This window comes from Zea mays, chromosome 7 (assembly GCF_902167145.1).
Source record: "Zea mays cultivar B73 chromosome 7, Zm-B73-REFERENCE-NAM-5.0, whole genome shotgun sequence".
Classification (NCBI taxonomy): Eukaryota; Viridiplantae; Streptophyta; class Magnoliopsida; order Poales; family Poaceae; genus Zea; species Zea mays.
Window position 1 is genome coordinate 86,432,287 of NC_050102.1, and position 72,089 is coordinate 86,504,375.

Below are 72,089 nucleotides of genomic sequence, written 5' to 3' on the forward strand. Positions count from 1 at the left end.
TGCTCATCTTCCGTGAATTCCGGACCTCGTCCTTCAGTAATCAGATCCTTAATCTCTTGTATTTTGGCATCACCAATTTGTCCTTTGTGGATTTCTTGTTCCAAGGTAGATTCCACATCAATAGTAATTCCTTAATAAGCTCCAACCAATGGCGTTGCCTAAGGTTGAGATTCTTCTGAGTGAGTTTATACTTCAAACTCTTATGATCCGTATATACGTGGCACTTAGTTCCCATAATGTAGTGTCTCCAAATCTTAAGTGCATGCACAACTGCTGCCAATTCCAAGTCATGAGTGGGGTAGTTCAGTTCATGCTTCCGCAACTGACGAGATGCATAGGCAATCACATGACCTTCTTGCATAAGCACACATCCAAGTCCTTGGCCACATGCATCACAGTAAATGTCAAATCCCTTCTGCAGATCTGGCATAATCAATACTGGAGGTGACATCAATCTCTCCTTTAGTTGATCAAAACTCTCTTGGCATTTCTCATCCCACTTGAATTCTTTCCCTTTCTCCAAAAGCGAGGTCATAGGCTTGGCAATCTTAGAGAATCCTTCAATAAATCTCCGATAATATCCTGCGAGTCCCAAGAAACTCCGAATCTCAGTAACTGTATTGGGCACTCTCCACTCCATTATCTCCTTAACCTTAGCAGGATCCACTGATATTCCTCCATTAGAATTGATATGTCCAAGGAATGACATCTCGTCAATCCAAAACTCGCACTTACTGAACTTAGCATAGAGTTGGTTATCTTGTAGCTTCTGCAGCACCAATATCAGATGTTTCTCATGATCACTATCACCCTTGGAATAGATAAGGATATCGTCGATGAATACTACAACGAATCTGTCCAAATACTCCATGAACACCTTATTCTTCAGATCCATAAAATAAGCTAGTGCATTTAGTTAATCCAAACGACATAATAGTGAACTCATATAATCCATATCGGGTTGAGAAAGTTGTCTTAAGAATATCCGATGGCCTAATCTTCATTTGGTGATAACCTGATCGGAGATCAATCTTCGAGAATACCCTGGCACCTCTCCTATGATCAAATAAATCCTCAACGAGGTGCAACGGATACTTTTTCTTTATAGTGACACCATTAAGGGACCTTTAATCCACGCACATCCCTTGCAATTGATCATTCTTCTGGACAAACAAAACCGGTGCTCTCCAAGGTGAAGACTCGGACGAATGTACCCAGCCTCTTGTAACTCCGTTAAGTGCTTCTTGAGTTCTTTTAACTCTTCTTCAGACATCATGTATGGCCGTTTGAAAGTAGGGGCAGTCCTAGATAAGGGATTAATGACCAACTCAACTTCCATATCTGGTGGCATCCCTAACAACTCCTCTAGAAAGACATCCGAAAAATCCCTAACTGCACGGATGTTGTCACCCACCAACTTCTCATCTACTAAGAATGTCGCTAGTCTGATGGTGGTAGTTACTGCAATTTCAACTTCAAAGTTTTCTCCTTTAGAACTGGTGAGTTCTACGGTTCCCTTAGCACAGTGTATAAACTGTCTTTGCCTTTCTTAACCATGACATACCAAGGATCACGTCTATAGTGCTCTCTTCTAACACTATAGGGATAGTCCATCTGGGTTAGAAACACAGGGTAAGAAAGGAAGAATTGTAGACAAGGCGAGTAGTTACGAGGAATGTTACTACGGGGGATTTGTTAGCTAAGTAGATTAGTGTGTTATCCACTAAAGCTAATACATTACCTTATGGTGGTACATGTTAAGATGCCCAACTATAATGTTTCAATCAATCAAAGAAGCGAATCAGACATTTATCATCAGAACAATCAACCAACATTTTTAATAGAGAAAATAGTTTTAATTTTGTCTTAGGCTTCCTATCTCTTAAAAATGTCATAGGGGTAGGGATTCCAAGGTGTGAAATCCATCTTGACTAAGAGTAGAAAAGGTAAGAATGATCAGAGTATGACAGCAAAAGATGAGACAGGATCAAGATAAGTATAGAGAGAATCAGAGTAAGGTAAGTAGGAAAGGGTCTGTCCATTTCTATCTAGGTTTCGTCCTACAGTCAACATTTCCTCTGATACCACTTCTGTCACACCCGGTTTTAAAGGACAAAGCCGGGTGCATCTCATACATGCGCCAAGAAGACAACATATATAATAACAGAGTGTATAGAGATAAATGTCATAAAACATCAGAGTATTTATTACATAGCGGAAGACTTATTACAAAAGAAAACAATAAGTATAAAATGAACTAAGGATCGTTGGCGCCAATGTCGACTGAGAAACGCCACCTAGATCAGATCATACTCCTCGCCTTGTGGCTCCTCCTGAACCACCTGTTCTTCTCCTGTGGGGGGGTGTGAGACAGCAAGAGTGAGCTCACATACGTTCATAGCTCAACAAGTCGTGGGGAATAATGTGGCATGAACTCACCAAAGGTGGGAGTTCATGTAGTGTAAGGCTAATCAATGGAATAAAGGCTGAGGCTGAGCATTGCTTTTATAAGTTGGTCAAAATTTTATTAGCAATTACTAAGTGTAAGTAAATACCAAACCTTAATAATAATAAAGAATAGTAATAGTAAAATAATCCCAAATGCGATGCAAATGTCAAATTGAATTTAAGTTCCATAATTAATCATGTGAGGGTCCGAGCCGCTCATGACCGTGAGCACGGCTAGTATACTAGTTTTACACTCTGCAGAGGTTGCGCATCTTTACCCACAAGTCGTGTATCCCATGTCGCCTGGGTTTGCAAGGCCCTTAGACACTACCGAGGTGAATGGCTAGGGATCCACTACGAGGCCTTTACAAAGTTCCACTAGCTTCCGAAAACCCGCTACAGTTTATAGGAAGATCCAGTACAGGGTTCCTGGCTGACAGCCATCGCAGCAAAATCAACCAGGGACCTCCCCGCACTGACCTCTCCCCTACTGCCCTTGCCCCTTTCAGGTAAGGTAGTCTTCCACTAGCTTTCCTAATTAGTCAGCCAAGGGCGTCCCATTAAACCCTTGTGGTAGCACTGTTTTCCCGGGTGGTCGCTCCATGTTCCCATTAATTTAATGATCTTAACATGAACAATAATAATAACAAGTTAATAACAGAATAGTCATGAATAGTGCATCTCCATACCCAATCCACATAAAGCAATAGCAAGTACTACCCAAAAATATTTCAGGGGTGAACAAGGTATAGAGGTAATCAAAACTGGGGTAACATAAAGGCTCCCATCAAAATTATCCTATGCAGATCATTAAAATTAATAAGAACATGGCTGGGAAAGTAAGTGATCAAGGGCACAACTTGCCTTCACTGAGCTCCTGCTCAGCTACCTCTACTTGTTGAACCTCAGTTTCCACAGTGGCTTGCTCGTCTATTCGCATCAACACAATACATACATAGTATAGCCAAAATCAACATCACACCAAACATGTAAATAAAATATACAGTAAAAATCTACACATTAAAATGAGATCATAGGAACTGGAATCACTGAATTTGGAGTTATAGAATTCAAGTTATGAATTTCTAAGATTTAATGTGATTAAAATAGGATTAAATGATAAATAAATTTTCTAACAGAGTTCATGTTAAAACAGTGATACTAAATGATAGAGAATAATATTACAAAATTTTAGGAATTGGAATGGTTCAATTTGGAGCTAAAATGAATTTTCTATGAATTAACTAAGTTCTAGGAATTATTTTTGTATTAAAAATACATTTACTAATTCATTTATACATTTTAAACGTGCTCTGAACTGGGCGTCAATTAGCAGAAAGATCAGGGTTCTTGTCGCAAGATTCCTAAGACACAGAGCATAGTGCAATTGGACGGCGGGTTCAATTATTAACAACTACAGGGGCTCTTTAGCAAATCTAGCGGCCGAAGAGGTATCTTCGGTTCCTAGCCGTCCGATCAAAGATGGACGCGCCAGATTAGATCTAGGTTTAACTAACTCCGCGCGCGCTCGCGGATCGCTGGATTCAGATCCGAGGGCCATCGCGCGACTACGCAACCACCCCATGCCAGCCATAGGATCAGATCGAACGGACGAAAACTCGCCGAGAGGCGCGGGTATGCTATGGTCAAACCCAAGCCATAGATTGACAGATGGACGATCCTGATCCATCCTAGCGAATTGGTACGCCCAAAACTAATCCTAGCCGTGTGTTCCCTGATCAACGGTCAGGGCGCTTCTCCCCAATTCTCTAACGCGGAGCACGGCGACGCTTGGAACCGCACCAGCAGCGGCAGTCGGACCCCCGCGACGCCATTGCCGGCGACCGCAAACTCTGTGAACCACGCGCCAAGTTCTAATTCGAAGAGTGCTACATGATCCGGGGCCACAAGTGAACAAGATGTAGGGTTTACTTACCGAAGAGGGGAGCACAATGAAGTTGCCCGCGGCGCACGGCGGATTGCCAACTCCGGCGACGAATTCCGGTGACCCAGGCGCTAAATCACTTCGCCTGAGTGGTGGCACGGCTCCCCAGCGACTCTACCAAGCTCCCAGACCCGCCGTTGGATCCCCGAGCGGCGGTACGGCTTACTGCAGCGAGTGCGGCCTTCCGCATTATCTCCCTCTGCGATGGTGGCGATTTGGTCACGGGCTCGCGCAAGGAGGATGGTTGAGGGAAGGAGAAGGAACGGGGCACGAGCTTTATGCGCCGAGAGGCGCGAGGAATTCGGGAAGGGAGCAACGACCCGGGCTCGTGCGCGCGTTCATCGCGGTGTTCCGTTGAGGGAGAAGCTGACACCGACGACCCCACCCGGCAGCGGCACATGCGGCGCATGAGGTGAGAAGGACTGGGTCACGCGCGGATCTGAGAAAAGGGGCTGGAAAGTGGGGCCCAGGCGCCATTGACTGAACGCGCGCGCAGCGCGGAAAGAAGGCGGGTGTACGTGAGCGATTGAGCGGCTGACAGTGGGGGCACCCTGTCGGTCGTCCAGGGGTGAAGGCGCGCGCATACGTGTGACTTCCAGGTGGGCCCGCATGGTCGGTGAGCGTCCAGCGCGCGCGCGAGAGGGCTTGTGCAGTGGGCCGCGCGGGTGTGTTGGGCCAGAAATGAAGCAGTCGTCCCAGTTTAGCTTTTATTCTTTTTCTTTTTATTTTTCTTTCTATTTTCTTCATTTCCAAGGTTTTTTTTAGTTTGAATTCAAATTTAGTTTCAAACCTTGTACAAATTTGTTATCAAATCATATTATGAAATGAAAAGTACAAATTCTAGAAATATATTTATATTATTTTTTTATTTTCATATCATTTCTCTTCTTTCTCTTAAACCCTAGTTTTCAATGTAGGGCTTAATCCAATTTCTAGTCATTTTTATATTGTTATTATTTTTATTTAATGCACAAACATAAAAACTCCAACAAATGCACTTTCTTTTATTTTAGAATCATTATTTTATTTAGTCACTCTCAATTACATAGGTGCTCTTTTTATGATGCAAATAAGGCACACAAAAGGTGGAAATCCACCATATTCCTTTGTATACAAATTTGAGTATTACATTCACTGATCACAAGAGTCTAAAGTACATCTTCATGCAACCGGACCTCAACCTCCGTCAAAGAAGATGGCTTGAATTGATCAAGGATTATGACCTCGAAATCCACTACCACCCCGGGAAGGCCAACGTGGTAGCAGACGCCCTCAGCCGAAAACCTTTCGGGATTAAAGGGACCAACTTTTTAGAAGATTGGAAGAAAGAATCAGCTCAGCTAAATGCATGTCTCGGAGACAACGGTAGCCTGGAAGTCAAGCCCAATCTATAAGATCTCATATGCAAGGCTCAACGCCTGGACGCAGAGACAGCCAGACTTATGGAAAGAGCTCGCAAGGAGCAACTTCCGGACCTTAGGACAGATGAGCAAGGAGTCCTCTGGTTCAAGAACCGCCTGTGTATACCAATGGGAGAGGCACGGGAAGCCCTGCTCAATGAAGCCCACAACTCAGCTTACTCCATCCACCCAGGAACCACCAAGATGTACCTGGACCTCAAAGCCAGATACTGGTGGAAAGGGATGAAGAAGAAAATAGCACAGTATGTGGCCCGGTGTGACACCTGTCAGCGAACAAAGGCCGAACATCAGAAGCCTGCAGGCCTACTTCAACCCCTCCTAGTACCCGAATGGAAGTGGGAACAAATAGGCATGGATTTCGTGACCGGACTGCCCCGAACACAGAAAGGAAATGATTCCATATGGGTAATAATCGATCGTCTCACCAAGGTGGCCCACTTCGTTCCAGTAAAGACCACTTTTGGAGGAGCCGCCCTTGCCTGAATATACCTTAAAGAGATAGTCAGGCTCCATGGCATTCCGCGGAAGATAGTATCAGATAGAGGAACGCAGTTCACTTCAAAATTTTGGAAGGGCCTCCAGCAAGCAATGGGCACCAAGCTAGATTTCAGCACCGCTTACCACCCCCAGTCAGATGGTCAAACAGAAAGAGTCAACAAGATCCTCGAAGATTTGCTAAGAGCCTGTGTGCTAACATTCGACAGGGATTGGGAGTCCAGTTTGCCGTACGCCGAATTCTCGTACAACAACAGCCATCAGGCCAGCATCAAAATGTCACCATTCGAAGCACTGTACGGAAGAAAATGCCAAACTCCCCTAATGTGGTCCAATGTAGGGGAAAGGACACTAGAAGGACCCGACTTTGTTAAAGAAGCCGAAGAGAAAGTCGCTTTGATCCGCAGGAGGTTACTTGAAGCTCAGAGTCGACAGAAGAGTTACACAGACAATAGACGAAGGGAACTCAGATTTGAGGAAGGAGATTTCGTTTATCTCAAGGTCTCCCCGATGCGTGGTGTCAAAAGGTTCCAAATGAAAGGAAAGCTAGCACCACGTTTCGTCGGTCCCTACCCCGTCATTGCCCGAATAGGACCCGCAGCATACCGTCTTGAGCTACCAGAACCCATGTCAGATATTCACAATGTGTTCCATGTGTCTCAACTCCGCAAATGCCTAAAGGTACCAGAAAACCACATCGAGGCAGATGCAATTCAGATTCAAAAGGATCTCCAGTACCGGGAAAAGCCAGTGAAGATTCTCGACTCAGCAGTCAGAAGGACCCGCAACTCAGAAGTGAAACTCTATAAGGTTCAGTGGAGCAGAGATGGAGAAGAGGAAGCCACCTGGGAAAGTGAGGACTCTCTGAGGAAGGAATACCCTTACCTTTTCTCGAGCCCCGTCTGAATCTCAAGGGCGAGATTCCTTTATGTGGGGTAGGTTTGTAACATCCCAAAATTCTAACCTAGGTTTGAAACCCTAAACTACCCCTCTCCCCTTTTTCATCCTCTAATTCCAAGAACCCCCTTAGATTTTCTTTTCATCATATGCATACACTTTGTTTGATCACAAGCACCTCACTTAGATTTTATTTTTCAGCACCTAAGATTATCTATTAAAATTAATTGTTCAAAAGAAAAAGATATAAAAATGGACAAAGGAATTAGAAAATAAAAATAAAAAAAGAAACCCTCTCCCCTAGCTGGGCTGAATCCAGCCCATGCCGCGGCCGCTCCCCCCCCCCCTCGCGCCCGCGACTCCCTTCCCTCGGCCCATTTCCGGCCTGCTCCCGCGCGCGCGCCAGCCCGCCCTACGCTCTCTCTCTCTCTCTCTCTCTCTGACGAACCGACCCCACCCGTCAGCCTCGCCCTCGCTCGCGATCACTCCCACTGGCAGTGTGGCCCCACCTGTCAACCACGTCGTCGTCCTTATTCCCCCTCCCCGCGTACGGCCCATCATGGTCACCTCCGGCCATCACCTCCGTCCCCTCCTCCGTCTTCTCGCCGCACAGGGAAGTTGGGCACCTCCCCGTCCTCGCCGCAGCGGCCGCGTCCTTGCACAGCACCGCCACCGTGCGGTCTCGTCATCGCCGCTGTGCGGCATTAACTCCGGTACGGTGCGCCTCACCGGCGCCGCGGAGCTCCGCCGCTCCCCTTCCCTCGGGCGCCTATAAAAGGCCCGCCCCGAGCTCCTCCTTCCCCGCATCGGCCTCAGCCACCCCTCTCCTCCCTCGTCCGAGCTCAATTCGTGGAAGAATCGCCGTCGTCTTCCTCCCCGGTGAGCTCTTCCCTCTCTTCTCCCTGCCCCTCTGTTGGTCCATCAAGCGATTGCTTAAGCCTCCTAGCTTCGCCACGACGCCACGAACGCAGTACACCACTTCCCCACCCCGATTCCTCGCCCAAAGCTCACCGACGGCAATCCCGCCGCGGAGCTCCGCCACCTCCCCGCGGACAACCCCCCTCCCTGTCCTCTCTAGCCAAATTGAGCCCGCCCCTAGGTTCGCCAGCTCCTCCCCGTGCTAAGGCACCTACCCGCTGCCGAGCCCACTGGCGGCCGGGTTCTCCCCCGCGGACGGCCGGTTCACCCCGCCGTCGACCGTAGCGCCGTTTCTCCCCCTTCCGCTTTCGCTGGCATGTGGGTCCCACGGCGACGACGTCATCCCCGCGCGCCCGCGCCGTCTCCCGCCTTGGGCCGCAACTGGGCCGGCGCCCTTGCGCCCGCGCGCGCGCTGCGCCTGGCCAGGCCAGATTTCTCCTCCCCGACCCACCAGCGCCTAAATCCCTTCTCTTTTTCCTTTTTTCAGCCCTTTTTCCTCTAATTAGTTTTTCTCAATATTTTATGTACCAAAAATCATCAAAACACTTTCTAGAGTCACATGTAATAATAATGACACACTATGATGGTGAAACCACTGATTGATGTATTTTTTTATTGACTGTTTTCACTAGAAGAAGCGGGGACCGAGGGCCCGGAACCCATAGCCCCGAAAGAAGGGCCGGAGCTCGATCACCCGGAGGTAGATCTTTTGTGCCAGGAAAGCTTCGACGAAGGCAAGTCCATCCTTCCCTTGATGCATAAATTTCCTATTCTCTCTACCACTGCCTAGGCCGGGAATTCAGGGGGAATATTGCATTGTGAGTGAAAGATGGCCCGCATTAACATATACAATCGGGATACAAAATATGGGTTGGGAAGAAGGGCAAGGTGTTTCTTGAAATAAAATCTCTTCCCGAAAAGTTATGCGATGAAGGGTACTCACCCTCATCACCTTGGGAGTGGGATGATCAGGGACTCCCTGGTTTAGGGGAGGGCCTAAGGTGTTGGCTCAGCTGGTTTAGGCGTGAGCAGAAGGATTGTCCCCTCATATAAGGACCGGCTTGTCATTTTCACTACCTGTACTCCTTTATCGTACAACCACTTGAGACTGTGTGGGCAGTCACTCAATCCGAACTCGTGCGGTCCAACCCCAGGGTTAAGAAGGCTGGGGAGCACCGGGAGGATAAGGAGGGGGAAAGTTTTGTCCGGTTTGGACATGGTGGTGGCCTGATTCCTTCCGGATAACCGTTAAGGTTAGGACATACGAGAAAGGAAAGAGATCCGGCATTCAGGTCTCGCGACGGTGAGATCGCAGAAACCGGGCTAGTGGGTAAAGTGTACCCCTCTGCGTAGAGTCAAAAACCTATTCGAATAGTCCGTGTCCACTGGTATGGACGGGTCTGGTATGGCATGGCAATTAGAGATTTTTCTATAAGTTCCATGAAAAGGGAAATGTGTGATTAAATGGGTGTTGAGAAAGAAACTAAGGCCACGGGAGCAGGAAGCTCAGTGGCGGTTGAGTTTTTGGTCACTTTTAAGACTATGGGAGAAACCTTACAGCAATTGTCCTTCTCTAAGAAAATGATGAGTGACTTCAACTCCACCAAATAAAGCATGTATATTATAGGTCTCTTTCTCTCTACGGAAGCGGGGTGGGCTTGCGGAATACCTAGTGTATTCACCCAGATTTATTTATGTTTTTCAGCAGTTGAAGACTTATTTTCTGCTATGCTTGATTGAGAGGGATGTGTCTGCACCCAGTTCTGCCTGTGGCTTGGGCTAGTATTTCTTTTCCTACTGCGCTTCCTATTTTGGCTCTCTCGAGCTTGTACCCCGGTATTGTAATAATAATTATCTAAACTATGTACTATTTGAAGTAAGGAATGTGTTTACTAGCCTCTTGGGACTAGTAATTGTGTCACATTTGAGTCCCAAAGGATCGGGATGCTTCATTCACCCTCGATATGTTCGAAGGCCCATGGCAGATCTTCAATCGAAGGACTAAATTTTTAATAGCCGGCTCCAACCGAATTGAAAATCTGCTTTAGCCGTTGCACACATCGGCTACTGAACTCCAGACATTTGTTTTGAAGCTCTGTCAATGATTTTTGCAAATTTGAACTTTTTTCGACCTCAGCCTCAAATTTTGCATCAAACTTCTGCTTTTCCTATTCGAAGCTTTCTCAGTTTGAGAGAAGCTCCATATTCAACTTTGCAATTTTAGCTTCAGCTTCTGCCAATAAACCCTCTGTTGTCTAAAGCTCGAAATCCTTCTTTTCAAGAGCAGCTGCTTGATCTTTTATTTTGCTTTCTAAACCCTCAATTATAACTTCATGTTTTTTATCTTCAAGATCTTGTTGCATTCTCAAAGCTTTACTCAATAGCATACTTTGTGCAGAAGCAACCTTCATTAGAAAACACCTTCGTTGTTAAAAACAATAAAAAGTTGAAGAAAAGTTTTTACCTTGAAATTAGAATAGAATAAACTACCGACGATATGTTGTCGTCGGTAGCGGCTAATGTCTGTCTCAAGCTTTGGAAAACCAATTCTCTTTGATAGAGTACCGATAACCTTCGCTACGGTTTGATCTCGGAGACAGCCTAACCTTTCATCGTCAACACCGCCGAAGAGTAGTGCCCCTGGTTGATACCCGCAGGATATGGCGTATTCTCTCAACTCTCTCAGCCTTCGTCAATTCTTGCCCAATTAAGTTTTGAAAGTTAAAATTTTCTTCTTCTAAAGCAGCTTCAGCTATTTCCTTCTCCTTCTCAGGCACTGTAGCTGTGGTTTCTTCGGCGGCTGCAGCAGCTTCTTCTGTGGCCATGTCCAGAAGTATCTTATCAATATTAGAAAGTGTGCTTTCCAGATTTGCATCTTCGGTCGGTTCAGCTTCGGCAGTTGCAGCTCCAGTGGGTGCAACTTCGGTAGCTATACTGCTCTCAACAATTGGTGCCTTTGAAGCCGAAGCTGGTCGTGGTGTCTCTTCAATAGCTTCTGTCACAGTAATAATTCTTCGTTTTTTCGGCCCAACTGCCTTCTTCACTATCAAAGGCTCCTTCTTCTTCTGAAAAAGCTTCGTCAGATTTGGCCCCAGTGGACTTAGCTTGATAGGCAAGGATTCAGTCATTACCTTTAAAATTTCTTCTATGTCGGTAGCAGAAGGTGTTGCAGGAGTTTCTTCTTCTATATCAGTCGCCTTTTGCTTTGGAGCCGCAGCTTTTCTCTTCTTCGAAGCAACTGCCTTCGGCTCAGGGCTCAACTTTTTCTTCTTTAGGTTTTCTTCATCTTCTTTTATCATTCTAGCAGCCTGCCTGCCCACAACACTGACAACTCTTTTTCTTTTCTGCCTTTCGGCGCCCTTGCTCAATCACTCATAATCAGGATACTCAAAATGTAGAGCATCCATTACCCGATTCAATCTTCGCTTTGGTCGGGAGCCAAAGGCTGCAGACATCAACTGATCTTCTTTTTTTGTATAGTTCCCTAAAATCTCATTACACATAACTTCGATCGTGTCCAACCATTCTTGGCAGGGTTCCTTGAAGTGTTTTTTGAATTTAAAGTGATAAGGCAGTCGAACGAGTTCACCCTCTTTCTTCTCTTCTTCAAGCTTCAGCATACCCCACTTCCTCAGTGTTGGGAATACTCTGTTGGTTAAGTATTCCTGGACTAGATCCCTAGTTCCAATATGTTCAGACACAATTCTAAACTCATACACAACATCTTGGCATGGATCCCCTAGAGTCATGTGGCACTGGGGCCTAGTCAGCCCAAAGATTAGCTTCAGCGGACTCTGAACTAGATTCTCCTTTTCCTCATCAATTTTAACATAAAACCATTCAGATTTCCAACCGGTCGGCCATTTAGTACGATAACTGACCACCGGTGTCTTCATATCCTTCCGATAAGCAAAATTGTAGCAACCGAAGTTCTCATGCAATCTGTCTTCTCTAGCCTTCGTTTGATAATGAAGTTCATGTACTCGGTAGAATGCTTCAGCAAGCGGCTCTACCCCCTGACTTCGAAGAGCCCAGATGTACACGCTGAGCCTAACAATGGTGTTAGGGGTCAGCTGATGAAGGTAAATCCCAAATTTTTCCAAGACCTCTGCAATCATTCCGTGCAGAGGAAATCTCAACCCTGCTTTGAAGAAGCTCTTAAAAACTACAACTTCATCATTCTCTGGTTTCAGGATAGTATCTTCCCCGCCAAAGCGAACCAACCCCTTCTCGGCTTCTCTGAAATAGCCCAGCTTCGTCATCATAGTCATATCAGCTTCAGACACAGTCGATTTCCCAAAATCCAGATGGCTAGGCTTCGATGGCATAATGATGTCATAATCAATCTCTCCTTCTCTAGCATCACCCTCTTCAATATCTGTCTGCTCGGCTTCAGCAGTGGGTGCTTCTTCGTCAGAAGCGCCTTCAGTCACAACCAATCCCGACTGCCTCATAACTTCGGAGGTGGCGCAGTTTCAGCAGCTTCGGCTTCCTCTCCGTCGCGAGTAACCCTAGCTGTTGAGCGTACCCTGGCCATTTGATGTTGAATTTCTTGCGTTTTGACGAAGTTGAAAATTTTTTATCTTTTGCTGAAGCTCCTTCTTGTCACGAAGCTAGAGCAAGATGATCCTTCGGTTCAGAATGCAGTGAGCAAGCTTCCGTTATGGTCAAATTTTTTGGCAGCACAACGATGCAATAGCAGTAAATGTTGTGGTAACTTCACACCTACCCGTTTGTTTATATAGTGTTGCAGGTGGGAAGGTGAATCGTCAAGCCGTTCGCACCCATTGAACAGTTACCCGCACCCGCTGAACGGTGGACCACTTGGTGCTTGGAAGGTGAATCGCCAGATCGCTCGTATACACTGAATGGTGGACCACCCGACGCTGGGAGTATTTTAATTGTTTCTCGGCAACGAGCTCAGGGAAGGTGTTTTTCGGACCTTCGACATTCGGAAGCCTGGGAGAGTTTTTCACGAATCGAGCTCGTCACGAAAAACGATCTAGTACCGTGAAGGGGCTACTGTTGTGGGTCTGCTTCGTCGCCGAAGGTCCCATGAGATAAAACACCTTCGGAAGATTAACACAAAGCCGAAGCTACCAATCAGAAGGCTTCGGAGTACATTTCCAAAGGCACCGACTTAAAGATGAAATGACCAATCGACCCATGATAATTTGTATTATGATTGTAGACCTTTGTAAAGGGCATGAATGTAATTCCCCACAGGCTGCGTCCTGTGCCTATAAATAGATGAACAGTACCCCTGTACTGTTCAAGCTATTCTGTAATCGCTCGCGCACAACACTTGGATTTTTGCCTTCTGTCAAGCCAAAGGTACAAATATGATTAAATATCGTGTAAGTTTGTATAATGAAACATATGAATAATATAATGTGTTTGTTCGTGCTATCTTTCATGTTTCATATGTTTCATCTTTCATTATCTTATAACCGTGATCATGAAGGTACGTCCTTCATGACCTTCATCCGAAGATCGTTATATCCTAAGGGAAATAATGCTTCAAAGGACGAAGGACTTTAACATTTAATACTTTGTGTTGCCTTGTTCTTGATTCATAGTATTTGAGAACGAGTCCCCAACACTATCCTTAAGTGGGATGTCAAGGTATTCTGTTTTCCTCCCACGGCGCATCTCTAGACTCGCACCGCCCACGAGCTAGTGCTGCCCCCCAGCCATCACAGGACGACAGTGATACAAATACTTCCACAAACCGAAGTGAGGAAGAATTCCAAGGTAGGCCTCGCACAGATGAACAAAGACAGAAATTTGCAGAATAGAGTTGGGATTCAAATGAGCCAGATTCAAATTGTAAAAGTCAAGGAGACCTCGAAAGAAGGGAGAAATGGGAAGAGCAAGGCCGTGGATAAGAAAAGGGATGTAAACAATGGACTCGTAGTATCCTCTGTCGGGACAGTAACCCCACGACAAATCCACCAAGAGCAAAGCTCCTTTGGAGGAAGAACTCCGACATTGACAAGGTGGAGAAGATCCGACTCAGAGACAACAGACATATGATTACCTGTGAAAGGCAACTGGCTGTTGAAATCGATAGGAGGAATGACCGCAGCAGCAGAATTCTGGTTCTTTCGCTTGGGTGCCATCGCAATCTCGTCAGTGGACTGAGCGGAACCGAAATCAAAGGGAAACAGATGATGTTCGGAGGCAAAAAAGCGAGGCTAGGGCTCAGAACGCAGAGGCGTGCGACGATGTGATATAAATGGGGTTTTCCTGGGTCAGACACCGTTTCTAAAAAGCGCTATGTCACCACTCGGCCGTTATTTCTAAAACGCCGACGTGGCTCAACATGACTCGGCTGTTACCTCTAAAAAACGTTGACAACGCCAAGCACCACTCGGTTGTTATTTCTAAAACACCGATGTGGCTCAGCATGACTCGGTTGTTACCTCTAAAACGCCGGCGTCGCCAAGCACCACTCGGCTGCTATTTCTAAAACGCCAACGTGGCCCAGCATGACTCGGCTGTTACCTCTAAAACACCAACGTTTCCAAGCATAGCTCGGTTGTTGCCTCCAAAACACCGACGCAGTCTAGCATAATTCGGTTGTTACATTTGAGGACACCAGTAGTAACTTAGTCGTTTTTTCTCAACGTAAATGCAGGCAGAATTAAAAACGATAGATCAATTACAAGTCGTTACTCGAGCGTTATCTCTGAGAACAACGACTGCATTGGGCACAAATACAAGTTGTCGATCGACTATAAAGGAACGATGGAAAGGCAAAAGATATGCACAGAACAAGCCGAAGTTTTCTTCATTATATAAAAGGGGAAGTCCTTCCACAAACTTAAAAGACCGACCCATTATGAGCCGGTCTTCTCCCCATTTTTCGATACATTACATTAGTACATTACATTACTACCTACACTACGCTATACTACTAACTACTACTACATTATTCCACTAATACTACTTCTACTACTATTTATCTATACTAATATCTAAGCCAGTGGCGCTTTGCTACTGGCCTTGCTGCTGCCGCTGCCGCTCTTGCCGCTGCCGCTCTTGTCGTCGCCCTTGCCGTCGTCGCCGTCACCATCACCGTCGCCTCCGTCGTCGCTGTCGCCCTCATCGTTGCTATCACCGCCGCTCTCCTCCTCGGACGAGTCAGAGGAGTTCTCCTCGCCCGAGGAGACCTCTGACTCATCCGAGCCCTCGAGCCCAGAGCGCTCGACGGCCCGGATGTATGTCCACACCTAGGCGGCAATCCCCTGGGAATCGTCCGAGTCATCAGACGATGCCGGGGGAGAGGTGTAGACTGGCGACCCCTCGGACTCGGAGGAAAACTCCTCCTTCAAGTACTCGGAATCGCCGAAGTCCTCCGAGGGAGGGGTCGGCTCGTGCTTCCACTTATCGCCAGAATGGTGCGATGAACTCCCGCCTTTCTTGCTCTTGCCCATGGTGGAGTAGAAGAGAAGAGAAAAGAGGAGAATAAGCAACAAACGACAGAGAAATGTGTGAAGACGCCAGTGAAGCAAGCGCTCTATTTATAGAGGAAGAAGGCAACCGCTCATCTCCTACCACGGTCACTGAACAGTCGCAAATATTCAATAAGCAATTCAAATCATCTGGAAACAAGTCAGGCGGCTGACGCCGTTTCACGTAACACGACACCCATTGGGACTCAAGTCAACTGCTTGGACGATATGATTACTGAGAGCACCTAGAGGGGGGGTGAATAGGTGATCCTGTGAAAACTTAAACTTATAGCCACAAAAACTTGTTAAGGGTTAGCACAATAATTGCCAAGTGGCTAAAGAGGAGATCTTGCACAATATGACAATCACAGAGAGGACACAGTGATTTATCCCGTGGTTCGGCCAAGTACAAAACTTGCCTACTCCACGTTGTGGCGTCCCAACGGACGAGGGTTGCAATCAACCCCTCTCAAGCGGTCCAAAGACCCACTTGAATACCACGGTGTTTTGCCTTGCTTATCTTTATCCCACTCGCGAGGAATCTCCACAAATTGGAGTCTCTCGCCCTTACACTTAAGATTCACAAAGAAGCACGGAGTAAGGGAGGGAAGCAACACACACAAATCCACAGCGAAATGCGCACACACACGGCCAAGAATCGAGCTCAAAGACTATCTCAAAGTTCTCACAAGAACGGAGCTCGAATCACTTAGAATAACAAACGGATGCGCAAAGACTGAGTGTGGATGATCAAGAATGCTCAAGAGTTGCTTGGTGTTCTCCTCCATGCGCCTAGGGGTCCCTTTTATAGCCCCAAGGCAGCTAGGAGCCGTTGAGAACAAATCTGGAAGGCCATCCTTGCCTTCTGTCATCGGGCGCACCGGACAGTCCGATGCACACCGGACACTGTCCGGTGCCCGATTTATTTCCTTAAACAGCGCAGCCGACCGTTGCCGACCGTTGCAGATCTGGCGCACCGGACAGTCCGGTGCACACCGGACAGTCCGGTGCCTCCTTCTGACCGTTGGCCAGACCACGTGTCGCGCGCAGATTCCGCGGCCGACCGTTGGCTCGGCCGACCGTTGGCTCACCGGACAGTCCGGTGCACACCGGACAGTCCGGTGAATTTTAGCCGTACGCCGTCGGCAAATTCCCGAGAGCGGCGTCTTCAGGTCGAGGCAGCCTGGCGCACCGGACACTGTCCGGTGCACCACCGGACAGTCCGGTGCCCCAGACCGAAACAGCCTGTTGGCTGTACACAACCAACAATCTCCTTTTCTTCTTCTCTCTGTTTCTAACACTTAGATAAATATATTAGTACACAAAACCAATGTACTAAGGCTTAGAAACATACCTTTACTTGTGATTTGCACTTTGTTCATCCATGGGCATAGATTCACATTTAAGCACTTGTGTTGACACTCAATCACCAAAATACTTAGAAATGGCCCAAAGGCACATTTCCCTTTCAATCTCCCCCTTTTTGGTGATTTATGCCAACACAACATAAAGCAACTAGAACAAGTGCAAAATCACTTGAAATAGAACTCAAATCTATTTTGATTCATTTTTGGCATATATGGATCATCCTTTGCCACCACTTGGTTTGTTTTTGCAAATCAAACTCAAATCTCTATCTCTAAGTCAAACACACATGTTGAAGCATAGGGAGAGTCATTCCAAAAGAGATTGATCAAAGATTTCAAAAACTCCCCCTATTTCCCATAATCACCACTTCTCCCCACAAGAAACCAACTTTTGACAAGAGACACAATGAAAGAGTTTTGACAAAACAAAAAGCTCTATTCTTCTATTTTCAAAATCTCTCAAGTGGTAGCTGATCCATTTATTGCTTTGACCTTTATTTTCTCCCCCTTTGGCATTAAGCACCAAAACGGGATCAATCTTGGCCCTTTAACCCCATTGCCTCACCAAAATCTTCAATAAGAATACAAAGGCAATAAGAGTCTAAAGATGAACTTGGAATAAGTTACCCTCTCATCGGAGTGCAGTGGAAGTCTTTCATGGTCCAAGTCCACCTTTTCCCTTTCAATCCTCCTTCGAGACTAAATCATCAACTCAAACATATGGTTAGTCTCAAAGGGTCAAGTTGTAACACATCTCCCCCTAAACATGTGCATCACTTTGCAACGGACTTGTGAGGTCCAGGGAGTGTTTGTACAACTTGAGCACCATAATAAGCAACAAAATGCAAAAAGGAACATGATCAAAAGCATAACTACATGTATGCTACAATTCAATCCAGGTTCCGCGAATCTAAGACATTTAGCTCACTACGCAACCTGCAAAAGGTCTTTTCATCTAGAGGCTTAGTGAAGATATCGGCTAGCTGGTTCTCGGTGCTAACATGAAACACTTCGATATCTCCCTTTTGCTGGTGGTCTCTCAGAAAGTGATGTCGGATGTCTATGTGCTTTGTGCGGCTGTGCTCAACAGGATTCTCCGCCATTCGGATAGCACTCTCATTGTCACATAGGAGTGGGACTTTGCTCAGATTGTAGCCAAAGTCCCGGAGGGTTTGCCTCATCCAAAGTAGTTGCGCGCAACACTGACCTGCGGCAACGTACTCGGCCTCAGTGGTGGATAGGGCAACGGAGGTTTGTTTCTTAGAGTTCCATGACACCAGGGACCTTCCTAAGAATTGGCACGTCCCCGATGTGCTCTTCCTATCGACCTTACATCCAGCATAGTCGGAGTCTGAGTATCCAACCAAGTCAAAGGTAGACCCCTTTGGATACCAGAGCCCGAAGCAAGGCGTAGCAACTAAATATCTAAGAATTCGCTTCACCGCCACTAAGTGACATTCCTTAGGATCGGATTGAAATCTAGCACACATGCATACGCTAAGCATAATATCCGGTCTACTAGCACATAAATAAAGTAAAGACCCTATCATTGACCGGTATGCTTTTTGATCAACGGACTTACCTCCTTTGTTGAGGTCTGTGTGTCCGTCGGTTCCCATCGGCGTCTTTGCGGGCTTGGCGTCCTTCATCCCTAACCTCTTTAGCAAGTCTTGCGTGTACTTCGTTTGGGAGATGAAAGTACCGTCCTTGAGTTGCTTCACTTGGAACCCAAGGAAGTAGTTCAACTCGCCCATCATCGACATCTCGAATTTCTGCGTCATCACCCTGCTAAACTCTTCACAAGACTTTTGGTTAGTAGAACCAAATATTATGTCATCGACATAAATTTGGCACACAAACAAATCACCTTCACATGTCTTTGTAAAAAGAGTTGGATCGGCTTTCCCAACCTTGAAAGCATTAGCAATTAAAAAATCTCTAAGGCATTCATACCATGCTCTTGGGGCTTGCTTAAGTCCATAGAGCGCCTTAGAGAGCTTACACACGTGGTCGGGGTACCGTTCATCCTCGAAGCCAGGGGGTTGCTCCACGTACACCTCCTCCTTGATTGGCCCGTTGAGGAAAGCGCTCTTCACATCCATTTGGTACAATCTGAAAGAATGGTGAGCGGCATATGCTAGCAAGATACGAATTGATTCTAGCCTAGCCACAGGAGCAAACGTCTCCTCAAAGTCCAAACCTGCGACTTGGGCATAGCCTTTTGCCACAAGTCGAGCCTTGTTCCTCGTCACCACCCCGTGCTCGTCTTGTTTGTTGCGGAACACCCACTTGGTTCCCACAACATTTTGCTTGGGACGAGGCACCAGTGTCCAAACTTCATTGCGCTTGAAGTTGTTGAGTTCCTCCTGCATGGCCAACACCCAGTCTGGATCTAGCAAGGCCTCCTCTACCCTGAAAGGCTCAATAGAAGAGACAAAGGAGTAATGCTCACAAAAATTAACTAATCGAGAACGAGTAGTTACTCCCTTGCTAATGTCACCCAGAATTTGGTCGACGGGATGATCCCTTTGAATCATCGCTCGAACTTGGGTTGGAGGTGCCGGTTGCGCATCTTCCTCCATCACATGATCATCTTGTGCTCCCCCTTGATCACACGCCTCCTGTTCATCGTTTTGAGTTGGGGGTAGCACCATAGTTGAGGAAGATGGTTGATCTCGTTCATCTTGTTCCTGTGGCCGCACTTCTCCAATCGCCATGGTTCGTATAGCGGCCGTCGGAACATCTTCTTCATCTACATCATCACAATCAACAACTTGCTCTCTTGGAGAGCCATTAGTCTCATCAAATACAACGTCGCTAGAAACTTCAACCAAACCCGATGATTTGTTGAAGACTCTATACGCCTTTGTATTTGAGTCATAACCTAACAAAAACCCTTCTACAGCTTTGGGAGCAAACTTAGAATTTCTACCCTTCTTTACTAGAATGTAGCACTTGCTCCCAAATACACGAAAGTAAGATACATTGGGTTTGTTACCGGTTAGTAGCTCATACGAAGTCTTCTTGAGGAGGCGATGAAGGTAGACCCTGTTGATGGCGTGGCAAGCCGTGTTCACGGCTTCCGACCAGAAACACTCGGGGGTCTTGAATTCTCCAAGCATCGTCCTTGCCATATCGATTAGCGTCCTGTTCTTCCTCTCTACCACACCATTTTGCTGGGGTGTGTAGGGAGCGGAGAACTCATGCTTGATCCCTTCCTCCTCAAGGAACTCCTCCACTTGAAGGTTCTTGAACTCGGACCCATTGTCGCTCCTTATTTTCTTCACCTTGAGCTCAAACTCATTTTGAGCTCTCCTGAGGAAGCGCTTGAGAGTCCCTTGGGTTTCAGACTTATCCTGCAAAAAGAACACCCAAGTGAAGCGGGAAAAGTCATCGACAATAACTAAACCATACTTACTCCCTCCTATGCTCAGATAGGCGACAGGTCCGAAGAGGTCCATATGCAGCAGCTCCAGGGGTCTTGAAGTGGTCATCACATTCTTGCCGTGATGCGCTCCTCCCACTTGTTTACCTGCTTGACAAGCTGCACAAGGTCTATCTTTTTCGAAATGCACGTTAGTCAAACCTATCACGTGTTCTCCCTTTAGAAGCTTGTGAAGGTTCTTCATCCCCACATGTGCTAAGCGGCGATGCCACAGCCAGCCCATGCTAGTCTTAGCTATTAAGCATGCATCTAGACCGGCCTCTTCTTTTGCAAAATCAACTAAATAAAGTTTGTCGTCTAATACACCCTTAAAAGCTAGTGAACCATCACTTCTTCTAAAAACGGACACATCTACATTTGTAAATAGACAGTTGTATCCCATATGACATAATTGACTAACAGATAGCAAATTATATCCAAGACTCTCTACTAAAAATACATTAGAGATAGAATGCTCATTAGAAATTGCAATTTTACCTAACCCTTTTACCTTGCCTTGATTCCCATCACCGAATATAATTGAATCTTGGGAATCCTTATTCTTGACGTAGGAAGTGAACATCTTCTTCTCCCCCATCATGTGGTTTGTGCATCCGCTATCAATAATCCAGCTTGAACCCCCGGATGCATAAACCTGCAAGGCAAATTTAGGCTTGGGACTTAGGTACCCAACTCTTGTTGGGTCCTACAAGGTTAGTGCAAATATCCTTAGGGACCCAAATGCAAGTTTTGTCTCCCTTGCATTTTGCCCCTAACTTCCTAGCAACTATCTTCCTATCCTTTCTACAAATAGCAAAGGAAGCATTTAAAGCACAATAAATTGTAGAAGGTTCATTTACTACTTTCCTAGGAGCATGAATAGTATTCTTTCTAGGCACGTGATGAATAGCATTTCTCCTAGTCATACTTCTACCATGCATATAGGAAGAACTAGAAGCAGTCATGGCATAAGAATCATAAGCATGTGAATCAAAAGCATCATAACTTCTACAAGCATTTCTAGAATTTTTCCTATCATGATACAAAAAGGCATGGTTCTTTTTAGCACTAGTAGCCATAGGGGCCTTCCCTTTCTCCTTAGCGGGAATGGGAGCCTTATGGCTTGTTAAGTTCTTGGCTTCCCTTTTGAAGCCAAGTCCATCCTTAATTGAGGGGTGTCTACCAATTGTGTAGGCATCCCTTGCAAATTTTAGTTTATTGAAATCATTCTTGCTAGTCTTAAGTTGGGCATTAAGCCTAGCCAATTCCTCAGTTAGTTTGGAAATTGAAACTAAATGATCACTACAGGCATCAACATCGAAATCTTTACACCTAGTGCAAATCTTAACATGTTCTACACAAGATGTTGATTTACTAGATTTTTCTAGTTTAGTATTTAAATCATCATTTATGCTCTTTAAACTAGCAATTGAATCATGACATGTAGACAACTCACAAGAAAGCATTTCATTTCTCTTAATCTCTAATGCAAGTGATTTTTGTGCTTCTACAAACTTGTCATGTTCTTCATACAACAAATCCTCTTGCTTTTCTAAAAGCACATTCTTATCATTCAAGGCATCAATCAATTCATTGATTTTGTCTATCTTAGATCTATCTAAGCCCTTGAATAAGCATGAATAGTCTATGTCATCATCATCACTAGACTCATTATCACTAGAAGAAGCATAAGTGGAGTCTCGAGTACTCACCTTCTTCTCCCTTGCCATAAGGCATGTGTGACGCTCGTTGGGGAAGAGGAATGACTTGTTGAAGGCGGTGGCGGCGAGTCCTTCATTGTCGGAGTCGGAGGAGCAATCCGAATCCCACTCCTTTCCGATGTGTGCCTCGCCCTTGGCCTTCTTGTAATTCTTCTTCTTTTCCCTCTTGTTCCCCTGTTCCTGGTCACTATCGTTATCGGGGCAGTTAGCGATAAAATGACCAATCTTACCGCACTTGAAGCATGAGCGCTTCCCCTTTGTCTTGGTCTTGCTTGGCTGCCCCTTGTGACCTTTTAGCACCGTCTTGAAGCGTTTGATGATGAGAGCCATCTCTTCATCATTAAGTCCGGCCGCCTCAATTTGTGCCACCTTGCTAGGTAGCGCCTCCTTGCTTCTTGTTGCCTTGAGAGCAAGGGGTTGATGCTCGTTGATCGGTCCATTCAAGGCGTCGTCCACGTATCTTGCCTCCTTGATCATCATCCGCCCGCTTACGAATTTTCCGAGTACCTCCTCGGGCGTCATCTTCGTGTACCTGGGATTCTCACGAATATTGTTCACGAGATGAGGATCAAGAATGGTAAATGACCTTAGCATTAGGCGGACGACGTCGTGATCCGTCCATCGCGTGCTTCCGTAGCTCCTTATTTTGTTGATAAGGGTCTTGAGCCGGTTGTATGTTTGGGTTGGCTCCTCGCCCCTTATCATTGCAAACCTTCCAAGCTCGCCCTCCACCAACTCCATTTTGGTGAGCATGGTGATGTCGTTTCCCTCGTGAGAAATCTTGAGGGTGTCCCATATCTGCTTGGCATTGTCCAAGCCGCTCACCTTATTGTACTCGTCCCTGCACAAAGAGGCTAGCAACACAGTAGTAGCTTGTGCATTTTTATGAATTTGTTCATTAATAAACATAGGGCTATCTGAGCTATCAAATTTCATTCCATTCTCTACGATCTCCCATATGCTTGGATGGAGAGAGAATAAATGACTACGCATTTTGTGACTCCAGAATCCGTAGTCCTCCCCATCAAAGTGTGGAGGTTTGCCGAGAGGAATGGAAAGCAAATGCGAATTCGAACTATGTGGAATACGAGAATAGTCAAATGAAAAGTTCGAATTGACCGTCTTCCTGTAGTCGTTGTCGTCGTCCTTTTGGGAAGAAGAGGATTCGTCGCTGTCGTAGTAGACGATCTCCTTGATGCGCCGTGTCTTCTTCTTCTTCCCATCTTTGCGCTTGTGGCCCGAGCCAGAGTCGTTGGATTTGTCATCTTTTGGCTCGTTGACGAAGGACTCCTTTTCCTTGTCGTTGATCACGATTCCCTTCCCCTTAGGATCCATCTCTTCGGGCGGTTAGTCCCTTTCTTGAAGAGAACGGCTCCGATACCAATTGAGAGCACCTAGAGGGGGGGTGAATAGGTGATCCTGTGAAAACTTAAACTTATAGCCACAAAAACTTGTTAAGGGTTAGCACAATAATTGCCAAGTGGCTAAAGAGGAGATCTTGCACAATATGACAATCACAGAGAGGACACAATGATTTATCCCGTGGTTCGGCCAAGTACAAAACTTGCCTACTCCACGTTGTGGCGTCCCAACGGACGAGGGTTGCAATCAACCCCTCTCAAGCGGTCCAAAGACCCACTTGAATACCACGGTGTTTTGCCTTGCTTATCTTTATCCCACTCGCGAGGAATCTCCACAAATTGGAGTCTCTCGCCCTTACACTTAAGATTCACAAAGAAGCACGGAGTAAGGGAGGGAAGCAACACACACAAATCCACAGCGAAATGCGCACACACACGGCTAAGAATCGAGCTCAAAGACTATCTCAAAGTTCTCACAAGAACGGAGCTCGAATCACTTAGAATAACAAACGGATGCGCAAAGACTGAGTGTGGATGATCAAGAATGCTCAAGAGTTGCTTGGTGTTCTCCTCCATGCGCCTAGGGGTCCCTTTTATAGCCCCAAGGCAGCTAGGAGCCGTTGAGAACAAATCTGGAAGGCCATCCTTGCCTTCTGTCATCGGGCGCACCGGACAGTCCGGTGCACACCAGACACTGTCCGGTGCCCGATTTATTTCCTTAAACAGCGCAGCCGACCGTTGCCGACCGTTGCAGATCTGGCGCACCGGACAGTCCGGTGCACACCGGACAGTCCGGTGCCTCCTTCTGACCGTTGGCCAGACCACGTGTCGCGCGCAGATTCCGCGGCCGACCGTTGGCTCGGCCGACCGTTGGCTCACCGGACAGTCCGGTGCACACCGGACAGTCCGGTGAATTTTAGCCGTACGCCGTCGGCAAATTCCCGAGAGCGGCGTCTTCAGGTCGAGGCAGCCTGGCGCACCGGACACTGTCCGGTGCACCACCGGACAGTCCGGTGCCCCAGACCGAAACAGCCTGTTGGCTGTACACAGCCAACAATCTCCTTTTCTTCTTCTCTCTGTTTCTAACACTTAGATAAATATATTAGTACACAAAACCAATGTACTAAGGCTTAGAAACATACCTTTACTTGTGATTTGCACTTTGTTCATCCATGGGCATAGATTCACATTTAAGCACTTGTGTTGACACTCAATCACCAAAATACTTAGAAATGGCCCAAAGGCACATTTCCCTTTCAATTACACCCCGCGGTCACGTCAAGTTACTACTCAGGGGCAGTTTGCTAAACGCTCAGCGTACCAAGTCGTCCCTTGGCTACACCCATTGGGGGGATGCCCAGAAATTTTCAATAGATTTTTCCAAGCAGTCACATCCATATAGTATACGCAATGAATGTATCAAGACAGAAGGAAGATATTGATAGAGATCGGAGGAAAGCCAAAAATAGCTGCTGAAGTATAAGTCTAATCAACAGAAGCATTGAAGCACGAAGCGAAATGAAGACCAGCCAAGAGCCATCTATCGGACGTCCAATCTGTCGCAGATCAAATAAATTTCAAACCTAACAGGACATGGGTAGACCGCGTTGTTGATCTCAAAGGCAAAACCGTATGCTGATCTCTAAAGCATAAAGCTGAAGATATAATGCTGAATTCTAAGGCATTCGACGAAGATAAAAGGATGATTTCTAAAAGCATGAGATGAAGACCTTTGAGTGGATTATTTTCAGTAATCCACTCAAAGCTCGGGGGCTACACCCATTGGGTGCACCTCCGGTGCACCCAATGAATCATTAACCCCAAAAGACAGAATGCTGATCTCTAAAGCATGAACTAATGATAAAATGCTGATTTCCAAAGCATTAGATGAAGATAAAAAATGCTGATTTCTAAAGCATGAGATGAAGATAAAGATGATTCCTAAAAAAGCATGAGGTGAAGACCTTTGAGTGGATTATTTTTAGTAATCCACTCAAAGCTCGGGGGGCTACACCCAATGAATCCTGAACCCCAGAGAGCAGAATGCTGATCTCCAAAGCACAAGCCCAAGACAGTGCACCGATTTCTGAAGAATAAAGTGAAGACCGATGAATAATGACATGAGAGGATAACAGAAGATCGTTTTTACCGAGTTACTCAGAGTTCAGAAGCAACAACTCGATAGGCCTATTTTCAAAGCATTCCTTACCAATATCAAAAACTACAAGCTAGACCTAGAATCTTTGGGCCGATTATTTCAAAATCAACTCAAAGATTGGGGGCTTGTGGGGGACAGATATCCTCCGGGTCCACTAGAAGGCTAGAAGACCTCACGAAAGGCCTTGGGCCCATTGTTTCGCAAGACCATCCCTTCGTGGGCCTGGGGAGGAATGTCTGGCAGAATGGATCGGCGCAAGATTGGATCAACTCGAGCCCAGGCGGCCCAATGAATTCAAGCATTATCCACAGCAGTGATCCGATTCTCCCGCGCTGCGGCCTCAGGCGTCGGAGCTGAATGATGACCAGTCGACAGAATAATAGGAAGATAAGCTCAGTCGGTTCACTATTACTTAGGCACACGTTGTTATCATATCCGCATGTAACGCCCCACGGTCGAGAATATGAGGCCTAGGGGGCACCCCCTCGAACACAACTCACTCATTAGCCGTCTACTCAGCTCTCTAGCATTTCTGGTACTAGAGAACTCCCCTATAACCCACCACATAAAAGATCCACACCAGGACGTAGGGTGTTACGCATCTCAAAGCGGCCCAAACCTGTACAAGATTGTCTACTGTCTCTCGTGCATCTGGCATGAGCCATCGAGCTACAGTCGGTAACACCGTCCTACTCCAAAAAGCACCTCGAGGGGCAACCTTGGGTGCACGGTCGGACCCAAAACACCGACAATTGCTATGAATAGAAGTGAGGTCACGAGGAACTTGAAGCCCAACTTTTGGGGACGCATCTGAACAACATGTTATCGCAAGTATAAGGAAAGTTGTGTCCTTCATCACATTCTTTACCTTAATAATGAACTTGATAATTACCGTGACATGCTTAGGTTAAATTGATGGGACCTAATATGTTACCTAGTTTCATTTACCCTGCACCTTGTATATACAAATGAATTATTAGGTAGTCTTGCTATTGCTCTGCCTGGTTTTAGGATTAATCACATATATGAATTATGATCATGCTCTATTATTATTGTCAATGGATTCTTTATTGTTCATGATAAGATCATTTTTTTAATTGGAACATGAAGCTTAACCTGGGAAACAGTGCTACCACAAGGGTGAAAGGGGATGCCCTCGGCCAATTAATTAGAAAAACTAGTGAGGGGTTACCTTTCCCAAAATGGGCAAGCGGGGAGGCGTCGCTGCAGAGTATAGTGTTGGTTGTAATTACTGCGATGGGGTTGTAGACCGTGGAAAAAGGTCTATGCTTCCTTTATCTTGGCACCGTAGTGGAGTTTCTCGAACTAGTGGAACTTTGTAAAGGCCTCATAGTAAAACCTTGCCTACTCACCTCAGAAGTGTTTAAGGGTCTGAGCAACCCGAGGCAAATAAGGGATCACGACTTGTGGGTAAAGGGTACAACCACTACAGAGTGTAAAATTGGTATAGCAGTCATGCTCACGGTCATGAGCGGCTCGGGACTCTCGCATGATTAAATGATGAAACTAAACTTAACCTATCATTCATTGCATTGCATTGTGGGAATTAGTAATTGTGATCTCTTATTTAATTGGGATGGTATACACTTATATTTAGTAACTACTAATAATATTTTGACCAACCTTTTAAAAGCAATGCTCAGCCTTAACCACTTTCCTTGGTAAGCTTTACACTACACATGAGCCCCCATCGTAAGCGATGAATGTATGTGAGCTCACTCTTGCTATAATCACACTAGGTCAAGAACATGTACCGCTAGATGAGGAGCATGAAGGATGCTACGATGAGTTCGGGGAGGTCTAGGCCGTCGTCTCCCAATCAACTATGGTTGCGGAGAACCGTTGTTGCCATATGGTGTAATTTATTTAGTTATTGTGATATCTTGGCCCAGTGTATTGAGTGATATCCTAGTCCAAGGCTGGGATTGATAGAATACTCATACCAACAAGGTGCATCTTCTTTTTCGGAATCCTGTCTTGAAAGAACTCGAGGTTAAGCGTGATTGGCCTAGAGTAATCTTGGGATGGGTGACTAATCAGGAAGTCTTCTCGGGTGCGCATGAGTGAGGACAAAGTGCATACAAAATACTCGTGTTGGTCTGTGGGGATGGTCTATGGTCCTAGATGGCTGCCAGGAGTAAGTATTGCCAGTCCAGAAGTGGACGGGGTGTTACAAATGGTATCAGAGCCGACCCTTGTGGTTTCACGGGAGTGTGTGGACTAGGGGTTCGGGCATATGGTGCATGGCACATGTGGAACATATGGTGCATGGCACATGTAATAAAGATGTGACATTGATTTCTGTACCATGAGGCATCATATGTGTGAGACTTGATCCCGACATACATTTGAGACGTGTCTGGGTTTGACCTGAAATCCGGGTGTGACATCCTCCCAGGGCTGGTCTCAATATTATTTACTCTAAATGGATCTTTAGGCTAAAATACACACCTATTGGGACCATTGATTGCTATAAAGCGTGGTTGTTAGCAAAAGGATTCAAGCAGCAATATGGTATTGATTATGATGACACATTCAGCCGTGTGGTCATGCCCACTACTATTCGCCTGCTGCTATCATTGGTTGTCTCTCATAATTGGTCTCTTCGTAAAATTGATATTCAAAATGCATTCATGCATGGTGTTCTTCATGAAAATGTCTATATGAAGTAGCCACTAGGTTTTGAGGATAAGTAGCATCCTGAATTTTCGTGCAAACTTGACAAGTCTCCATATGGCCTCAAACAGGCTCCCCGAGCATGGTTTTCACGGCTCAGTGGTGCACTTTTGAAGTTGGATTTTCATGCTTCTAAATTTTATGTCTCCCTTTTCATTTTTAATCAAGATCACTTGCATATTTATATTCTCATATATGTGGATGACATTATTATTGTTATCTCATCATCTTTGGCCACAAACAAGCTCCTGCATCAGCTATCTCATGACTTTGCTATCAAATATCTTGATCGCCTGAGCTACTTCTTGGGAATTGAAGTCCATTTCAATTCTATGGGTCTGCTTCTAACGCAAAGCAAGTATATTCATGATCTTTTGATGTGCACCAACATGGATAACTCAAAAGGTGTCAACACTCCTATGTTACTGACTGGAAAACTGTCCCTTCATGATGGCAAGCCTCTTTCCTCTGAAGACACGACCAAGTTTCTAAGTATTGTGGGCACCCTGCAATATCGATCCTTTACAAGGCCTGATATATGCTTATGTAAATAGACTCTGTCAGTTTCTATTAGCACTGACCACAACTCATTGGGCCGCTATCAAACGGATCCTCCATTATCATCAATCTACTCTTGATTTGGGTTTTGCCTCACCAAGTCTGGGTCTTCTTTGCTCAGCACTTTTTCTAATGTCAGCTAGACCGACAATCCAGACGACCGTCGAAGCACATCCAGACGACCGTCAAAGCACAAGAAGATTCACAATCTTTTATGGAGGAAATCTGATTTCTTAGGGTTCTAGGAAGGATCCTAATGTCTCTCGTTCAAGTACTGAAGTTTAATATAAAGAGTTTGCAAACACCATAGCTAAAAGAATTTGGATTCAATCCCTCTTGTGTGAACTTGGAATCACCATGACTCGGCCTTCAACATTATGGTGTGACAACATCGGTGCAACATATCTCACGGCCAATCTGATCTTCCATCGTCACATGAAGCATGTCGAAGTAGACTATCACTTTGTTCGTGAACGTGTGGTGTCTCAATAGCTCGATGTAGAAATTATTTCATCCAAAGATCAAGTTGTTGACATCATGACCAAGTCACTATCGGGACCAGCTTTCTCTAAAATATGTAACAATCTGAACTTAATTTCATATCGTCCAAATTGAGGGGATGTTAGTATAAGTATAGAAACTCAACCATAGATTGATTGGGTTGTATCCCGTGATTCATGGCTTAATCATTGCCCTGCATGTAACCTCCTAATTTACGTCTCTATATACACAATACAACGCAGCCCAACAGGGCATGACATTCATGCCACACTAACAAGAACAACAGTGATCATGTTTGTATTCCAAGAGCTTCTCTATTCTTCTTGCCGCTTGTTTATTCCACTACTTCGTTGCCCTTTCGCATTTGATTGATATTCAACTACTCCATTGTCCTTCGTCATTTTAAATAAATAATGATAAATCTAGACGCATATATAAACACATACATTAAGTATTGTATGAATACCTTAATTATCTAAAATAAATTTTAATTTGAGATGGAGGGGTATATATTATGTGTCTATTTGGTTGGACTATGGATGTGAAAAAAACTGTTTTGGACTGTGAGTTAAAAATTCTTTCATATATATTTTCACAGTTCCATCCAAAAGTCATTAAAAACAGGTCCAGAGATACTTTCAGTTTTGCATGGCAAGAAAGTTAGATTTTAGAAAGAAAAAAAAACTATTTTCTGGATCCAGCCCTTTGATTTGGCTTTTGACTTTTAGGAAGACAAAAGCTAAAATCAAAAGTCAAACCAAATACACTTTATGTTACATATGTCATTACTCTTTCCTACGAAGCCACTCAAAATCAATATATTTTGACTTCGGGTGATTATAGAATTTGATTTTTTTTAATGATGCACGGAGTATATCATCAACCAAAGTTTCTCTAACAACGTATCGCCAAATGCTTAAAATCATTGACATATTTGATATATCAATTGTTGCTCAAATCCAATGCTGAGTATCACCAATTGCTCTCAACCATTGTTATTGCCCAAAGCCAATGCATATGTTATCACTGTTCAAAATCAATGTCATGTTTGTAGCTTTTGAACGTATGAATCTATTAATAACATCGATACAATTAATATAGATATAATTTGACTAATTGCTCGTCATTTTTTAGAAGTTTGACCCTTCAATCCTAAATATGCTTATAAAGAGGATCACAATTATTAGGACTAGTTTGAAAGCCATAAAACAAGAGGGATTAGAGGTGATAGATTCCTCTTTTTATTTAATTTTGAATAAGTAAAATCTAGCCATCCAACCCCCTCCAATTTTCTCGCTCCCAAACTAGTTCTTAGGATTATTATTGTCCATTCGGAAAGGTTTAGCAGTCACCTTGAAAACATAATTCCAAATATTACCTTTCCACCAAAGTATTTTTTTTCGTGTCTACTCTATTAAATTAGTGTCACGATTGAAGATAGTCCAATGCAACAACTCAGTTCAGTTTCAGAAGATTATAAACAGCACAACAGAAGTATCGTCACTGCAAAATTATTAATACACGAACAAATCCGTCCAAAAAATGCAAGCAAGTCACAAATTATCTGCTGAAGTGGTAGCTCTTCTTTAAACATCATTCTAACTACGGCACTCACTAATCATTCCAATGGCATAGCATAACTTCAAAAGTTCTATTGGATGGACCTGCAAAGGTCTATGATCAAGCAGCCTTGGGCTTGGGCTTAAGCCTCTTCAATTGCGAGTATAGGAAAACTCCAGCAAGAGCGATCCCGGTACCTGCACAAATTTAATGTTTCATATTCGTGAGGGTGAACCGTGACGGAATAAAATAGTTAAGAGTAGCAAAAGGAAAAGATGCAGACCGAGTGAGTTGATGGGAGAAACAGGGGTCCTGAAGAACAGAACCGAGGTCACAATGACCACCACACGCTTGACGCAATTGCCCACTGAATGTGTGACTGGGGATACCCTGGCGAGGATCATGTATGACACCTTCAAGAAATTGAAAATAATAAGATCAGTAGGTGAACTATAAATTGTTTCAAATGGAACTTATAAAGGCATATACAGTAATCTGAATCAACATTGATGACGTAATCAAAGAACAAACAAATCCACCAATATCAGCAAGATGGATCACCACCTGTTGGTATGCATGGAAGCAGCATGCAGCAATCAATGACCTTGTGTATATCTGTTTCAAGTTCAAACCCTGCACAAGAAACAATATTCATAAATATAGAATTCTGCCCAAGCTAGTCTTATAAGGTATCATGAAAAAATAAGCAGCAGGATACTCACAGCAGACTGCAAAACTGCTGGACTAACTTTAACACCTTCTGTAAGTAAGGTTACCGGGGCCAACAGGAAGAATGACATGACTGTAATTATCGAAAATAGATTAATGTTGTCGAGAGATTCCTGGTCACAGGTGGGGAAAATAAAGAGGGTTAGGCATACAATCAAATCGAATGGCACGGCATAGAAGGCATATTTATGGATATTACCTATTAAAAATTGAAACTAACAAATCAATTAGTTGATTGCTTTGGTTACCCAAGAAAATTTTAAAGCAGTAATTCAGCTACCTCTTTCTTCACCATAAGTTTCTTGCTTAGCACATTCCTTGACTGGAAGGTTACATTTGAAGCCATTGCACTCCAAAATCCAGCCCTGTGTTTAAAATTTTGAAGTTACACATGAGTATAAAAATGGGTAACAAGGATAGCATTGCTTTTAACTTCCTGTTGGGGTAAGCGCGTGCACACACACAAAGAAACAATAGCACTGGAACTACTGTGTAACTAAATTTTGAGGTATGGTAGATGATTGAAGCAATGGAACAAAATATAGAAAATTAATAGAAAACGATAAATGTAATTTGCACAACAAGCATCCTAACACTTGCTTGTATTCAATCTAAGGTGCCTATATTGTATACCAGTTAAAGGAGGCCTCAGTAAGGGATGCCAATGCCACACCACCAACGATCGGAAGAAGAGACAACACAACCCAAGGCGTAGGCAACTGCAAAATCACTCATTTGTCAAAGAAAAAGCAAGAAGCACAAAGTTTCATCATATTGCAGATAGTTGTGTAGTTAATATAGGCTTCAGAGTTGAAGAGAAGACTTACCTCACCAAGGAAAATTGCTGAAAGGAGAACTGAGAAGAAAGGTTCCATGGCCTTGATAGTATGTGTAAATGACACCGCAACCTTTCCAAGGCTCATGTTTGTGAAAAGATTGCCCATGGTATGAACGATAGCTAGAGGAAGGATAGCAAAAAGCTGGGAAACAAGAAAGCACCGACATTAATTTTGATGCACTATGTTTATACTGAAAGTTTGCTCGACGAAACTAAATATTCACCTGGGCACCAGAAATCTTTGGCCTTTTAAGGATACCGGTGATCCACATAAACAAAGCAATGGCACTTCCAACGGCAAACTGCACTGTGGTGATGTTTATAGGGTATGGCAGAACCTTCAGAACCTGCAGAGCATAGGGACATTATAGAAAGTTGTATCATTTACTGGTATCGTTGATCATCGAGTGCTTCTCAGGAAACTAACTGAAAGTGACAGAATTTACATTAATGAATAAAACTCGACCGGCGGGGGATAAGACAGCCCCCGAGTATTATATTAAGAAGAAGACCTTCTCACACAGGTCGAGAAAATCCCCGAACCCCTGCCCCACCCATACACAGCGGCATCAAAGCCCATGTAAGAACAACCGCGGCCGGGGCTGAGCTTTAGACCCGTGCTTTGGCGTGAGACAGACGAGGGGATTTTTTTAACCACAGCCTGAAATTCGCTCCCACGGGGAGTCGAACCCAGGACCTGAGTGCTACTCATACCACCTAACCAACTCAGCTAGAGGCGCTTTTGCACATTAATGAATAAAGAAATACTACAATTACCAGTACAACACTTAAATTTCTCTTAGGCTAGTTACAACCGGACAAGTAAAATATTGCCTCAACATAGCCACCAAAAAACATAGGTGACATGTCAAAACACTGAAATATAGAAGCCAGATTGTCTTGAGCATACAGCCTGTTAAAAAATTTAAAACCCTTAAAACTACAGAGAAATGGTAGTCTAAAAAATTAACCTCAGATATGGAACACCTATGTAAGTATGTATCATGACTTGAAGTTGAAAACACATCAGATGGGTGCAGTCTGGAGTGCATATAACAGATCCTTGAAAAGATTGATGCTCTGTACAACTTTTAAAAAGTACATATACTTCGTATCTTCAGATATACAAAGCAAGCATCAAATTTATTGTAATCGTCATTGAGTATGGTTAAAACTACAATGTAGATACTACCTAAACTTGGCTGTATTTTATAAAGTTAAGCAAAATCTTGTCTAGAAATGTGTGGTATGAGGCAGTTTTCTTTCTGTGTAGCATGTGGAGCTTGTATCGGTTACAGATCATGATGGGTTGGAGCGATTTGTTTTGCAGCCACGCAGAAAGCGGGATGACCTATATTTAGTTTCAGATTATGAGGATAAAAAAAGACATCTGTGATAACTTATTCATAAATTTCTCAATAAAAAAGGTCAAGGTCAATTGGCTCTTGAGTCTTCACTTAACCTGATGGATGGAAGATGATACAGGAAGATAATTTTGACATATGGACAAAGAAAATTACGTGATGTTTAGACATAGGTACACCACCACATGGAAAGGACAATTGGAAGAAACATGAACAGTCCATGGGCCGCTTTTCAACATAGCACGCAGGGTCTCTCCTTGACTAAGTTTAGATCAAGGAAATTGGAAACTAATAGAAGGATCTGTCCTTTGCACGCATGCACCAAAATAATCAAAATCACCACACTTGCTCTAGTCGATCAGAACCAAATCACTCGTCCGCGGTAACTAACCAGAGGTGAGGCCAGCAATTGGGTTGCTCGCGCATCAGGAATGCAACGCGTCGCACAACACAGGGACAGGGAGACGCCAGTGATTTTCGTCAGTCAGTTCACCTGCTTGTTGTAGATGTTGAAGTAGATGTTGAAGAGGTACCAGAGCCCGAAGAGCGACCCCAGCTGCAGCGTCTTGACGAGCCCTCCCCCCGCTTCCTCTACGGCCCCATCAGCCGCCGCCACCTTCCCGGCCGCGGCCACGTGCCGGCCGGCCCTGCATCTCCGGTACTCCTCCTCCAGCGGCGAGTCCGGCAGTAGGCTGGCGCGGGCGGAGAGGCAGAGGCCGCGGGGCGCGAGGATCGGCTGTGCGGCGCCGCTGCACGCGCCGGCGCCGCGCCGTGGGCTAGGGTAGGTGGGGAGTGGCCGCGCGGCGCATGGCCGAACGAGACCGATGGCAGCCGTGCTCTGCATGCCCGTCCCGGGAGGAGATGAGACCGCGGTACTCTGGAAGAGGCGGGCGGAGGCGGCGGAGGGCACGAGGTTTTCACCGGCTTGGCGAGGGCTGGCGCAGGCGGTGGCGTCAGCTGACAGTGCGCGAGATTTGGAGTGAGGGCTTTCAGACCAGGGTTTCTGTATTGAGTTGAATGCAGCGACGAGGCCACGTTGAGCTGGCTATCTGGCATGCGGGCCGTGGGAGCCTGTGGGACCGTTTGGCAGTTGGCGGATGGATCCGACGTGGACTTGGACCGTGCTGTCGCTGCCAAACAAGCCGGTCGGGTCCCACCAGTCGGCGTCGGATCACCGTGCGATCCGCCAACTCCAGCGTTGGCTTGGCTGCCTGCTGGCCACGGGTGCGCATTTTAAAACCGAAACATGAATCCGAACCTAAACCGGATTCGGTTTAATATGTGCTATATTTCAGGGTATGAATTCTGGTTCGATTTCTAAGTATGTGATGATATTATTATATGATGTATGAATTTATTAGCTAAAAATTATGATATCATCTTAACGATAGTATATATATCTCAGTATGCTATGTCTATAGTCACTTGTTGTAATATATTACTTCTAATTAATTATTAATTGTATATATTTTAACAAAAGATACTAGTCTCTCTACTATTCGGGTCTATTCGGTGAACCGAATAGACCGAACCGAAATTGTGGGTCTATTCGGTTCGGTTCCTAAAATTATTTTGAAAATTTCGGTTCTCATTTTTTAGAATCCGAAATTTCAAAAACTCAAATAGACCGAACCGAATTACCCTAATAGACCGAATGCCCAACCCTACCGCTCGCTGCTGCGCGATGGATTGGAGTGGATGCGAGAGTCTCCACTCGAGATGAAAACAGACCCGAACAGATGGGAAAATTCCTCCTCTACCGTATAAAGTTGTTTGTCTTCACAGCAGCGGCGGTTGTTTATGCAGTAAGAGTACAGTAGTATGTGAGAGTGGGTCGTAGCCGATATACATGTCCAAACGGGTAGACAGTGCTGGCCCGACATGTCTGGGCCCGTTAGGTTGACAGGTCGTGCCGCATTTCAGGGCCAAGCACAACAAGGATATAACTATATCGTGTCGGGCTGGCCCGTAGCCCACTGTAACGCCCCGAATTTTTGCAGTTGAATTTTTTTCTTTTCTTTACTCGCCAAAATTCGGGCGTTACCTTTTCTTTTTCTTTTCCCTTCGCTAAACCTTGACCTTTTCCAAAGTTCTAGCGGGATTCGGTTTGGATTTCCCGTGTAAGAAAAACCCTAAATACTTTGTGTTGTTTGATGCACCATGCCGAACCTTGCATTTCTTTTGATTGCTTTGAAAGTGCAAATGCATTCATGTAGGAAGATCGGATTTCGAAAATGAGGAGAAGATCTTTTCTTTCTTTTTCTCTCTCTTTCTCTCTCCTCTTTTTCTCTCTCTCCCGCGCCGTGGGCCGACCCCGGCCGGCCCAGCCGCCCCTGGCGCCCCCCCCTTGGGCCCAATTGGCCCATGCCGCCCCCCCCCACCTCCCCTTTTTCCCCAAACCCTCTCCCTCTCCCTCTCATTTTCTCTCATTTTCTCTCCCCCCACCCTAAGCCGCCGCCGCCCCTACCCCTGCCCTAAGCCGCCGCCGCCCCCTGCCGGCCGCCCCTCGCCGTCGCTCCCCCGCCGGTGATACCCCCCCCCTCCTCCCTCTCTCCCTCCTCCCTCCCTCTCCCCTCTCCCCTCCTCTCTCCTCGGCCACCACCCCGGCCGCCTGCCCCCTGGCCACGCGCCGTCCGGCTGCCTGGCTCGGCCGCCCGCCTGGCCCCTGGCCGCGCGCCGCCCGGCCGCCTGGCTCGGCCGCCCGCTTGGCCGCCTGGCCGCGTGCCCGCCTGGCCGCGTGCCCCTGGCCGCGCCCCGGCCGCCCGCCTGGCCGCCCCCGGTCGCCTGGCCCTTGGCCGCGCCCCCCTGGCCGCTCGGCCGGCTCAGCCGCCCCGGCTCGGCCGTCCCTGCGCGCCCTGCCCCCGGCCGGTTCAACCGCCCCTAGGGCCGGTTCAACCGCCCCCCCCCCTCTGTTTTTTTTTATTTTTTTTATTTTATTTTATTTACTTTCTGTGATCATAGCTATTTTATTTTAGATAGGCTAATCATTGTTCATGCCATTGAAATAGGAAGTTTAATTTAAAATTCTGTTATGCTAATTGATTCATGTAGTTAATTGTTTATCCCGTGCAATGTTAATCAACTTAAAATGATTAGGTTCCCACTAGTGCATATAACAGAATTCTTTTGTTAGGAACCTATTGAAACTAGAGTGCATAATTTAACTAATCATTAGTGCATAAACTTTAACCCCCCCTGCGAGACCCTTTCCCGTTTCTTTCTAACCATAACAAATGCGATATCGAATGTCATACTTGATGCATACTCACTTTATTTGTTCCCTTGTATGGTGTACTGTTCTTTTGTATTAAATGTGGATGGATGTATGTATGTTTGCAATCGCATAGAGAACGATCCAGTCGAAGAGCCCGAGGAATTCGCAGGAGAAGCCCCTGAGCAGCAGTCGGGTGGTGGAGGCAAGTGTCCTTTGACCTATCTCTGTCCTATTCATCATTTAATTCACCTCCCGCATTACACCTTTATACCTAAGGATTGACTAGCTTTTGTTATCCATGTCCTTGTTTACCTATTTGGGTTGGATTATTACTGTTTAGCTTTATGCTATTGCTCAACTTTAATCAATGAACATGATGAGATTATCTATGATACGCTGTTTTCCCGTTCTTATTTATGATTATACTTGTGGCATTTAAGGGGACTCGAGCGGTTTCTCGAGTGCCTCTCCGTAAGGACCTGTTCAATGGATGACCGCCCGGGAAAACAGTGCAACCATGAGGGTGGAATGGGGTGCCCTTAGCTGAATAATTAGAGGATCCGGGATGTAGTTCACTTAGCCGTCGTGCCGTCAATGGGGCTCGGTGTATGCGGCTCGCTCTGCCAAGTTTGGGTTCGCCCCTTGGGGAGGAGTGTGGTGCATTTAGGAAACCTAACGGGTGGCTACAGCCCCGGGGAATCTTTGTAAAGGCTACGTAGTGAAACCCTGCCTATTCACCTTGGTAGTGTTTAAGGGTTTGATCGGCCCGAGGCAAGAGGGAATCACGGCTTGTGGGTAAAGTGCACAACCTCTGCAGAGTGTTATGAAACTGATATATCAGCCGTGCTCGCGGTTATGAGCGGCCAAGGGAGCTCCAGTGATTAGTGGTACTTGATCAGAGACATTGTGGTACAGGTGGCAATGAGATTGATGGTTTTGGTTATGACTATGGTGCTGGTAAGTGGTATTCTTTCCGTTTGGAAAGGGTACATCGGGTTAATAACTTGGGTTAATGCTAAAACTTGGCTTTCTACTAGTAAATAATAATCTGACCAACTAAAAGCAACTGCTTGACTTATCCCCACATAAAGCTAGTCCACTACAGCCAAACAGGATACTTGCTGAGTATGTTGATGTGTACTCACCCTTGCTCTACACACCAAACCCCCCCCAGGTTGTCAGCATTGCAACCACTGCTCGGGCGAAGATGAAGCTGTGGAAGGAGACTTCCAGGAGTTCCAAGACTACGACGAGTTTTAGGTGTGGGTTAGCGGCAACCCCCAGTCGGCTGCCTGTGAAGGCCGCGTTATCTACGTTTCTTTTCCGCACTTTGATTTATTGTAAGAACTATATGGACGTCTCAGACGTATGATGTAATCGACTATTTCCCTTATTAATACTATTTTGAGCACTGTGTGATGATGTCCATATTATGTAACTGCTGTGTACGTGAATAACTGATCCTGGCACGTACATGGTTCGCATTCGGTTTGCCTTCTAAAACCGGGTGTGACATAAGTGGTATCAGAACCGTGCTGACTGTAGGACCGCTAACCTAGAGTAGAATGGTCATTCTAAGGACTATAGACCTCTGTCTCTTCCTTGACTTTGATATCCCTTCAAAAGTTGGTCATACCGACCAAACCTATGTTCTACTATATATTATACCTTGCTAAAAAAATTGTGTTTCATTCTGATCCTTCATTTACTTATTACTTGCTGGTCATATTAATTCTGTTCTCACCCTTTTGCTTGCGATGTCTTTTGTAGATGGCTCGACTTAGACACACTGCACGAAAGTCAGTCATCCCCTTCTTACCCTCCCGCCTTGCTGAGCGTCCGCTTCGCCGTCCCGTGGCCGGACAGTCCAGCCACTTGGAGAGACTACACCACCGCCTGCGTGAGGAGCAGGAGCGTCGACGACAGGAGCAGCAGAGCTCTTCCTTCTCGCTCCACCAGGAGATAGAGTCTGTGAGGAGCTGCTCCCCTGTGCTTTCTCTGGAGCCGCCCCCTGCACCACCACTGGGCGCCCCAGCTTCTGGAGTAGCTGCTGGAGGAGACCCAGACGACGGAGATGGCGATGACAGCTCGAGCCACGACATCGACTTCTCTGCTAACCTTGAGCCGGAAGGATGGGTTTCTCTGGAGCCGCCCCCTGCACCACCACTGCTCGCGGGTGTCACTTCCACGATGCGCTCGACACCCTGCTACGTCGGGCATTTGACCAGCATACTTGGTCCGTCGAGTATCGCTGTGTGGTCTACCAGCATAGTCGCGGGGTTTACCCGGACCGCTGGGAGGCGACTTGCTTGGTGCGCTGCCCGGAGAACAGTCTCCAGGGTGCGGAGGCCTGCTCAGAGCATTATTCTATCTCTGAACGGGACTCAGCTGAAGCAGCCATGCAAGATGCTGCACGGCGTGCGCTTTCGCACTACTGCTCGGTTTTCGGTGGGGCAGCTGACGGTCTTGACCTGAAGTATTACCCCCGCCGTCCATCTGGCAGCACAGGAGGTGTGATTGTTTCACCTATCGGTGAGGGCAATCCTAGGTTGAGCAGCACAGTCAACCTAGCCGCCGTGCTAAACACGGAGCTGGACCATGCATTAGACGAGCTGAGTAGGGCTCGTGCTGAGATCGCCCTGCTGCGGGCTGAGCGCGCGGAACGTCGTTATTTGGATGGTGGTTCCCCCGCTCCCGTTGGGACTCAGCACCCGTACCGCTCACCTCAGCGTGGACACCAGTCTTATGGCAATCCCGACTGCAAGACCAAGATAAATCTAGAACCATAGATCGCTAGAGTTGGATCTTGTAATTAATACGAAATATATGCATAGAAGCTTCAGTCTTAGCGTTAGTCTCAGTCTTAGTTAGTCTTAGTTAGACAGGGTAGTTTGCTATATCCTGTGCATTTATGTTTGTCATGATGAACTATGATTGGTTTGGATCTTTGTAATGATTGTCACCAGAGTGTGGGTATCCCCTGCATTTTGGTTTACCTATTATGTTAATAAAGTTAGTTATATAGTTGGGAAACCCATTATTCTCCTTTCCTCCTTATCTGAGAAGCTGTGTGGTCTGTGTTGGAGATCAGTGAAGATGCTCACCTGCTCAGTGCTGTTGAAGAATTCTATTCTCTTTTCTTATGCTGCAAGATCTGCCAGATCAGTTCTGATGTGTGGTTGCATTCTGCAGATGTCAGAGAACAGGCGCAGAGGAGGAAGGCGTGCTCAGCAGGAGCGAGCCGCTCAACAGGAGGAGGTGCCCCAGCAGCAGCAGCAGCTGCCACCCCCGCCCCCGATGTCGATCGAGCAGATGTTTCTGATGCAGACTCAGGCAGTTCAGGCCATCGGTCAGACTTTGGCCGCCATTCAGCAGCAGCAGCAGCAGCAAGCACCACCTCAGCCTCAGATGCCTCAGATGCCCAGAGACAAGCGTGCTGAATTCATGAGAGGTCATCCACCAATGTTCGCTCACTCTTCTGACCCTATGGATGCTGAAGATTGGCTGCGCACTGTGGAGCGGGAGTTGCATACCGCTCAGTGCGATGACAGGGAGAAAGTCTTGTATGGTCCCCGTCTGTTGAGAGGAGCAGCCCAGTCATGGTGGGAGTCTTACCTCGCCACCCATGCCAACCCCGACACCATCACCTGGGAAGAATTCAGAGGTAGCTTTCGTCAGTACCATGTTCCTGCAGGTCTGATGACAGTGAAGAAGGAGGAGTTCCTGGCCCTCAAGCAAGGGCCATTGTCTGTCAGTGAGTATCGGGACAAGTTTCTGCAATTGTCTCGCTATGCTCCTGAAGATGTCAACACTGACGCCAAGCGGCAGTACCGTTTCCTGAGAGGCTTGGTTGACCCTCTGCAGTATCAGTTGATGAATCACACCTTCCCGACATTCCAGCACCTGATTGATAGAGCGATCATGACGGAGAGAAAGCGCAAGGAGATGGAAGATCGTAAGCGCAAGATCAGTGGACCGCAGTCTGGAAGCAGCAGTCGTCCTCGTTTCTCAGGCAATCAACCTCAGCAGTTCAGGCAGAACCAGCGTCCACCTCAGCAGCATCAGCAGTTTCAAAGGCAGTACCCTCAGAATCAGTACCAGAACCGTCAGAGCAATCAGTCAGGAGGTCAGTTTCAGAAGCAGAATCAGCAAGCACCTCGTCTTCCTGCCCCAGCAAATCAGCAGAACGGTCAGGCAGCACCAGCTCAGGTTGGAAACAGGGCGTGTTTCCACTGTGGAGAGCAAGGCCACTGGGTGATGCAATGTCCGAAGAAGGCAGCCCAGCAGCAGTCAGGCCCCAATGCCCCAGCGAAGCAGAATGTGCCTCAGCCTGGAGCAGGCAATCGCCCTCAACAGCGCTATAATCATGGAAGATTGAATCATTTGGAAGCTGAAGCAGTTCAGGAGACCCCCGGCATGATAGTAGGTATGTTCCCAGTCGACTCCCATATTGCAGAAGTGTTATTTGATACTGGAGCAACGCATTCTTTCATTACTGCATCATGGGTAGAAGCACATAATCTTCCAATTACTACCATGTCAACCCCCATTCAAATTGACTCAGCCGGTGGTAGAATTCGAGCTGATAGCATTTGTTTAAATATAAGTGTGGAAATAAGGGGGATAGCGTTTCCCGCCAACCTTATAGTAATGGGTACTTAGGGAATAGATGTCATCCTGGGGATGAATTGGTTAGATAAGTATCAGGCAGTTATCAGTTGTGATAAAAGGACAATCAAGTTGGTGTCCCCACTAGGAAAGGAAGTGGTGACCGAGTTAGTCCCACCTGAGCCGAAGAAAGGAAGTTGTTATCAGATGGCTGTTGATAGCAGTGAAGCAGACCCGATCGAGAGTATCAAGGTTGTTTCCGAATTCCCAGATGTGTTTCCAAAGGATTTACCGGGTATGCCACCAGAGCGGAAAGTTGAGTTTGCTATAGAGCTTCTTCCTGGAACCGCCCCTATCTTTAAGAGAGCTTACAGAATATCTGGACCAGAGTTGGATGAGCTTAAGAAGCAAATTGATGAGCTGTCAGAGAAAGGTTACATTCGGCCAAGCACCTCGCCTTGGGCCGCCCCTGTCCTATTTGTGGAGAAGAAAGATGGCACCAAAAGGATGTGTATCGATTACCGAGCTTTGAATGAAGTCACGATCAAGAACAAGTATCCCTTGCCCAGAATAGAAGATCTGTTCGACCAGTTGAGAGGAGCCAGTGTGTTCTCTAAGATTGATCTGAGGTCAGGTTATCATCAGCTCAGGATCCGACCTTCGGACATTCCGAAGACGGCATTCATTTCCAAGTATGGGTTGTATGAGTTCACAGTGATGTCTTTTGGTTTGACCAATGCGCCAGCATTCTTCATGAACTTGATGAATAGTGTATTCATGGATTACCTTGATAAGTTTGTGGTGGTATTCATTGATGATATTCTAGTTTACTCTCATAGCAAAGAAGAGCATGCAGATCATTTGAGGATGGTATTGCAGAGATTGCGAGAGCACCAGTTGTATGCAAAGTTGAGCAAGTGTGAGTTCTGGATCAGTGAAGTCCTGTTCTTGGGTCACATAATCAACAAGGAAGGATTGGCTGTGGATCCGAAGAAAGTGGCAGACATTTTGAACTGGAAAGCGCCAACAGATGCTAGAGGAATCAAGAGTTTCATTGGAATGGCCGGATATTATCGGCGATTCATTGAAGGGTTTTCGAAGATTGCGAAACCAATGACAGCGTTGCTAGGCAACAAGGTTGAGTTCAAGTGGACCCAGAAATGCCAAGAGGCCTTTGAAGCGCTGAAAGAGAAGTTGACTACAGCGCCTGTCCTAGTCTTGCCCGATGTGCACAAGCCCTTTTCGGTGTATTGTGATGCTTGTTACACAGGTTTGGGATGTGTGTTGATGCAAGAGGGAAGAGTTGTGGCTTACTCGTCCCGACAGCTGAAGGTTCATGAGAAGAATTACCCAATCCATGATCTAGAGTTGGCAGCAGTGGTTCACGCACTGAAGACATGGAGACACTATCTGTATGGACAGAAATGCGATGTTTACACAGACCACAAGAGTCTGAAGTACATATTCACTCAGTCAGAGTTGAACATGAGGCAGCGAAGATGGTTAGAGTTGATCAAAGACTATGAGTTGGAGATTCATTACCATCCAGGCAAAGCAAACGTAGTGGCAGATGCTTTGAGCAGAAAGAGTCAAGTCAATCTGATGGTCGCTCGTCCGATGCCTTATGAGTTGGCCAAAGAGTTTGACAGGTTGAGTCTCGGATTTCTGAACAATTCGCGAGGAGTCACAGTTGAGTTGGAACCCACCTTGGAGCGCGAAATCAAAGAAGCGCAGAAGAATGATGAAAAGATCAGTGAGATTCGGCGACTGATTCTAGAAGGCAAAAGCAAAGATTTTCGAGAGGATGCAGAAGGCGTGATATGGTTCAAAGACCGCTTATGTGTTCCCAATGTCCAGTCCATTCGGGAGTTGATTCTTAAGGAAGCTCATGAGACAGCCTATTCGATTCACCCTGGCAGTGAGAAGATGTATCAGGATCTGAAGAAGAAATTCTGGTGGTACGGAATGAAGAGAGAAATCGCAGAGCATGTGGCTAAGTGCGATAGTTGTCGAAGAATTAAGGCAGAACACCAGAGACCAGCTGGATTGTTGCAACCGTTGCAGATCCCTCAGTGGAAATGGGATGAAATTGGTATGGATTTCATAGTCGGATTGCCTCGCACTCGAGCCGGCTACGATTCCATTTGGGTAGTAGTGGACCGTTTGACCAAGTCAGCCCACTTCATACCTGTCAAGACCAACTACAACAGTGCAGTATTGGCAGAATTGTATATGTCTCGGATCGTTTGTCTTCATGGTGTGCCAAAGAAGATAGTGTCAGATAGAGGAACGCAGTTCACCTCTCATTTCTGGCAGCAGTTGCATGAAGCCTTGGGCACGCATCTGAATTTCAGTTCAGCTTATCATCCGCAGACAGATGGCCAGACTGAAAGGACCAATCAAATTCTCGAAGACATGTTGAGAGCCTGTGCGTTGCAAGATCAGTCCGGATGGGACAAGAGATTGCCTTATGCAGAGTTTTCCTATAACAACAGTTATCAGGCCAGTTTGAAGATGTCACCGTTTCAAGCGCTTTATGGAAGGAGTTGTAGAACTCCGTTGCAATGGGATCAGCCTGGAGAAAAGCAAGTGTTTGGGCCAGACATTTTGCTTGAAGCCGAAGAGAACATCAAGATGGTCCGAGAGAATCTGAAGATAGCGCAATCGAGGCAGCGAAGCTATGCAGACACAAGAAGAAGAGAGCTGAGTTTCGAAGTCGGAGACTTTGTCTATCTGAAAGTGTCACCGATCAGAGGAGTCAGAAGATTCGGAGTGAAAGGCAAGCTAGCACCCCGCTACATTGGTCCGTATCAGATTCTTGCAAGACGAGGAGAAGTGGCCTATCAGCTCGGTTTGCCCGAGAATTTGTCTGCTGTGCATGATGTCTTTCATGTGTCTCAGTTGAAGAAGTGCTTGCGTGTGCCAGAAGAGCAGTTGCCAGTGGAAGGTCTGGAAGTCCAGGAGGACTTGACCTACGTTGAGAAGCCAGCTCAGATCCTTGAGATTGCAGATAGAGTCACCCGAAGGAAGACCATCAGAATGTGCAAAGTCAGATGGAATCACCACTCTGAGGAAGAAGCAACCTGGGAGCGTGAAGATGATCTGATGGCCAAGTACCCAGAGCTCTTTGCTAGCCAGCCCTGAATCTCGAGGGCGAGATTCTTTTAAGGGGGATAGGTTTGTAACGCCCCGAATTTTTGCAGTTGAATTTTTTTCTTTTCTTTACTCGCCAAAATTCGGGCGTTACCTTTTCTTTTTCTTTTCCCTTCGCTAAACCTTGACCTTTTCCAAAGTTCTAGCGGGATTCGGTTTGGATTTCCCGTGTAAGAAAAACCCTAAATACTTTGTGTTGTTTGATGCACCATGCCGAACCTTGCATTTCTTTTGATTGCTTTGAAAGTGCAAATGCATTCATGTAGGAAGATCGGATTTCGAAAATGAGGAGAAGATCTTTTCTTTCTTTTTCTCTCTCTTTCTCTCTCCTCTTTTTCTCTCTCTCCCGCGCCGTGGGCCGACCCCGGCCGGCCCAGCCGCCCCTGGCGCCCCCCCCTTGGGCCCAATTGGCCCATGCCGCCCCCCACCTCCCCTTTTTCCCCAAACCCTCTCCCTCTCCCTCTCATTTTCTCTCATTTTCTCTCCCCCCACCCTAAGCCGCCGCCGCCCCTACCCCTGCCCTAAGCCGCCGCCGCCCCCTGCCGGCCGCCCCTCGCCGTCGCTCCCCCGCCGGTGAGCCCCCCCTCCTCCCTCTCTCCCTCCTCCCTCCCTCTCCCCTCTCCCCTCCTCTCTCCTCGGCCACCGCCCCGGCCGCCTGGCCCCCTGGCCGCGCGCCGTCCGGCTGCCTGGCTCGGCCGCCCGCCTGGCCCCTGGCCGCGCGCCGCCCGGCCGCCTGGCTCGGCCGCCCGCTTGGCCGCCTGGCTGCGTGCCCGCCTGGCCGCGCGCCCCTGGCCGCGCCCCGGCCGCCCGCCTGGCCGCCCCCGGCCGCCTGGCCCTTGGCCGCGCCCCCCTGGCCGCTCGGCCGGCTCAGCCGCCCCGGCTCGGCCGTCCCTGCGCGCCCTGCCCCCGGCCGGTTCAACCGCCCCTAGGGCCGGTTCAACCGCCCCCCCCCCCTCTGTTTTTTTTATTTTTTTTATTTTATTTTATTTACTTTCTGTGATCATAGCTATTTTATTTTAGATAGGCTAATCATTGTTCATGCCATTGAAATAGGAAGTTTAATTTAAAATTCCGTTATGCTAATTGATTCATGTAGTTAATTGTTTATCCCGTGCAATGTTAATCAACTTAAAATGATTAGGTTCCCACTAGTGCATATAACAGAATTCTTTTGTTAGGAACCTATTGAAACTAGAGTGCATAATTTAACTAATCATTAGTGCATAAACTTTAACCCCCCCTGCGAGACCCTTTCCCGTTTCTTTCTAACCATAACAAATGCGATATCGAATGTCATACTTGATGCATACTCACTTTATTTGTTCCCTTGTATGGTGTACTGTTCTTTTGTATTAAATGTGGATGGATGTATGTATGTTTGCAATCGCATAGAGAACGATCCGGTCGAAGAGCCCGAGGAATTCGCAGGAGAAGCCCCTGAGCAGCAGTCGGGTGGTGGAGGCAAGTGTCCTTTGACCTATCTCTGTCCTATTCATCATTTAATTCACCTCCCGCATTACACCTTTATACCTAAGGATTGACTAGCTTTTGTTATCCATGTCCTTGTTTACCTATTTGGGTTGGATTATTACTGTTTAGCTTTATGCTATTGCTCAACTTTAATCAATGAACATGATGAGATTATCTATGATACGCTGTTTTCCCGTTCTTATTTATGATTATACTTGTGGCATTTAAGGGGACTCGAGCGGTTTCTCGAGTGCCTCTCCGTAAGGACCTGTTCAATGGATGACCGCCCGGGAAAACAGTGCAACCATGAGGGTGGAATGGGGTGCCCTTAACTGAATAATTAGAGGATCCGGGATGTAGTTCACTTAGCCGTCGTGCCGTCAATGGGGCTCGGTGTATGCGGCTCGCTCTGCCAAGTTTGGGTTCGCCCCTTGGGGAGGAGTGCGGTGCATTTAGGAAACCTAACGGGTGGCTACAGCCCCGGGGAATCTTTGTAAAGGCTACGTAGTGAAACCCTGCCTATTCACCTTGGTAGTGTTTAAGGGTTTGATCGGCCCGAGGCAAGAGGGAATCACGGCTTGTGGGTAAAGTGCACAACCTCTGCAGAGTGTTATGAAACTGATATATCAGCCGTGCTCGCGGTTATGAGCGGCCAAGGGAGCTCCAGTGATTAGTGGTACTTGATCAGAGACATTGTGGTACAGGTGGCAATGAGATTGATGGTTTTGGTTATGACTATGGTGCTGGTAAGTGGTATTCTTTCCGTTTGGAAAGGGTACATCGGGTTAATAACTTGGGTTAATGCTAAAACTTGGCTTTCTACTAATAAATAATAATCTGACCAACTAAAAGCAACTGCTTGACTTATCCCCACATAAAGCTAGTCCACTACAGCCAAACAGGATACTTGCTGAGTATGTTGATGTGTACTCACCCTTGCTCTACACACCAAACCCCCCCAGGTTGTCAGCATTGCAACCACTGCTCGGGCGAAGATGAAGCTGTGGAAGGAGACTTCCAGGAGTTCCAAGACTACGACGAGTTTTAGGTGTGGGTTAGCGGCAACCCCCAGTCGGCTGCCTGTGAAGGCCGCGTTATCTACGTTTCTTTTCCGCACTTTGATTTATTGTAAGAACTATATGGACGTCTCAGACGTATGATGTAATCGACTATTTCCCTTATTAATACTATTTTGAGCACTGTGTGATGATGTCCATATTATGTAACTGCTGTGTACGTGAATAACTGATCCTGGCACGTACATGGTTCGCATTCGGTTTGCCTTCTAAAACCGGGTGTGACACCCACTAAGGCCTGCATGCTTTGAACGGGTGGGAATAAAAATAAGCAAAAAAAGTCTAAAATCAAGCTTTGCAAGGACTTGAACCCTGGTAAAGAGTCTAATCGTATCGCTCTAGTAAGTAAACCAAATCTATTTTGTGTCTAAACTATTAAAGTTGTTTCTAATACACATAGAAATATACTAGAAAATTAAAAAATCGAGTTGTGCTCGGGCCGGCACGGCGTGCCTAGGGATGGCAGCGGGTCGGGTTTTGTTCGGGTATAATAATACCCGACCCGAAATTGTACCCGAGACTTCTACAAATATCCATACCCACCAAGCTAATCGGGCGAGAAACTGTACCCGTACCCATGCCCGTCGGGTATCCACCGGGTATCGGGTATCCAGTGGATATGTTATTGTAGACTAAATAACATTCGGTCAATATTATAATAAATGCATAAAATATTTTAGTTTACATCTAAGCACCAATGCAACACGAGAATGAATATATTTGGCTACACGTCGATACAATATCTCAACTCATAATTATCACATCCAATAAATTTAAATTTTAGTACAGAGAATAAAAGCTTAATGAGTTCATGACAGTTGACAGTTATAACATTGTCAATGTCCAATGTCTCATTGGTCTCGATTACATTACAGTTGACTGTTAAACAACACAAATTAATATTCATTAATCAACAACACATGCGAGTGAGTTTTTCTAGTGAATGTAGCACATTTTTAGTGGATGTAGCACATTTAAAGAGGTATATTGATATTTCGGGTATCCACTGGATACCCGTGGGTAAAGTATTTTACCCATACCCGACCTAATGTATTTCGGGTATCCGACGCGATAGGACCCACGGGTGAGTTTCTGTACCCGTATCCATATCCGGTGGGTACGAAACCCGTGGGTATCCATACCCACGGGTCCAACCGCCATCCCTAGGCGTGCCAGGACAGCGGTCCAAGCACGGCATGAATAACGGGTCGTGACATGCTCGTGACAGGCCAAAAGTGTGTCATGCCACGGGCCGCCCGACGGGCAAGGCCCATTTGGACATGTATAGTAGCAGGCAGCCATGAAAGTGCATTCATCCCTTTTGTGAGTTTTGGTGATTTGGATGACAACACATTTAAAAGACTAACAAGTTTGCTAAGTGTTGAACAGGAAATTCAGTATGATGAACATACTTAAATAGTGTATAATGACAGTGAACAAAGGTTCAACACAAGGTTAAATAACCAGTGAGACAATGCAAATGGATATAATATGATCTCTATATTGGTTTGAATATATGGACAAGACCTGAGAAATCACTACATACATATGATCAAAATAGAGGATGAAGTGATTAAGAGGATTGGTCAAGCCAAAGTGAATAAGATATGAGGAATCGTGAATTGGCTTGACCATATTACTATCAGTCCATATATGCTTATATGAGAATCAAACTAGAGCTTGATTAATCTTAACAGTTATATCTAGAAGACATTCAAGCAAAGTTCACAATATTGAAGAAATGATTCTTTCAATGGATGCTCAAAATGATGTGACTTAAGAATGGCTTGATAGGGTGAAGATAGCAAGGAAAAGGCTTCGAGGAACTAAGCGAAAGTGAAGGCCAAGCGACGTCTTGTAGACCGAGGTACCATGGCTAAGGTGAATAAGAGAGTACTTGCACTAAGTCGATGAACTAATCAACTATGAAGAGTTATAACATGTTGATGCATCAGTAAGGTGACTTGAAGCCATGATTTGAACTCATATATGGTGATATGGTACAAGTCACAGGGTTTGAGTTGTGTTTGCTTCAAAAGGTGAGACAAAGGTGTTTGTGATCCTTATGAAGCAATGCCATGGAGAAATCACACATGAGTGTAAAGCCCAAAAATTGGTAGAAAAAAAACAATGATGAAATAAATAAATGAATATATCTAAGATAATGTTTTAGGGATTTTTGAAACCCTTGAATATTATTGGGTTTCTCATGCTTTTGAATGTCTAATTGAATAGAATTAAGTTAGCCAAATAACAAAATAAATAGATATAGAATTATGCACCTCATGATGGAGTTCTTGCATTTGTACCCAAAATTTTGAGACAAGTTTAAGTTTGAAAGGTATAATTTGTAACGCCCATTTTTAAAAAAACTAAGAAAAGTTCTCCAAATATTTCTTTTTGAATTAAAAACCATACTTACCTTATTCTTGAAGTTAACATCCCTTGAAACAAATATACTTTTTAATAAAAGTACCACCTATATGATTTTAGTTATCCCTCTACTGAAATAGACATTTATAATTATTCTCAAAAGGATTTTATAAACTAGAGATTTTAATACCTATTCTCTATTTTAATGTGTATGAATTTCATATTTAAAATCATTTGTGTAAAAAAATATAATAAAAAAATAAATTGAAACAAATCATATTCATGCTGGAATACTTTTGTTTGTGTATTTGTTTTTGGAGATGAAACTCAGACCTAAATTCAAATTGTAATTTGAATTTGAAATAGAAAAGGGAAGAACACATAAATAAAAAGAAAAAAAGAGAAAGCCTCACCCTGTGCTACCTGGGCCGCTTCCACCCTCACAGCCCACTCCCTGTTCATTTCTCCTCCATCCCACTCGCTCGGCCCATAATTGCTTTCTTCACTGCACGGCCCACCAACACTAATCCGCGCGCATCACTTAACCAGACCCGCTGACCACTTGGGTCCACTTGACAGCCGACTGCGCGCTCACTGCCCGGTAGGGCTCATCTGTCAGTCTCTCCCACAACGACCTCGTCGCCAATGGTGGAACTTCGCCGCAAGCTCCGGGGGATTCCGTTACCGGCCAAACCACACGGTCTCCGCCCGTACCTCATATATAGAGCCTCTTGGATCTCGAGCCCCCAACCCAAGCCCTAGAAATCTAACCTCCGCCGCAGCCGTGGGGAGTGAGGGAGAAGGAATCGCCGCGCGGAGCTAAGTAATACCCGAGAGAGTAGGAATGGAAGAAGAGACCCGTCAACAACTACCGCCGGTGTGCCCTCGCCTAAGCTTCGGGCGTCGCTCGGGACCTTCGCTGTGGAGTCATTGTGGTGGCGGCTAGAACCTCTTCCGGACCAGCGACTCCCTCAATTGGAGCCAGGGCATGGCGGCGGACCCAAGCGCCGCCTTGGGCACCAAACTACGTGGGCGTTCTGGGCATGAGCGCTGGTCTGGGGGCTCACGGGGTTCCTCGGATGGTGGCCATGGCTGTCTCGGTCGAAGTGGTACACCGGGGTCTCATTAATTGCTCACCGGAGCAGGATGGTCTGAAAGGGAATTAGGCTTACACCTAGTCCCTAATTAATTTTGGTGGTTGAATTGCCCAACTCAAATATTTAGACTAACTAGTTTGATCTAGTGTATAAGTTATACAGGTGCCAAAGGTTCACACTTAGCCAATCAAAAGACCAAGTATTGGGTTCAAACAAAGGAGCAAGGGCCAACCGAAGGCACCTCTGGTCTGGCGCACCGGACTGTCCGGTGTGCCACCGGACATGTCCGATGCACCAGAGGACTCCGACTTCAAACTCTTCGCCTTCAGAAATTCTCGGAAGCCGGCGCGCTACAATTCACCGGACTGTCCGGTGTACACCGGACATGTCCGGTGCTCCAAGGAAGAGCGGCCTCCGGAACTCGCCAGCCTCGGGATTTCGTTGAAGCAGCTCCGCTATAATTCACCGGACTGTCCGGTGTAACAGCGGGGTAACAGCTATTTCGGCGCCAACGGCTACCTGCGACGCATTAAATGCGCGCGCTGCGCGCGCAGAGGTCAGGCACGCCCATGCTGGTGCACCGGACAATCTACAGTGCATGTCCGGTGCGCCACTGTGATATCCTGGCCCCTGGGATGGGATGTCCTGGCCCAAGGCTTAATAGAATTAATAGTGTAATCATACCAACAAGGTGCATCTTCTTTTTCGGAAGCCTATCTCGAAAGAACCTCCAAGTTAAGCGTGCTTGGCTTGGAGCAATTTGGGATGGGTGATCGACCGGGAAGTTTTCTCGGGTGCGCATGAGTGAGGACAAAGTGCGCACAAAAGACTCATGTTGGTCTGTGGGGACAATATATGATCCTAGACAGCTGCCAGGAGTAAGTACCGTCGGTCCAGGGATTGGACGGGGTGTTACAAGTGGTATCAAAGCCGACCCTCGCGGTTTCACGGGCGTGTGTGGGCTAGGAGGTTCGGGTATATGGCGCATGGCGCATGTGGGCCCGGAGTGGTCACATGGCATGGCATATGACGGCACTAGACATACAGACGTGGCCAAGAGGGGAGGTTCCTGGATTGGGATTGACCGACGAGGACGTCGGTCTTCTAAGGGGGGTGGATTGTGATATCCTGGCCCCTGGGATGGGATGTCCTGGCCCAAGGCTTAATAGAATTAATAGTGTAATCATACCAACAAGGTGCATCTTCTTTTTCGGAAGCCTATCTCGAAAGAACCTCCAAGTTAAGCGTGCTTGGCTTGGAGCAATTTGGGATGGGTGACCGACCGGGAAGTTTTCTCGGGTGCGCATGAGTGAGGACAAAGTGCGCACAAAAGACTCGTGTTGGTCTGTGGGGACAATATATGATCCTAGACAGCTGCTAGGAGTAAGTACCGTCGGTCCAGGGATTGGACGGGGTGTTACAGCCACCGGACATCCAGGCGGGCCCAGAAGACAGAGCTCCAACGGTCGACCCCAACGGCTTTTGGTGACGTGGCTGTCGCACCGGACATGTCCGGTGTGCACCGGACTGTCCGGTGCGCCATCGAACAGACAGCCTCACCAAACGGCTAGTTTGGTGGTTGGGGTTATAAATACCCCCAACCACCCACCATTCATGGTATCCAAGTTTTCCACTTCTCAACCACTTACAAGAGCTAGGCATTCAATTCTAGACACACCAAAGAGACCAAATCCTCTCCAAATTCCACACAAAGCTTTAGTGACTAGTGAGAGAGATTTGCTTGTGTTCTTTCGAGCTCTTGCGCTTGGATTGCTTCTTTTCTTTCTCACTTGTTCTTGTGATCAAAACTCCATTGTAATCAAGGCAAGAGGCACCAATTGTGTGGTGGCCCTTGCGGGGAAGTTTTGTTCCCGGCTTTGATTTGAGAAGAGAAGCTCACTCGGTCCGAGGGACCGTTTGAGAGAGGGAAGGGTTGAAAGAGACCCGGCCTTTGTGGCCTCCTCAACGGGGAGTAGGTTTGCGAGAACCGAACCTCGGTAAAACAAATCCGCGTGTCTCACTCTTCATTTGTTTGCGATTTGTTTTGCACCCTCTCTCGCGGACTCGTTTTCAATTTCTAACGCTAACCCGGCTTGTAGTTGTGTTTATATTTGTAAATTTCAGTTTCGCCCTATTCACCCCCCCTCTAGGCGACTATCAATTGGTATCAGAGCCCGGTGCTTCATTAGAGCCTAACCGCTTGAAGTGATGTCGGGAGATCACGCCAAGAAGGAGATGGAGACCGGCGAAAAGCCCACTACAAGCCACGGGAGCACTTCATCGGAAGAGTCCCGCACCAAGAGAAAGGAGAAGAAGAACTCCTCCAAAGGGAAGGAGAAGAAGTCTTCTTCACACCAAAAGGAGAAGAAGGAGAAATCCTCTTCTCACAAGACGCGTCGGAGTGGGGACAAGAAGAAGAGGATGAGGAAAGTGGTCTACTACGAGACCGATTCTTCATCGCCATCCACCTCCGGCTCCGACGCGGCATCCGTCACTTCTAAGCGCCAAGAGCGCAAGAAGTATAGTAAGATTCCCCTTCACTACCCTCGCATTTCTAAACATGCACCTTTACTTTCCGTCCCATTAGGCAAACCACCAACTTTTGATGGTGAAGATTATGCTAGGTGGAGTGATTTAATGCGATTTCATCTAACCTCACTCCACAAAAGTATATGGGATGTTGTTGAGTTTGGTGCACAGGTACCATCCGTAGGGGATAAAAACTATGATGAGGATGAGGTGGCCCAAATCGAGCACTTCAACTCTCAAGCAACAACAATACTCCTTGCCTCTTTAAGTAGAGAGGAGTATAACAAAGTTCAAGGGTTGAAGAGCGCCAAGGAGGTTTGGGATGTGCTCAAAACCGCGCACGAAGGAGATGAGCTTACAAAGATCACCAAGCGGGAAACGATCGAGGGGGAGCTCGGTCGCTTCCGGCTTCGCAAAGGAGAAGAGACACAAAACATGTACAACCGGCTCAAGACCTTGGTGAATCAAGTGCGCAACCTCGGGAGCAAAAAGTGGGATGACCACGAGGTGGTTAAGGTTATTCTAAGATCTCTTATTTTTCTTAACCCTACTCAAGTTCAATTAATCCGTGGCAACCCAAGATATACACTAATGACCCCCGAGGAAGTAATCGGGAATTTTGTAAGTTTTGAGTGCATGATCGAAGGCTCGAGGAAGATCAACGAGCTTGATGATCCCTCCACATCCGAAGCTCAACCCGTCGCATTCAAGGCGACGGAGGAAAAGAAGGAGGTGTCTACACCAAGTAGACAACCAATCGACGCCTCCAAGCTCGACAATGAGGAAATGGCGCTCGTCATCAAGAGCTTCCACCAAATCCTCAAACAAAGGAGGGGGAAAGACTACAAGTCCCGCTCCAAGAAGGTTTGCTACAAGTGTGGTAAGCCCGGTCACTTTATAGCTAAATGTCCATTATCAAGTGATAGTGACAGGGGCGACGACAAGAAGGGGAGAAGAAAGGAGAAGAAGAGGTACTACAAGAAGAAGGGCGGCGATGCCTATGTTTGTCGGGAGTGGGACTCCGACGAAAGCTCAAGCGACTCCTCCGACGACGAGGACGCCGCCAACATCGCCGTCACCAAGGGACTCCTCTTCCCCAACGTCGGCCACAAGTGCCTCATGGCAAAGGACGGCAAAAAGAAGAAGGTTAAATCTAAATCCTCCACTAAATATGAATCCTCTAGTGATGATAATGCTAGTGATGAGGAAGATAATTTGCGTACCCTTTTTGCCAACCTTAACATGGAACAAAAAGAAAAATTAAATGAATTGATTAGTGCTATTCATGAAAAGGATGACCTTTTGGATTCTCAAGAGGACTTCCTAATTAAGGAAAACAAGAAACATGTTAAGGTTAAAAATGCTTATGCTCTAGAAATTGAGAAATGTGAAAAATTATCTAGTGAGCTAAGCGCTTGCCATGAGACAATAGACAACCTTAGAAATGAAAATACTAATTTGATAGCTAAGGTTGATTCTCATGTTTGTAATATTTCAATTCCCAATCCTAGAGATGATAATGTTGATTTTCTTGCTAGGATTGATGAATTGAACATTTCTCTTGCTAGCCTTAAAATTGAAAATGAGAAATTAATTGCTAAGGCTAAAGATTTTGATGTTTGCAATGCTACTATTTCCGACCTTAGAAGTAAAAATGAAATATTGCATGCTAAGGTTGTAGAACTAAAATCTTGCAAACCCTCTACATCTATCATTGAGCACACTTCTATTTGTACTAGATGTAGAGATATTAACATTGATGCTATACATGATCACATGGCTTTAATTAAACAACAAAATGATCATATAGCTAAATTAGACGCTAAAATTGCCGAGCATAACTTAGAGAATGAAAAATTTAAATTTGCTAGAAGTATGCACTATAATGGGAGACGCCCTGGCATCAAGGATGACATTGGCTTCCAAAGGGGAGACAATGTCAAACTTAGTGCCCCTCCTAAAAGATTATCTAATTTTGTTAAAGGCAAGGCTCCCATGCCTCAGGATAACGAGGGTTACATTTTATACCCTGCTGGTTATCCCGAGGACAAAATTAGGAAAATTCACTCTAGGAAGTCTCACTCTGGCCCTAACTATGCTTTTATGTATAAGGGTGAGACATCTAGCTCTAGGCAACCAACCCGTGCTAAGTTGCCTAAGAAGAAAACTCCTAGTGCATCAAATGATCATGACATTTCATTTAAAACTTTTGATGCATCATATGTTTTAACTAACAAATCCGGCAAAGTAGTTGCCAAATATGTTGGGGGCAAGCACAAGGGGTCAAAGACTTGTGTTTGGGTACCCAAAGTTCTTGTGTCTAATGCCAAAGGACCCAAAACCATTTGGGTACCTAAAGTCAAGAACTAAACTTGTTTTGTAGGTTTATGCATCCGGGGGCTCAAGTTGGATACTCGACAGCGGGTGCACAAACCACATGACAGGGGAGAAGAAAATGTTCTCCTCCTATGAGAAAAACCAAGATCCCCAACGAGCTATCACATTCGGGGACGGAAATCAAGGTTTGGTCAAAGGTCTTGGTAAAATTGCTATATCTCCTGACCATTCTATTTCCAATGTTTTTCTTGTAGATTCATTAGATTACAATTTGCTTTCTGTATCTCAATTATGTAAAATGGGCTACAACTGTCTTTTCACTGATGTAGGTGTCACTGTCTTTAGAAGAAGTGATGATTCAATAGCATTTAAGGGAGTGTTAGAGGGTCAGCTATACTTGGTAGATTTTGATAGAGCTGAACTCGACACTTGCTTAATTGCTAAGACTAACATGGGCTGGCTCTGGCATCGCCGACTAGCACATGTTGGGATGAAGAATCTTCACAAGCTTCTAAAGGGAGAACACATTTTAGGACTAACAAATGTTCATTTTGAGAAAGACAGGGTTTGTAGCGCATGCCAGGCAGGAAAGCAAGTTGGAGTCCATCATCCACACAAGAACATCATGACGACCGACAGGCCGCTTGAGCTACTCCACATGGATCTATTCGGCCCGATTGCTTACATAAGCATCAGTGGGAGTAAGTATTGTCTTGTAATAGTGGATGATTATTCTCGCTTCACTTGGGTATTCTTTTTGCAGGAAAAATCTCAGACCCAAGAGACCTTAAAGGGATTCTTGAGACGGGCTCAAAATGAGTTCGGCTTAAGGATCAAGAAAATTAGAAGCGACAACGGAACGGAGTTCAAGAACTCTCAAATCGAAGGCTTCCTTGAGGAGGAGGGCATCAAGCATGAGTTCTCTTCTCCCTACACGCCACAACAAAATGGTGTAGTGGAGAGGAAGAATAGAACTCTATTGGACATGGCAAGAACCATGCTTGATGAGTACAAGACTTCGGATCGGTTTTGGGCCGAGGCGGTCAACACCGCTTGCTACGCCATCAACCGGTTATATCTTCACCGAATCCTCAAGAAGACATCATATGAACTCCTAACCGGTAAAAAGCCCAACATTTCATATTTTAGAGTCTTTGGTAGCAAATGCTTTATTCTTGTTAAAAGAGGTAGAAAATCTAAATTTGCTCCTAAGACTGTAGAAGGCTTTTTACTAGGATATGATTCAAACACAAGGGCATATAGAGTCTTTAACAAGTCCTCCGGACAAGTTGAAGTTTCTTGTGACGTTGTGTTTGATGAGACTAACGGCTCTCAAGTAGAGCAAGTTGATCTTGATGAGAAAGGTATTGAAGAGGCTCCGTGCATCACACTAAGGAACATGTCCATTGGGGATGTGTGTCCTAAGGAATCCGAAGAGGCTCCAAATGCACAAGATCAACCATCCTCCTCCACGCAAGCATCTCCACCAACTCAAATTGAGGATGAAGCTCAAGTTGATGAAGTAGAAGATCAAGCAAATGAGCCACCTCAAGATGACAGCAATGATCAAGGGGGAGATGCAAATGATCAAGACAAGGAGGATGAAGAGCAAAGGCCGCCACACCCAAGAGTCCACCAAGCAATCCAACGAAATCAGCCCATTGACACCATCCTCGGCGACATTCATAAGGGGGTAACTACTAGATCTCGTGTTGCACATTTTTGTGAACATTACTCTTTTGTTTCCTCTATTGAGCCACACAGGGTAGAGGAAACACTCCAAGATTCGGATTGGGTGGTGGCGATGCAAGAGGAGCTCAACAACTTCACTAGGAATGAGGTATGGCATTTAGTTCCACGTCCTAACCAAAATGTTGTAGGAACCAAATGGGTTTTCCGCAACAAGCAAGATGAGCATGGTGTGGTGACAAGGAACAAAGCTCGACTTGTGGCCAAGGGATACTCCCAAGTTGAAGGTTTGGATTTCGGTGAAACCTATGCACCCGTAGCTAGGCTTGAGTCAATTCGCATATTATTAGCCTATGCTACTTACCATGGCTTTAAGCTTTATCAAATGGACGTGAAAAGTGCCTTCCTCAATGGACCAATCAAGGAAGAGGTCTATGTTGAGCAACCTCCCGGCTTTGAAGATAGTGAGTACCCTAACCATGTTTATAGGCTCTCTAAGGCGCTTTATGGGCTCAAGCAAGCCCCAAGAGCGTGGTATGAATGCCTTAGAGATTTCCTTATTGCAAATGGCTTCAAAGTCGGCAAGGCCGATCCTACTTTATTCACTAAAACTCTTGACAATGATTTGTTTGTATGCCAAATTTATGTTGATGATATCATATTTGGGTCTACTAACGAATCTACATGTGAAGAATTTAGTAGGATCATGACAAAGAAATTCGAGATGTCGATGATGGGGGAGTTGAAGTATTTTCTAGGATTCCAAGTCAAGCAACTCCAAGAGGGCACCTTCATTAGCCAAACAAAGTATACTCAAGACATTCTAAGCAAGTTTGGAATGAAGGATGCCAAGCCCATCAAGACACCCATGGGAACAAATGGGCATCTCGACCTCGACACGGGAGGTAAGTCCGTGGATCAAAAGGTATACCGGTCGATGATTGGTTCATTGCTTTATTTATGTGCATCTCGACCGGACATTATGTTTTCCGTATGCATGTGTGCAAGATTCCAATCCGACCCTAAGGAATCCCACCTTACGGCCGTAAAACGAATCTTGAGATATTTGGCTTACACACCTAAGTTTGGGCTTTGGTACCCTCGGGGATCCACGTTTGATTTGATTGGTTATTCAGATGCCGATTGGGCGGGGTGTAAGATTAATAGGAAGAGCACATCGGGGACTTGCCAGTTCTTGGGAAGATCCTTGGTGTCTTGGGCTTCAAAGAAGCAAAATTCGGTTGCTCTTTCTACCGCCGAAGCCGAGTATATTGCCGCAGGCCATTGTTGCGCGCAATTGCTTTGGATGAGGCAAACCCTGCGGGACTACGGTTACAAACTAACCAAAGTTCCTCTTCTATGTGATAATGAGAGTGCAATCCGCATGGCGGATAATCCTGTTGAGCATAGCCGCACTAAACACATAGCCATTCGGTATCATTTTCTTCGGGATCACCAACAAAAGGGGGATATCGAGATTTCATACATTAACACTAAAGATCAATTAGCCGATATCTTTACCAAGCCACTTGATGAACAATCTTTTACCAAACTTAGGCATGAGCTCAATATTCTTGATTCTAGAAATTTCTTTTGCTAAACTTGCACACATAGCTCATAAGTATACCTTTGATCATGTCTCTTTGATATATGCTATGACTAATGTGTTTTCAAGTGTATTTCAAACCAAGTCATAGGTATATTGAAAGGGAATTGGAGTCTTCGGCGAAGACAAAGGCTTCCACTCCACTCTACTACTCATCCTTCGCCGTCTCTCCGCATCACTCTCCATCTTTGGTATAATCTTTACTCATATGTTTTATTTATGACCAAAGGGGGAGAAAGTACTTCAAAGGGCCTATATTTCATTCCAAGTATCTGTTTTTGGCGATTCATGCCAAAGGGGGAGAAAGTAATGGCCCAAAGCAAAAGGACCGCACCACCACCCTAATTTTAAAAATTAATGATTTTCAATTGGTAAATTTCAAATTGGTATCTCTTTGTGTTCTAAAGGGGGAGCAAGTAGTATTTTCAAAACTTGATACCTTAAAACCCTCTTGAACACTAAGAGGAGAATTTATTTGAGGGGGAGTTTTTTGTTTAGTCAAAGGAAAAGCATTTGAAACAAAGGGAGAAATTTTCAATCTTGAAAATGCTTCACAAAAATCTTACTCATTTACCTTTGACTATCTTGCAAAAAGTCCTTGAAAAGAATTTACAAAAGAATTTGCAAAACAAAACTTGTGGTGCAAATGTGGTCCAATATGTTAAAAACAAAGAAACAATCCATGCACATCATATAAGTATTTATATTGGCTAAATTCCAAGCAACCTTTGCACTTACATTATGCAAACTAGTTCAATCATGCACTTTTATATTTGCTTTGGTTTGTGTTGGCATCAATCACCAAAAAGGGGGAGATAGAAAGGGAATTAGGCTTACACCTAGTCCCTAATTAATTTTGGTGGTTGAATTGCCCAACTCAAATATTTAGACTAACTAGTTTGATCTAGTGTATAAGTTATACAGGTGCCAAAGGTTCACACTTAGCCAATCAAAAGACCAAGTATTGGGTTCAAACAAAGGAGCAAGGGCCAACCGAAGGCACCTCTGGTCTGGCGCACCGGACTGTCCGGTGTGCCACCGGACATGTCTGGTGCACCAGAGGACTCCGACTTCAAACTCTTCGCCTTCGGAAATTCTCGGAAGCCGACGCGCTACAATTCACCGGACTGTCCGGTGTACACCGGACATGTCCGGTGCTCCAAGGAAGAGCGGCCTCCGGAACTCGCCAGCCTAGGGATTTCGTTGAAGCAGCTCCACTATAATTCACCGGACTGTCCGGTGTACACCGGACTGTCCGGTGTAACAGCGGGGTAACGGCTATTTCGGCGCCAACGGCTACCTGCGACGCATTAAATGCGCGTGCTGCGCGCGCAGAGGTCAGGCACGCCCATGCTGGCGCACCGGACAATCTACAGTGCATGTCCGGTGCGCCACCGGACATCCAGGCGGGCCCAGAAGACAGAGCTCCAACGGTCGACCCCAACGGCTTTTGGTGACGTGGCTGTCGCACCGGACATGTCCGGTGTGCACCGGACTGTCCGGTGCGCCATCGAACAGACAGCCTCACCAAACGGCTAGTTTGGTGGTTGGGGTTATAAATACCCCCAACCACCCACCATTCATGGTATCCAAGTTTTCCACTTCTCAACCACTTACAAGAGCTAGGCATTCAATTCTAGACACACCAAAGAGACCAAATCCTCTCCAAATTCCACACAAAGCTTTAGTGACTAGTGAGAGAGATTTGCTTGTGTTCTTTCGAGCTCTTGCGCTTGGATTGCTTCTTTTCTTTCTCACTTGTTCTTGTGATCAAAACTCCATTGTAATCAAGGCAAGAGGCACCAATTGTGTGGTGGCCCTTGTGGGGAAGTTTTGTTCCCGGCTTTGATTTGAGAAGAGAAGCTCACTCGGTCCGAGGGACCGTTTGAGAGAGGGAAGGGTTGAAAGAGACCCGGCCTTTGTGGCCTCCTCAACGGGGAGTAGGTTTGCGAGAACCGAACCTCGGTAAAACAAATCCGCATGTCTCACTCTTCATTTGTTTGCGATTTGTTTTGCACCCTCTCTCGCGGACTCGTTTTCAATTTCTAACGCTAACCCAGCTTGTAGTTGTGTTTATATTTGTAAATTTCAGTTTCACCCTATTCACCCCCCCTCTAGGCGACTATCATGGTCGCCGTGGACTGCGTCCCTCTGTCGACTACGTTCCCTGGCACGCCAATCCTAGGTAAGGAACCTACAAACTGAGTCCGCCTGTGTCTTCTCTATGCGTAGCTCGCTACCGGTAGGAGAAACTGGGCTCCGTAGCTCTCGGCGCACTACTCGCCGGCGAGAGCAGCCGCACGGGCTAAGGGCGCCGTCGTGCGTAGCCGCCAGGGATGAAGACGAAGCCGGCACGTTGATCATTTGGTGGACGGTCGTGATCAAAGGAGAAAAACATTTGTCCTTGGATCCTACCGTCACCGTTGGATGGCGTTTGATTGGTCCTGATTGGAAGTCGGTACCCTTCGATTTTGTTTAAATCATGGTCGTGCGTTCCAGATCGTGTGGCGCGAGCTGTTTGGGGGGGGGGGGGGTGGATGACTTGCGGGCCGTTGATTCCATGATCGATGGTCCTATGTATGTACCGGTTCGGTTGAAAACAGATTTAATCCAGACCATAGGTTGGCGATCCAACGACCAATATTCACCTTTACCCCTTCACGATGTAATATATGCTAAAGAGACCCTGTAAAATCCTATAAACAACCCGCCGTCCAAGGGAGGGTGTAGACTGAGTCTGGGGAAAACTTTTAGATTTGCCCCCAGAGTTCTCTATAATTAGTGCTCGATCCAGAGAATAATGAAAATGGATAATTAATTACAGAATTTGATTTTTAATACAAAAATAATTCCAGAAACTTGTGAAATTCATAGTTAATTCATTTTAACTCCAAATTGAGTCATTCTAGTTGCAATAATTTTGTATTAATATTGTTTATCACCTAGTACCCTTGTTTAACCATGAATCTTGGATTAAATTTGTTTATTCGAATTAATCTATTCTAGGTGCTAGATAGTTTCAGAAATTCATAGCTCAATAATCGTAACTACTTTTTGATCCATTATAGTTGCATTAGTCTCACAATAATATTTATTATCATCTAGTAATTTTGTTTGGTCATGAAATATAGGTTAAAATGTTGCAATTAGTCTATTCTATATTTAACCAGGTGGATCTTCGGAAAACCATAACTTCATAACCGTAGATCCGAAATCAGTGATTATCGAGCCCACGATCTCGTAGCAACGCGTAGATTATTATTACGCAATTTGTACTTATGTTTGGTGTAATGTTAATTTTGCCTATACAATGTTTCTTTGTATTGCTACGACTAGAGTGAGGACACGTGTCATCTGAAGAGCAAGTTGGTACCTGGAATCTCAAGTCCCAAGCAAGTTGTGCCCTTGATCACTTCTTTTTTACCCACTCATGTTCTAATTAATCATAATGATCTGCATAGGTTAATTTTGATGGGACCCAATAGGTTACCCTAGTTTGATTATCTTTATACCTTGTTTACCACTGAACTTTTTGGGTAGTACTTGCTAGTGCTTTATGTGGTTTTGGGTATGAAGATACATTATTCATGATTATACTTTTGTTATCCGTTGTTATTTACTGTTCATGATAAGATCATTATGTTAATTGGAACATGGAGCGACCACCCGAGAAAACAGTGCTACCACAAGGGTTTATGGACGCCCTTGGCTGATTAATTAGGAAAGCTAGTGGAAGACTACCTTACCTGAAAGGGGCAAGGGCAGTAGGGGAGTGGTCAGTGTAGGGAGGTCCTTGGGATGATTTTGCTGCGATGGCGGTCATGCGAGGGATCCCTGCATTAGAGCTTCCTATAAACTGTAGCGGGTTTTCTGAAGCTAGTGGAACTTTATAAAGGCCTCGTAGTGTTACCCTGCCTCACCTCCTCGGTAGAGGTGTATGGGAAGTCGCGATCCCTTGGTAGATGGGTAACATGACTTCTAGGTAAAGATGCGCAACCTCTGCAGAGTGTAAAACTGGTATACTAGTCGTGCTCACGGTCATGAGCAGCTCGGACCCTCACATGATTAATTTATGGAACTAAATTCAATTTGTCATATGCATAGCATCGCAGGTGATGTTGTTACTTTTGTTCTACTACTTAATTGGGTTTGGTATTTACTTATACTTAGTAATTGCTAATAAAATTTTGACCAACTTTAAAAGCAATGCTCAGCTCTAACTATCCTCTTTGGTAAGCCTTACACTTCACATGAACTCCCACCTTTGGCGAGTTCATTCACATTATTCCCCACAACTTGTTGAGCGATGAACGTATGTGAGCTCACTCTTGCTGTCTCACACCCCCCACAGGTCAAGAACAGGTACCACATGATAAGGCGCATGGAGGATGCTGTGACGAGTTCGTGAGAGGTCTAGGCCGTCGTCCCCCAGTCAACTTTGGGTTGCTGGACCGTTGTCTTTTTATAATGTAATTATTTATTTATTTTGTATAGAACTCTTATTATATAGTAAAGTTGTGACATTCGATCCTGTGCCATGATTCATCATATGTGTGAGACTTGGTCCCAGCACACCTGGTGATTATGTTCGCACTCGGGCTTTGGACCCCTAAAACCCGGGTGTGACAGAAGTGGTATCAGAGGAATGTTGACTGTAGGACGAAACCTAGATAGAACTGGACAACTAATATTTACTTACCTTTGCTACTCTGATTCTTTTCTGAACTTTTCTTAATCTTTTCTCATCTATTTCCGCTTTACTCTGATTATCCTTACCTTTTTCTTTCCAAAGACAAATATGGATTTCACACTTTGAAATCATGTGCCTAAAGTGACCTTTAGGAATAGGAGACCTACTCTTAGGAACAAAAAAATAAAACTACTTTTATAGATATCTATGAACTTGAATGTCTGTTCTTATGATATTTGTATGATTTGGATCTTTGATTGAGTGTGATGAATTGTGGAGTAATGTTCACAATTACATCTGCATATGTATATAGGAAAAATGCTTATAGAAATGATAAACAGACAAACTAGATTATGCCCCATTAATGCAGCTAGCCTAACAAAATCTATCTCATCTTAAAAGATTCTATCCTACACTCATAGATCCATCTCCTCTCAAAAAGATCCTAACTTATCCTAATCTAGCTTAATAGATTTACCTTGTCCTAAGAGATACTCTATTGCCTTAATAGAATCATCCTATCTTGAAAAAGATTTCATGTCATTCTAATAGATCTAACTAACCTCAAAAGATTCTACGGGATTCATCTTGCCCTAATTAGCGTATTTATCCCACTCTAGAATAACAACCATGAGCTAACCCAACCAATAGAGTCATGATGGATTGCATAATCTGTCTATCCCCACCCAACATCAAACAAACTTTGACCTACACCATGAAGTCTATCTCATCGATACCTATCTTAACCTTATTTCCCAACTCCGATGATATACACTGACCCCGACTCAATGAGATCAAAGACTGGAGAAGAAAAGACCAACATCGACAAGGAAGAATATACAAATCAAAGCAAATCTCGAGATGAATCAGGATTTAAATATTTCAGATGAAGTCTTCTCCTTGCCATAATCTTTCTTACCACAACCTGTCCAGCTTATATCCACATAATAAGTAGTCGGATACCTATGCTCTCCTAATCAACCCCTATTGACTATAAAAAAATGAGACTCCAGATTTTTGAACCAACTATAGACTACAAGCTGAATTACAAACCAATTCTTTTGTATCCCTTTTCTTACAAATCTCGAGGACGAGATTTCTGTTAAGGGGGTAGGATTTGTAAAGCCCAAAAATTGGTAGAAAAAAAACAATGATGAAATAAATAAATGAATATATCTAAGATAGTGTTTTAGGGATTTTTGAAACCCTTGGATATTATTGGGTTTCTCATGCTTTTGAATGTCTAATTGAATAGAATTAAGTTAGCCAAATAACAAAATAAATAGATATAGAATTATGCACCTCATGATGGAGTTCTTGCATTTGTACCCAAAATTTTGAGACAAGTTTAAGTTTGAAAGGTATAATTTGTAACGCCCATTTTTAAAAAAACTAAGAAAAGTTCTCCAAATATTTCTTTTTGAATTAAAAACCATACTTACCTTATTCTTGAAGTTAACATCCCTTGAAACAAATATACTTTTTAATAAAAGTACCACCTATATGATTTTAGTTATCCCTCTACTGAAATAGACATTTATAATTATTCTCAAAAGGATTTTATAAACTAGAGATTTTAATACCTATTCTCTATTTTAATGTGTATGAATTTCATATTTAAAATCATTTGTGTAAAAAAATATAATAAAAAAAATTGAAACAAATCATATTCATGCTGGAATACTTTTGTTTGTGTATTTGTTTTTGGAGATGAAACTCAGACCTAAATTCAAATTGTAATTTGAATTTGAAATAGAAAAGGGAAGAACACATAAATAAAAAGAAAAAAAGAGAAAGCCTCACCCTGTGCTACCTGGGCCGCTTCCACCCTCGCAGCCCACTCCCTGTTCATTTCTCCTCCATCCCACTCGCTCGGCCCATAATTGCTTTCTTCACTGCACGGCCCACCAACACTAATCCGCGCGCATCACTTAACCAGACCCGCTGACCACTTGGGTCCACTTGACAGCCGACCGCGCGCTCACTGCCCGGTAGGGCTCATCTGTCAGTCTCTCCCACAACGACCTCGTCGCCAATGGCGGAACTTCGCCGCAAGCTCCGGGGGGTTCCGTTACCGGCCAAACCACACGGTCTCCGCCCGTACCTCATATATAGAGCCTCTGGGATCTCGAGCCCCCAACCCAAGCCCTAGAAATCTAACCTCCGCCGCGGTCGTGGGGAGTGAGGGAGAAGGAATCGTCGCGCAGAGCTAAGTAATACCCGAGAGAGTAGGAATGGGAAGAAAGAAGAGACCCGTCAACAACGACCGCCGGTGCGCCCTCGCCTAAGCTTCGGGCGTCGCTCGGGACCTTCGCCGTGGAGTCATTGCGGTGGCGGCTAGAACCTCTTCCGGACCAGCGACTCCCTCAATTGGAGCTAGGGCATGGCGGCGGACCCAAGCACCGCCTTGGGCACCAAACTACGTGGGCGCTCTGGGCATGAGCGCTGGTCTGGGGGCTCACGGGGTTCCTCGGATGGTGGCCATGGCTGTCTCGGTCGAAGTGGTACACCGGGGTCTCGTTAATTGCTCACCGAAGCAGGATGGTCGCCGTGGACCGCGTCCCTCTGTCGACTACGTTCCCTAGCACGCCAAACCTAGGTAAGGAACCTACAAACTGAGTCCGCCTGTGTCTTCTCTATGCATAGCTCGCTACCGGTAGGAGAAACTGGGCTCCGTAGCTCTGGGCGCACTACTCGCCGGTGAGGGCAACCGCACGGGCTAAGGGCGCCGTCGTGCGCAGCCGCCAGGGATGAAGACGAAGCCAACATTGTAACGCCCTGAATTTGGGGGTAGATTTTTTTCTTCTTTTCTCTCACCAAATTCAGGCGTTACTCTTTCCTTTTCCCTTTTCTTCTCGCTAAGCCTTGATCTTTTCCAAAGTCGCAGCGGGTTTTGGCTTTAGACCTCGTGTGAAGCAAAACCTTAGAACACTTTATTTTCTGTGATGCACCATGCCGAACCATGCATTTTTTGATTGATTAAAATGTGAAAGCATTCATCCAAAAATTTAGATTTTAGAAAAAGAAAAATCCTTTTCTTTTTCTCTCTCTCTCCCTTTCCCATTTCGGCCCAAGCCGCCTCCCCCCTCCCCTCCCGCGTGGGCCTCCTGGCCGGCCCACCCGCGCGCCCCCCTCCCTCCCCCCTTTGGGCCCAGCCGGCCCAGCCGCCCCCACCTCTTTTCTTTTTTCCAAAAATCCTCCCGCGGGCCCCGCCCGTCATTTCCTCTCCCTCTCTCTCCCCAAACCCTAACCGGCGCCCTCCCCCGCGTCCCGCGCCGCCGCCGCTCCCCGCCGCCGCCGCCGTTCTCCCCTCCGGTGAGGCCCCTCCCTCCTCCTCCCTCTCCCTCCTCCCTCTCCTCTCCCCGGCGCCCTTCCCCGCGCCGCCCGCCTTGGCCCCCGGCTCGGCCGGTCGCGCCCCCGCCGCTCGGCTCGGCCCGGCCGCTCGCGGCCATGGCGCCCGGCCCCGCGCTCCCCGTCCCCGGCCCCGCGTCCGCGCGCGCGCCGGCGAGCCGCCCGACCGCGCCCTCCCCGCCTCGGCCCCGCTCCGGCGACCCCGCCTCGGCCCTGCTCTGGTGACCCCGCCTCGGCCCCGCTCCGGCGACCCCGCCTCGGCCCCGCTCCGGCGACCCCGCCTCGGCCCGCGCCCCCAGCGTCCCGCCCGGCCGCGCCCCGCCCTTCCCCGCGCCCGGCGAGCTCGGCCGCCCGCGCCCGGCGAGCTCGGCCGCCCGCGCCCGGCGAGCTCGGCCGCCCGCGCCCCCGGCGTCCCGCCCCTACCCGGCCTCGGCTGCCCCGGCCTCGGCTCGGCCGCTCGCGCCCCGGCCCGGCCCAACCGCCCCTCCCGGCGAGCTCGGCCGCCTCCCGGCGAGCTTGGCCGCCCCCCGGTTCAACCGCCCCCGTGCCCCGGCTCGGCCGCCCATCCCCGCGTTCGGCCTCGCCCGGCCGTATCCTCGCTCGCCCGCGCTCGCTTTTCCCGGCGTGCTTGCCCGCTCGCCCCGCCGTGCCTTGCTCGCGTCGTGTCGGCCCCTGCGTGGCCTCGAGCTTGGCCCAGCGTGCCTATGGCACGCGGCTTTGAGCTCGGCTAGCGCACGGCTCCGACGTGCGTACGGTTAGTCCGCGGCGTGTGCGTGCGGCCTCGCGTGCGTGCCCGCGTAGTGCGCGTGCCTTGGCACGACTCGTCGTGCCTCGTCTACCCCCTAACCCCTCGTCTACCCCCCCCGTCTTCTATATGCGCTAATCGCGTCGTTTATATTAATACGATAGGAGTCTCAATTTGGAAATTGGTTACGTTAGTTAATTCGTATAACTAATCATCTATCTCGTTCAATGTTAATCTACTAAAAGTGGTTGCGATTACATTAGTGCATGTAGCTAATTCTTTTGTTAGAACTAATTAAAACTAGAGCACGTGACGTCTAGTCTTTCGTCTACCCGTAGTGTCCCTCGAGCATAAGCCTCAACCCCTGCGAAACTTTCCCTCGTTTCTTTCTAACCAAGGTAAATTCATTATCGTATGTGGTATTCTATGCATATTTGCTTTACTTGTTCTCTTGTATGGTGTACTGTTGGTTTCCTAATTTCGATGGATGGATGTATGTATGCTTGCACCCGCTTAGAGAACGATCCGGTTGAAGAGCCCGAGGAACTCGCAGGAGAAGCCCCTGAGCAGCAGTCGGTTGGTGGAGGCAAGTGTCCCTTGACCTATCTCTGTCCTATTCATTCTTTAATTCACCTCCCGCTTTACATATTTATACCTAAGGTTTGACTAGCTTTTGTTATCCCTGTCCTTGATTACCTATTTGGGTTGGATTATTACTGTTTAGCTCTATGCTATTGCTCAAACTCTAATCAATGAACATGATGAGATTATCTATGATACGCTGTTTTTCCCTTCTCTTATTACGATGTTATGCTTGTGACCTTCAAGGGGGCTCGAGCGGTTTCTCGAGTGCCTCTCCGTAAGGACCTGTTCTATGGATGACCGCCCGGGAAAACAGTGCAACCATGAGGGTAGAATGGGGTGCCCTTAGCTGAATAATTAGAGGATCCGGGGTGTAGTTCACTTAGCCGTCGTGCCGTCAATGGGGCTCGGTGTATGCGGCTCGCTCTGCCAAGGTTGATTTGTCCCTTGGGGAGGAGTGCGGTACATTTAGGAAACCTAACGGGTGGCTACAGCCCCGGGGAATCTTTGTAAAGGCTACGTAGTGATGCCCTGCTGGGTCACCTTGGTAGTGATCAATGGAGAGTCATGATCTCCGGGCAGAATGGGAATCACGGCTTGTGGGTAAAGTGCACAACCTCTGCAGAGTGTTTGAAAAACTGATATATCAGCCGTGCTCACGGTTATGAGCGGCCAAGGGAGCTCCAGTGATTAGTGGTACTTGATCAGAGACATTGTGGTACAGGTGGTTATGAGATCGATGATTCTGGTTATGACTATGGTACTGGTAAGTGGTACTCTTTCCGTTTGGAAAGGAGTACGTTTGGGTTAATAACTTGGGTTAATGCTAAAACTTAGCTTTCTACTAGTAAGTAATAATTTGACCAACTAAAAGCAACTGCTTGACTTATCCCCACATACAGCTAGTCCACTACAGCCAAACAGGATACTTGCTGAGTATGTTGATGTGTACTCACCCTTGCTCTACACACCAAACCCCCCCCCCCCCATCCCCAGGTTGTTAGCATTGCAACCACTGCTCAGGCGAAGATGAAGTCGTGGAAGAAGACTTCCAGGAGTTCCAAGATTACGACGAGTTCTAGGTGTGGGTTAGCGGCAACCCCCAGTCGGCTGCCTGTGAAGGCCGCGGTTATCTACGTTTCTTTTCCGCACTTTGATTTATTGTAAGAACTATATGGACGTCTCAGACGTATGATGTAATCGACTATTTCCCTTATTAATGCTATTTTGAGCACTGTGTGATGATGTCCATGTTATGTAACTGCTGTGTACGTGAATAACTGATCCTGGCACGTACATGGTTCGCATTCGGTTTACCTTCTAAAACCGGGTGTGACATAAGTGGTATCAAAGCCGTGCTGACTGTAGGACCGCTAACCTAGAGTAGAATGGTCATTCTAAGGACTATAGACCTCTGTCCCTTCCTTGACTTTGATATCCCTTCAAAAGTTGGTCATACCGACCGAACCTATGTTCTACTATATAATATACCTTGCTGAAAATTATGTTTTATTCTAATCCTTCATTTACTTAGGATTCATTATTTGCTGGTCATATTGATTCTGTTCTTACCCTTTTGCTTGCGATGTCTTTTGTAGATGGCTCGACTTAGACACACTGCACGAAAGTCAGTCATCCCCTTCTTACCCTCCCGCCTTGCTGAGCGTCCGCTTCGCCGTCCAGTGGCCGGACAGTCCAGCCACTTGGAGAGACTACACCACCGCCTGCGTGAGGAGCAGGAGCGTCGACGACAGGAGCAGCAGAGCTCTTCCTTCTCGCTCCAGCAGGAGATAGAGTCTGTGAGGAGCTGCTCCCCTGTGCTTCCTCTGGAGCCGCCCCCTGCACCACCACTGGGCGTCCCAGCTTCTGGAGTAGCTGCTGGAGGAGACCCAGACGACGGAGGAGGCGACGACAGCTCAAGCCACGACACCGACTTCTCTGCTAACCTTGAGCCGGAAGGATGGGTTGCTCGACCCATCACTCGCGACGCTGCTCGCGGGTGTCACTTCCACGATGCGCTCGACACCCTGCTACGTCGGGCATTTGACCGGCATACTTGGTCCGTCGAGTATCGCTGTGTGGTCTACCAGCACAGTCGCGGGGTCTACCCGGACCGCTGGGAGGCAACCTGCTTGGTGCGCTGCCCGGAGAACAGTCTCCAGGGTGCAGAGGCCTGTTCAGAGCACTATTCTATCTCTGAGCGGGACTCAGCTGAGGCAGCCATGCAAGATGCTGCACGGCGTGCGCTTTCGCACTACTGCTCGGTTTTCGGTGGGGTAGCTGACGGTCTCGACCTGAAGTATTACCCCCGCCGTCCATCCGGCAGCACAGGAGGCGTGATTGTCTCACCTGTCGGTGAGGGCAATCCTAGGTTGAGCAGCACAGTCAACCTAGCCGCCGTGCTAAACACGGAGCTGGACCATGCATTAGACGAGCTGAGTAGGGCTCGTGCTGAGATCGCCCTGCTGCGGGCTGAGCGCGCGGATCGTCGTCACCTGGATGGTGGTTCCCCCGCTCCCGTCGGGACTCAGCACCCGTACCGCTCACCTCAGCGTGGACACCAGTCTTATGGCAATCCCGACTGCAAGACCAAGATAACTCTAGAACCATAGATCGTTAGAGTTGGATCTTGTAATTAATACGAAATATATACATAGAAGCTTCAGTCTTAGCGTTGGTTTCGGTCTTAGTTAGTCTTAGTTAGACAGGGTAGTTTGCTATATCCTGTGCATTTATGTTTGTCATGATGAACTATGTTTGGTTTGGATCTTTGTAATGACTGTCACCAGAGTGTTGGTATCCCCTGCATTTTGGTTTATCTATTATGTTAATGGAGTTAGTTATATAGTTGGGAAACCCCTTTTATTCCACTTTCCTTTCTATCTGAGAAGCTGTGTGGTCTGTGTTGGAGATCAGTGAAGATGCTCATCTGTTCAGTGCTGTTGAAGAATTCTATTCTCTTTCCTTATGCTGCAAGATTTGCCAGATCAGTTCTGATGTGTGGTTGCATTCTGTAGATGTCAGAGAACAGGCGCAGAGGAGGAAGGCGTGCTCAACAGGAGCGAGCCGCTCAACAGGAGGAGGTGCCCCAGCAGCAGCACCTGCCGCCCCCGCCCCCGATGTCCATCGAGCAGATGTTCCTGATGCAGACTCAGGCAGTTCAAGCCATCGGTCAGACTTTGGCCGCCATTCAGCAGCAGCAGCAGCAACAGCAGCAGGCCCCACCTCAGCCTCAGATGCCTCAGATGCCTAGAGACAAGCGTGCTGAATTCATGAGAGGTCATCCACCAACGTTCGCTCATTCTTCTGACCCCATGGATGCTGAAGATTGGCTGCGCACTGTGGAGCGGGAGTTGCATACCGCTCAGTGCGATGACATGGAGAAAGTTCTGTATGGTCCCCGTCTGTTGAGAGGAGCAGCCCAATCATGGTGGGAGTCTTATCTCGCCACCCATGCCCACCCTGACGCCATCACTTGGGAAGAGTTCAGAGGAAGCTTTCGTCAGTACCATGTCCCTGCAGGTCTGATGACAGTGAAGAAAGAGGAGTTCCTGGCTCTCAAGCAAGGGCCATTGTCTGTCAGTGAGTACCGAGACAGGTTTCTGCAATTGTCTCGCTATGCTCCTGAAGATGTCAACACCGACGCCAAGCGACAATACCGTTTCCTGAGAGGCTTGGTTGACCCTCTGCAGTACCAACTGATGAATCAT

General features: G+C 46.4%; 1 protein-coding gene across 1 annotated transcript; it reads right to left on the reverse strand.

Moving 5' to 3' along the window:
- Nucleotides 1–30,835: 30,835 nt before the first annotated feature.
- On the reverse strand, nucleotides 30,836–34,706 carry LOC542344 (plastid phosphate/phosphoenolpyruvate translocator 2). The gene is made up of 9 exons (NM_001111923.2): nucleotides 34,353–34,706; nucleotides 32,720–32,842; nucleotides 32,485–32,637; nucleotides 32,291–32,376; nucleotides 31,938–32,022; nucleotides 31,651–31,770; nucleotides 31,493–31,561; nucleotides 31,212–31,341; nucleotides 30,836–31,125 (listed from the first exon to the last, which is right to left on the reverse strand). The coding sequence occupies exons 1-9, from the start codon at nucleotides 34,701–34,703 to the stop codon at nucleotides 31,049–31,051; spliced, it is 1,194 nt and encodes a 397-aa protein (NP_001105393.2). The 5' UTR covers nucleotides 34,704–34,706; the 3' UTR covers nucleotides 30,836–31,048.
- Between the last annotated feature and the right edge of the window lie 37,383 nt (nucleotides 34,707–72,089).

Bases quoted from the DNA above. Each gene is read 5' to 3' on its own strand.
- LOC542344 (NM_001111923.2), bottom strand. From the start codon at position 34,703: ATGCAGAGCACGGCTGCCATCGGTCTCGTTCGGCCATGCGCCGCGCGG. The intron at 32,377-32,484 runs GTAAGTCTTCTC...GTGATTTTGCAG, and splicing joins CAGCAATTTTCCTTGGTGAG to TTGCCTACGCCTTGGGTTGT. The intron at 31,342-31,492 runs GTGGTGATCCAT...AATTTCTTGAAG, and splicing joins GCTTCCATGCATACCAACAG to GTGTCATACATGATCCTCGC.